Source organism: Chiloscyllium plagiosum, chromosome 14, assembly GCF_004010195.1.
Source record: "Chiloscyllium plagiosum isolate BGI_BamShark_2017 chromosome 14, ASM401019v2, whole genome shotgun sequence".
Taxonomy (NCBI): domain Eukaryota; kingdom Metazoa; phylum Chordata; class Chondrichthyes; order Orectolobiformes; family Hemiscylliidae; genus Chiloscyllium; species Chiloscyllium plagiosum.
This window is the reverse complement of record NC_057723.1, coordinates 25,826,013-25,897,623: the sequence shown is the minus strand read 5'-3', so window position 1 is coordinate 25,897,623 and position 71,611 is coordinate 25,826,013. Positions and strand designations below refer to the sequence as shown.

At 41.6% G+C, this 71,611-nt stretch overlaps 2 long non-coding RNA genes across 5 annotated transcripts in view; both read left to right on the top strand.

Moving 5' to 3' along the window:
- Positions 1-6,862, top strand: part of LOC122556570 — a 248,550-nt gene extending 241,688 nt beyond the window's left edge. Inside the window, exons 3-4 of the long non-coding RNA XR_006313570.1 lie at positions 378-507; positions 5,853-6,862. This is a non-coding gene — a long non-coding RNA (uncharacterized LOC122556570). The remainder of the gene's footprint in view (positions 1-377; positions 508-5,852) is intronic.
- Positions 6,863-11,519: 4,657 nt separating this feature from the next.
- On the top strand, positions 11,520-55,990 carry LOC122556569. Of its 4 annotated transcripts, XR_006313567.1 has the most exons (5): positions 11,520-13,326; positions 14,705-14,796; positions 29,381-29,573; positions 31,310-31,423; positions 54,924-55,990. It is a non-coding gene; the product is annotated as an uncharacterized LOC122556569 (long non-coding RNA). The 4 variants fall into 4 exon arrangements; XR_006313569.1 differs by lacking the exons at positions 29,381-29,573; positions 31,310-31,423; positions 54,924-55,990 and adding exons at positions 17,039-17,108; positions 21,021-22,696; XR_006313568.1 differs by lacking the exons at positions 29,381-29,573; positions 31,310-31,423; positions 54,924-55,990 and adding exons at positions 17,039-17,128; positions 21,021-22,696.
- Positions 55,991-71,611: the final 15,621 nt, after the last annotated feature.

The following is a 71,611-nucleotide window of genomic DNA, read 5'->3' as shown; positions in this document are numbered from 1 at the left end:
CCCCACGACTTGCCCTACCTGCCTATCTTCTTTTCCACCTATCCACTCCACACTCCTCTCTGGACTATCACCTTCATCACACCCCCATCCACCCATTGTACTCTTTGCTACCTTCCCCCACCCTCCTCCCTGACCTATCACCTCCATCCCCACTCCCATTCACTTATTGTACTCTATGCTACTTTTTCCTCACCCCCACCCTCCTCTCATTTATCTCTCCACCCTTCAGGCACTCTGCTTGTATTCCTGATGAAGGATTTTCACCTGAAGCATCTATTTTACTGCTCCTCGGATGCTGCCTGAACTGCTGTGCTTTTCCAGCACCACTAATCCAGAATCTAGTTTCCAGCATCTGCATTGTTTTTACCTCTCGACAGGCTGAACAGCCAGATACAGGAGACTTGAACTCACTGAACCCTGGATGGCCAGATGGCCTTTTGTGTCCGACAGTGTGGTCTCTGGATGTTTATGAGGCTTGGTACTTCAATGCTGTGACTGCTTCTTTGTGTAGGTATTGGTAACCAGCCGACCAGCATGTTCCATTTTGTCTGTTGTCCAAATGTACAAGACAACCCCATCTTAGCCCAGATCATGACATAATATTTTGTTTAACAAGAATACATTGGCTCCAAGTGAAGGTATAGGAAGCTTAAAATAGTATCCTGTGACCTCAGTGGTTGATAATGACTTCTGAGTATTGCATTGCTAAGGTGATATCAATAGGTGATTTTTCAAAGATGACGTAACTTGGGAAAAAAATGAATAATTTCTATTGCTGCTGATCTATATCAGGTTGGTTTAAATGTCCTCCTTTTCTCTGACTACATTTCCTCAGTTGTTCCACTATCAGGAAAACGGCTCTGATATCCATGAGTATTTCTACATATGTTCCTATAAGCAAATTAAAAACTGCACCATCATTAAAGAAAAAGAATGTTAACTGAGAGTTTACACATTTCACTAGACGGATTTAAAACAAAATCCTTCACCCCAGATTAGGCTTATTTAATTAATACAAAAAGGTTTAGCATCAGATTGTACGATAATGGAATGTACTCACGTTTCAAAGCATGGCTGTGCCTCAGCTTCCTCATGACAAAATATATCGTGCCTCATCTTGCAATAATGTATCATGTTTTCCGTTTTTCAAACAAATTATTAAATTGGAGTATTGTGAGCTACAGATCAGCAAATGCCAAATTTACTGCCTGATCTCTGCTGTTTCAGATGATCTAAAATGTTATTGGAAATGCGGAAAGTTAGCCAAGATTTTCTAACAGTTGCCAATCTTTCAGAAATATGCTGGAGTCTTCAAACGTTAAGCATTAAACTTCTGGCAACAATAGTAAGCAACGCAGGATAAAAATAAAAGGGGCATTAATAAATTGCCATTTTGTTTTCATTTTCTGTGAACACTGTACAATGCTTTCATTTATATAGGACCTGTCATGATTTCAGGTTGCGCCAAATCCATTCATAGAATCAATACAGAATAGAAACAGGCCTTTTGGTTCAACTTATCCATGGCGATCAGATTTCCTAAACTGAACTTTTGTCCCTTTTGTCTGCATTTGGTCCATATCCCTCTAAACCTTTCCCAGCTTATGTACCTGTCCAAATGTCTTTTAAATGTTGTAAATGTACCCGCCTCTACCACTTCCACTGGGTGTTTGTTCCATTTATGCACGACCTTCTGTGTGAAGTATTGCCCCTCAGGTCCTATGCCCTATAGTTTGGGACTTTTCTACCCTGAGGCAAAAGGCCTTGTCATCAGAGTAGGGCTCCTGAGTTTGAAGTCATCCACTCCGACCACTTTACCCTTCTTTTTTGTGTTTTTCCCTCTTTCCTCTTGTTATTATTTTCTCTCTATACTTTTACCTACTTCTTGTCCTGAGCTCGGACAGCATTGGCAATGGTGTGAGCCTAGCATGAACCTCAGGCAAGACCACCACCAAATTCGAGTGGGCACATTATGGAACAGAGTGGACACTGGGCAGACCTCAAGTGAGCCCTTACTTACTATTCTGGGCCGAGCACAGGACCTGGCATCAGAATCAGTGAAGACAATGCCAGTGAGATAGGCCCAACGGCCAAAGATGGCGCCTGGGAAGGGCATCATAGCCATATTGAGGAGGGCCCAGTGGGTGAAAGACACTACTCCGATTTGGTTGGTCTGGTGCAGGCGGTGATGAGGCAGCAGCAGCAGAGTATTGGCCCAGTCGAGAAAGATGGCAGCTGAGGATCGGCAACTTCGACGTTGGTTGGGTCCAGTGTACATGGCGGTGAAAGGGTGGTGGAGGAATGGTGGCCTAGGTGTCGTTGGTGGTGATAAGCTGCCTCAGGACTGATGGACTCATTTTTTTGAAGCTTTACCTTTCTTTTATTTCCTTGTTCTTAAATTATTTAAAATGATGCTGAATCATGGTGACAAATGAAAGGTTTGTATTGTACTGTTTTTATTTATGTTCATTCACGGGATGAGGGCATACGAGCTGGGTCAATATTTCATACCTATCCCAAATTGCCCAGAGGCAGTTAAGAGTCAACCACATTGCTGTGACATGTAGGTCAGACCAGGTAAGGATGGCAGATTTCATTCCCTAATGAACATTGGTGAGCCAGATAGGTTTTTCCAACAATCGACAGTGATTTCATGGTCATCGTTAGATTCTTAATTCCAGCTTTTTATTGGTTTCAAGTTTCTCCATCTGCCATGGTGGGATTTGAACCCATGTCCCCAGGATATTACCTGGGTCTCTGGACTAGCCGTCCAGCAATCATACTACTAGGCCATCACCTCCCCATTCTCACTGTCAAATATATGTGGCAATCAAATCATTTATAAGGTCACCCCTCAGCCTCCTAGGCTTAGATAACCTTCTTCACTGTTCACTATACCCACCAATTTTGGTGTCATCCATATGCTGACTAACAATGCCTCCTATATTCTCCTCCAAATCAATTATATGAATGATGAATCCTGAGCGCCAAGGCTGAGGGGTGACCGTATAGGCGTTTATAATGTTATGAGGGGATGGATAGGATAAACAGACAGTCTCTTCCTTGGGGTGGGGGTGTCCACAACTAGAGGGCACAGGTTTAGGGTGAGAGGGGAAAGATATAAAAGAGACCTAAAGGGCAACCTTTTTACACAGAGGCTGGTGCGTGTATGCAATGATCTGCTTGAGGAAATGGTGGCGGTTGCTACAATTGCAACATTTAAGATGCATTTGGTGGGTATATGAATAGGAAGGGTTTGGAGGGATATGGGCTGGGTGCTGGCAAGTGGGACGAGATTGAGTTGGGATATCTGGTCAGCATGAACCAGTTGGACCGAAGGGTCTGTTTCTATGCTGTACATCTCTAGGACTCTGTAACTATGACTCTAATAGTGGACCTAACACCAATCATTGTGGCATACTATTGGTCACTGGCCTCCTGTCTAAAGAAAAGCCCTGTACCCAACCCTCTGTCTCCTACTGTCAAGGCACTTTTGTATCGAATTGGGAATCTAAATATATTACATCTACTAGTTTCATTTTATTTATCCTGCTTGTTAACTCCTCTAATAAGTTTGACCGGAGTTATTTTTGCTTCATGAAGCCATATTCTAAATTCTCTGCTCTGACATCCTTTACATTAGACTGTAACATTTTCCCAATGACCGATGTACTGTGAATGGTGGATCTTCAACTATCCTGAGTAATTGGAATAAATTCTATTATTGCTTAAGATCACAACACAAAGAAATCATTTAAAATACTTTACCTAGTCTTCTGCAAACATTTATTGGTGTATGCTTTCACTCGAATCAGTAATCTTCATTTTTTAAATTTTTCAAATTCATTTTGTGGTATGTGGACGTTGCTGGTGACCAGCATTTATTGTCCATCCTTGCTTGCCTTTGAGAAGATGGTGGTGAGCTGCAACTCAGATAATGGGTTAAGATGGTAGGTGAGAGACATATCGACTATGAGTAGAATGGGATGTGCTGGCCAGATAGCTTTTGCATTTTATGACTCCATTCATTTCGTTTTCAACATGTACACGTAGATTTGTGAATTTTCTGTGTGTATTGGGATAATGCAAGAAATGTTCTTATTTTCCAAGCAACATGCAGAATTGAAGCTATTATCCTACCAACATTAAAAAAAAGTAAGGTGAGACGGTGCTGCCCAACCTGCAGGCCAATCAGCCCACTCCAAAACCCAGTTCCTTACTGCTGTTGGGCACATTGTGAACATATATTAGAGAACAGGCACATGAGGTCCCTCCAGGCATGTGCCAAATACTAAAAGGTCTAGTAAAATATACAGAATCATAAGTTTAATGGAAGGTACACTAGTTTACGTCATGCATGTCACAGGCTAATGGGCTGGTTTTCCAAATGTATGCTTCTCGCATGGACCTTCAACATTTAGGAGTATTCAGTTGGGACCTCATGGCGGTGCTCCTTATCCATTAAAATTATTGGATGAATAAGTATGCATCCACAATTTCCCAATATCTGTTCATAATGGACAGGAGTCTGCTCTGAAAGTACACAGTTATTGAACAAGTTCCTTCACATTGATGTTATAATTACTGGGAACATTGAACAAAGGCACCTTTCCCTGGCACATTCTAATATTAAATATAAATGCAACAAGTTAAACTTGTAAAGCTTTCAAACTTAAACTGAGATTCATATAGAAAGAGAAAAAGAAATCTCAAGCAAGTTCATAGAAACACACCAGCTATAAAAATACTGAGCTGAAAAATGATCACAAAGGGTAAGCAAATCATTGATCAAAGACACAGACTGGATTTACGTTGGGTTCAGGAAACACAAGTAGGGTCGTTTCCCAACTTTGGAAATCCAAACCTATACCACTGCTCATAGTCACAACATTTTCATTTCCTGGAGATATAAGCAGGCAGACCTTGAGTTACTTAACTCACAAGACAGAAGGTGACTAGATATCAAAGTAGCCTGGCTTGAAGGCCTACTTTGATTCACTAGCATGTCAGTCTACCTCATCAACTTAATTCTTATGCCCTCTCATCCTCACCGTTCTCCCCACTTATCTTCCCACCCAACCCTATTACTTTCCATTTTTATTCCCTTTCTCCTCATTTCTCCATTTCCCATTTCTTCTCATGCTCCCATGCTCTCCTCATAACCCCTTCTACCTCCATGCCCATTTCATATTTTAATTAACCTCCATAGGCCCATGATCCCTCTATGTCTCATTCATATACCCCAGACCTCCCTCCCATTCCCCTCTCAGCCCCATATTATCCTCCAGAGATACTCACACAGTATTCACTATGTACAGTTCTCAGGAGCCCATAATACAAATTGCAAATGTTTAAAGTGGACATGAAAATAGTATTTTTCTAATGGCTCATGACATTCACTGACATCCCTATCACTGAATACCCTAAAATCAGCATCCTGATAGTTACCATTGACCAGAAAATGAACTGGGCTAGCTGTATAAGTACAGTTGACTACATGTGCAGGTCACAGATTAGGGAACCTACAATAGCCAACTCATCTCATGACTCCCCAAAGCCTGTCCACCATCTACAAAGCACAATTCAGGAATGTGGTGAATACTTCCCAGTTTCCTCAATGGTTGCAGCTCCGTCAACACTCAAGAAGCTTGACAACAAAGCAGCCCACTTTATTGGCACAATACCCACAAAATTAGCCAACTCCACCACTGATGCTCAGTAGCATTATTGTCACCCAACTACAAAATGCAGTGCAGAAATTCATCAAGGCTACTTAAATAGACTTTCCAAACCTATTGATCTGAAGAAGAGTCATACACGATTTGAAAAATTGACTGTTTCTCTCTCCACAGATGTTGCTACGATTCTCCAACTCCGTGACCACTAGAATTTGGAAGAATCAGAACAGCACCACCTGCAAATTCCCTTCAAGCCACTCATCATCCTGACTTGGTGTTATATTGCTGTCCATGCATGGTCACTGGTTCAATATCAGGGAACTCTCTCCCTAATGGCATTGTGTTCTACTAACATTACAGAACTCCAGTGGTTCAAGATAGCAATTCACAACCTCTTTCTCCAGGGCAACTAGGGGTGGTCAATAGATGCTGGCCTAACCCGCGACACCCACATCCCACGAGTGAACGAAAACAAAATCTAATAAAGCTGTCACCCGCCATTCATACTGAAGAAAATCCAATTTGATTGAAAAATGTTAAATCCCCCTCAAGTGCTTATTCACTTGTAACAACAAGCATCAACTCAGTACAACATCAAAGACAAATAATCCTTTAATAATCTTTATTGCTAGTTTGGCTGAGAACACAACCACTCCACACAGCATTCAAAATGGGTTAATCTGTCAGAGCAAACTTGCAGTTGCAAGCAACAGAGGCTATAGAAACCAGAAAACAGATTGCTATGTCTTTCTGAACTAAACCAGATGGACTGTCCATGAGGCAAATGGCTTTTATTTTCTCTAAGTGACAACTGCAGACCAATATCTTTTTAATTTTAAAAGAATGTGAACATTTAAATCTATACAGGTCATTACATTAGAATTTTCAAGCTCTGTTTTCTTGAAGTTTAAATGTATAAAAGTACTCTTGCCAGTTGCAAAGTACTCTAAGGCATGTCAACCCTTACACAAGATCAATATAAAAATCAATTTACCTTGCAGAGCCCTATCATCAATCATTGCAGTAAAGAAGTGTAAAATATTATAAACAACATTAATGATTTTGAAAGCTAATAATCAAAGTATTTAAACCTTGCCTGTCAGAATCTTAGAATCTTCCTAGCACTTCAGCAGGTTCCCCGCTCCCTCCCATTCCCCCACACCGCCGAACCAATGTTCTCACACTCTCAAGACAGGTTTTCAGGAGCTTTCCAGAATCAACTTGACCTTGGTGAAAATATTGGGGACAGGAAAACAAAATTTCTCCCAATCACTGATGCCTTTAATGGCCATAGATGTGCATCCGGGGTAATCGTCTAATCCAACCTGAATCTCTTCCCATCGAAGAGTATGTGAACTCTTTTTCTCTTCAAGTTTAAATTTGTCATGAAGAAAATGACACTGTTTTGGTGTGGATTCACAATTACAGGAGGATCCAAAAATCTGCTCTATGGGTTTTAAGGAAGGTCATGGCTGAGGTATTTAGAACATAGAACATAGAACAGTACAGCACAGAACAGGCCCTTCAGCCCACGATGTTGTGCCGACCATTGATCCTCATGTATGCACCCTCAAATTTCTGTGACCATATGCATGTCCAGCGGTCTCTTAAATGTCCCCAATGACCTTGCTTCCACAACTGCTGCTGGCAACGCATTCCATGCTCTCACAACTCTCTGCCTCTGACATCCCCTCTATACTTTCAACCAAACAGCTTAAAACTATGACTCCTTGTGTTAGCCATTTCTGCCCTGGGAAATAGTCTCTGGCTATCGACTCTATCTATGCCTCTCATTATCTTGTACACCTCAATTAGGTCCCCTCTCCTCCTCCTTTTCTCCAATGAAAAGAGTCCAAGCTCAGTCAACCTCTCTTCATAAGATAAGCCCTCCAGTCCAGGCAGCATCCTGGTAAACCTCCTCTGAACCCTCTCCAAAGCATCCACATCTTTCCTATAATAGGGCGACCAGAACTGATGCAGTATTCCAAGTGTGGTCTAACCAAAGTTTTATAGAGCTGCAAAAGATCTCACGACTCTTAAACTCAATCCCCCTGTTAATGAAAGCCAAAACACCATATGATTTCTTAACAACCCTGTCCACTTGGGTGGCCATTTTAAGGGATCTATGTACCTGCACAATAAGATCCCTCTGTTCCTCCATGCTACCAAGAATCCTATCCTTAATCCTGTACTCAGCTTTCAAATTCGACCTTCCAAAATGCATCACCTCGCATTTATCCAGGTTGAACTCCGTCTGCCACCTCTTAGCCCATTAAATGTGGAGTTCTAGAATGTGAAACCTCAGTGACTATTTACATAGTTAACATTGGTAGAGTCAAGAGGTTGTGGCAATGGTAATGGAGAGTTTGCAAATTTCTACAGTTTGAGGTGACTATAGAATTGGATGAATTGTGGAAGAAATTAATGTAAAGAAATGGAAGTTTTATATCTTAGGTACAGTGTAGTGGAGACTACTTTTGTTAAATATGGTTAGGAATGATGAACACATGAGAATTGTTGTTCAATGGGAAATCAGTAGCAATGTTTTGGATGAAGTTAAGTTTACAAGAGTGTAGAAAACTGGGGACTGGCAGAGATACCAGTGGAAAAGTCAGGTCAGATTGAGGAATTCAGTGACAAAAGACTTCAATAAGGAAGAAATAGATGAAGTCAAAGAGCTGAAAGTGATCATATATAAGTGATAGAGAGGATAAGTGATTAGAAATTTAGCAGAAAGGCCGATGGAAAATCAAAGGTTTGGTTCAGCCTGCGACAAGAAGATTGTTGATAAGAAAGTGAATTTGCAGCAGGACTGGAGGTGATGGTTTTGATTCTCTCATTATTTAACATTGAGAGCTTGGAGTTCAGTCAAAACTGTTGGTTGTTGGATAAATGGTCTGACAGTTCAAAGTCAGTGGTGAATCTGAGAATGGGAGGGCTGGCTGTCATCAACATTTAGGTTGAAGTTGATCCCATGTCCACAGGTGATACCAACAAGAAGTCATAGGCAGATAATGGTAAGAAAGGGACCTACAATAATATGGATGTGACTGTATTTGTGTTTGTATTATTGTGCACCTAATGCCACAAATACCCAAGGTGTTTGGCAGGATTGTTATAAGAAACAAACACCATTTAGCAACCAGGAAATATTAGTGCACCCAGCTAAAAGTTCAGTCAAAGAGGTTGGTCTTAAGGACCATCATTCAAAGAAGGAAACAGAAGTGGAGAGCTTTATTGAGGAAATTCCAGAAGTTAAGACCTAGGCAACTGAATTCAACAATAGTAAAGCAATTAAAATCAAAAGAAGTTATAGGCTATTGGACTGCAGTGGTAGTATCACTATCTCTCAACCAGGAAGCCTGGATTCAGGTTCTACCTGCTCCAGAGGTGTGCAATAACATTTCTGAACAGGTTAATGAAAACCTAGCCTAAAGTCAAGTTGTTACAATTAGATGAGCATAGTTATGGGACATTGTAGAGCTGGAGGAGATTGCAGAGATAGGAAAGGGCTAGAACATGAAAGCATTCAAAACATGGATGACTATTGTCAAATCAAGACACAGCTTAACTGGGGAATTCTCGATCAGCAAGTTCAAAAGTCATGGGTGAATGGGACACGCTGAGAGTTAAGACACAGGCATCAGAGATTTAGATGATCTCAAGTTTATGATGTTGAATGTGGTGAACCGGCCAAGGCTGCATTGGGTGAGTCAAGTCTGGAGGTAACAAAGGAGACTTTCAGCACCAGATATATAAAGGCATCAGCAAAGTTTGAGATATTATGAAGGTGGGAAATTGACAGTCTTAGTACTGCAAAGAGAATGGAGGCAGAAGCACACATCAAGGTCAAATGCGACTCCAAGGTTCTCAGCCCTCAAACTCACTGTCAGCCTATTTCCAGGGGGAGGGATAGAGTTGATAGGGAAGAGAGCTTCTGGCAAGGACAAAAGACAATGACTTCAATCTTCCTGATTTTTAATTGGTAAAAAATCCTGTTCATCTAGTTGTCAGAAAAGCAGTTTGATAATTTACTTAGAGTTGTTGAGTGAGTTTGGTGGTGAATGAGATCCAGGGTAATCAGTGTACATTTGAAAACTAATGTAATGGGCAGAAACTTAAAGGGGCTGTGTGATGTGAGCAATGATGAAATGTATGGCAGCATCAGGCCATAAGTGTGCTGAGGCTCTTATCAATGTTGCTGTCACCTTACTCTACCTTTAATGTTTTTCACAAGTGGTGTTGTGAGATTCTCACTGGCAGTAGCAAGATATCAATTGATGGTCATTATTGCCGGTTAAACAATATGTTAATACCATAATTCACCTCATTAATACTTACAATTCCATTTTACCAATCAACCTCCATGTTGGGAAAGCTTAACAAGGAAATCAGAGCATGTACCTAGTAGATTCAACCACTGATTGCTCTGATAGATGTCCATGTTGCTGATGAGAAGATCACAGCCCTGGGCATGATGAAAGAGCATGATGGAAATGCATTAGCCAAAGACGTCTTTCCTCCACAGCTATTTCTGGCATCTGTCAATGTATCACAGCCATCCTGTTCCACCAAATGGCACTAGTATGCTCTGGAAGCACAGACTTGCTTTGCAGGGTGGACCAGAAACTTGTACTGGAAAGTAGCTGGCATTTTGGATGAGGCTGCACCTCAAGGATGCTCATTTGCTGTCATACAGCTTGGTTACCTAGCACCCAAGGCATAGGAACAGGAATAAGCAATTCAGTTCATCGAGCCTGCCTCACCATACAATCGTGGCTGATCAAAAACTTCAATGCCTTTCACTCAAATTACCTGCATAACTATGTATGTGATTGGTAGTCAGAAATCTATCAACCTCTATTTTAAACACACTTGAAGGCTGAGCTTCCACTGCCTTCTGTAGTAAACATTTTCAAAGGTTGACAACTGTCTGAATAAAAAAAGAAATTCTCGTCTTGGTCCTAAATGACATCCCCCTTATTTTAAATTGTGCCTCCTGCCTGTTTATCCCTCTAAGTATTTCTTAAGTTTCAATTGAACTAACTTTCGTTCTTTGAAACTCTAAAGAATAGCAGGCCCAATTTGCAAATCTCTCTTCATTGGAAGTTCCAGCAAAAACTAGTGTGGTGAGCCACCATTCTACTCCTACTATGGCAGTAGTATCTTTCTTGTGATATGGAGACCAAAACTGCACATGGGAGTCAAGGTGCAGTCTAATCAAACTTCTATACAATTGAAACAAGACACCATTACTTTTGTTCTCAAATTCTGTTGCAATTACAGCTAACATTCCATTACCTTCTGAATAGCTTGTGCACTGCACATTAGCCTTTAATGACTTTTCACCCCCAGATCCCTTCAGATAACTACACTTCCTTCTAACCTCTTTTCAGAAATCTGCTGCACATCTGTTTTCCCTCCCAAAGTCGATAATCTTATATTTTTCTACAATTTTGCTGCATTTTCCATGCTCTTGACAATTTATTAAACCTGGCAAAAGTAAGGACTGCAGATTAGAGCCAAGATCAGAGTCGTGCTGGGAAAGCACAGCAGGTCAGGCAGCATCCAAGGAGCAGGGAAAAAAAAAAATCAATGTTTCAGGCAGGAGCCCTTCATCAGGAATTTACTAAACCTGTCCAAATGTTTTTGTAGATTAGATTACTTACAGTATGGAAACAGGCCCTTCGGCCTAACAAATCCACACCGACCCATTCCCCTAACACACAGGCAATTTAACATGGCCAATTCACCTTACCTGCACATTTTTGGACTGTGGGAGGAAACCAGAGCAAACCCACAGACACAGGGAGAATGTGCAAACTCCACACAATCGCCTGAGGTGAGAATTGAACCCAGGTCTCTGGCACTGTGAGGCAGCAGTGCTAACCACTGTGCCACCATGCCGCCCACTAAATCTTTGTGACATTCCATTATTTCTTTTGAACAGCACACATCCCCACCTAACTTCATATCATCCATAAATTTGGAAATATCACATTTCTCCCCACCTACAAATCATTGATATATATATACTGTAAACAACTTGGGGGCCCATGTACTTGTGGGACCCCACTAATGACAACTTGCTGATGTGAGGATGACCTATTAATTCTTACTCTCTGTTTTCTGTCTGCTGGCCCCAATCAGTAATCCATGCCAGTAATTATATCCTATTCCATATGTTTTAGTTTTCTAACCAGCCTCCAGTGGGTGACTTCATCAAAAGTTTTCTGAAAATCAAAGTATACTATATCCAAAATAGGGCTGTTGAGGCACACAGGTAATATCCCAGCCTCTGAGCAAGAAGGCTCAAGTCCCACCTGCTTTAGAGGTGTGTCACATTCTGCTTTTTAATTGCCATCCCTGAAGTCTACCTTCAGGACCTCATCCCTCTTCCTGCCTGTGGAATTGTTACCAATTTGGACCATGATTTCCGGCTGATTGCTCTTCTTCAAAAGATGTCCAATATCCGGTCCTTGACCCTGGCATCAGGAAGGCAATCCACCACCATGGAATCATGCTTCATGCTACCTAAGCATCTGATAGGATCCCTGGTTGTGGAATCCTTTATAAAAGTTGCTCTTCCATTCTTCTTCCTTCTCCCCTGTATAGCTGAGTCACCCATGAAGCCATGTGCTTGTCTCTGGCTGCAATCCCCTGGGGAAACATTGCCCTCACCAGTATCCCAATGGAATACATTTTAGCCAGCAAGATAGATTCTGGGAACCTCTGCACTACTTATCTCCCTGGTTTTCTGACATTATCCATTCTCTGTCTACCAGTTCAGTGACATCGCCAGATCCACTACTTCTCCCAGGTTATGTGTCTTTAAGCTGTCAATCAAACTATGGTCTTACAATCTTTCTTGCCCCATACATTTTGATATTGATTGATTGTGGAAAACAGTTGAGCAGTCAAACATTGATACTTCCAAAATGATATCTTAGGATTATGATAACACCAGCTACGGAAACTGCTAGAATGGATTATCGTCCAATTCTTGCATTCGCTGTGTTTTTTTCAGTTTTCTAAAAACTGGTTATTTAAATAACTTGACAGTTCAATGGTTCTACAGTCCTTATCTGCCCTTCATAAATATTTATGACTTCCCCAAAGATTTATAACTCCAAAACTGCAGGACACTGTCTTTACTAAAGTAAAAATTATGTCTATTTGAAGTCACCAATGCATTCAAATGTGGAACATGTGGGAGTCTTGTTTACCCATTCACCCTACTTTCCACTCCCGGTCAGAAAGATTTCTATCCGATATGGGGACAAACTTCCAGATCTGGGGGTCTGTCTACCATTTTGGGTGTGCTGGAGAATCTCTCGAATTTCATGCAATCCATTGTGTTTCAATTTGCTTTCACTATTTTCTCTTTGTTTACCACTCTTATCCTAATATTTCCTTCCCTCTCAATTTCTCTTATTACACCAAGTTTATTACTGAATTTATTGTTTGAATGTAAATTCTTTGTTCAGACCTCACTTTACTCATTTCACAATCCTTCAATATGATTTGTTCAGGAGATACACAATTGTTCCTTCAGAACCCAGATCTTCTGCAGAGGTATTTGCACCGTGCCAATCTCCCAATTGCAACTACTTGCAAATGCCATACCATGGGGGTTAAATGGGAAATGGTAAGTCCAACTAATGGCAAGTGTTATTTGTTGACAAGTTATAACAATTTATGTAGTTTTATTCTATAATATTTTCAAACAGCTAATGCATAGTTTGTAATTTCTGATTGCCGTTCTGTATAAGAAAGTTATCTGTAGCGTTAAGACAGTGTTCAACTATCCTTCCAATGGTCTGCCAAAAAATCCTTGCAATGATTGAGGTTGTGAACATCAAGGTTTTTTCTAAGAGCTTAATAACTTTCAGAAAGGGAAAGAATTATCAAAGCTACATGATGTTTAGCAATGCTGATTGCATGGACATCAACAATAATCTATTCATATTGGGATGTGCCACCAATTTTGGTGTCATCCACAAACTTACTAACCATGCCTTCTATATTCTCATCCAATTAATTTATATATTTGCAAACAAAAGAGGGCCAGAACTGATCCCTATGGATCACCGCTGGTAACAGACTTCCAGTCCAAATACCAACCCTCCACCACCACTCTCTATCTCCTGCCATTAAATTAATAATGTATCCAATTGGCAAGCTCATCCCAAATCCCATGGGACCTAACTTTCCTAATTAGTCTATCATGTGGAACCTTGTCAAAGGCTTTACTAAAATCTAAAGAAACAACGTCAGCAGTTTTGCCATCGTAATATCATTTTGAAAACTTCCTCAAAAAACTCAATCAAGTTTGTGAGACAGCATTTCCCTCACACAAAACCATGCTGACTATCCCTAATCAATCCTTGCCTCTCTAAATGTCCATAAATCCTTCTTGCTGTCCAGCTTGTTTGGCGCAATTGGCAAAAGGAAGCTGAAAATTACTGAGGCAGGTTGTACCTTTAATAAAGTGTTCAAGTTGTAATCTTCCTTAACTGGCAACTCCTCACGTCCGAGTGAGTAGTTCACCTTACCACTCAGCAAATACACAAAAAATGCAACAAATTGTTCCTGATGTTGAGATAGGCCTTGTTGGATTTCTCACCTAATTCTGCCACAAGTATATCCAACTTCATTTTCGGCACCTGTAAGATTCGGCCCAAAAATAGTTATTTTAATCATCCTGTTCAAATGTGTTATGACCACTCCTCCAGAGCAGGTAGAACATGAATGTGATCTTCTGGAAGTAAGGGTGCTATCACTGAGTCACAAAACTTCAAACAGATTTTGAATCAACCTGATTAGACATATAGTGATACACTTCCCAATTCAATGGGTCAAATAATATCAGGTAAATTCCCATAGAGCTGGTGAACATTGGAGAGGTGTTAGATAAAAATGGTGCAAGTTATAAAACCAATTTTTAAAAAATAACATGTATACATGTTTATTTGTGTCTTATCACCATGATATGAATCATTTTGATCAATAATCTATCAATTCAGAGGAGAGATAATGGTGGAAGATGGTGCGTTGACAATACATGGAGGTTGAGCAGTCTGAAGAACAATGATGAACTGCAATCACATTCAGTGAGGTGGGTTATTACTTTAGTGTAGGAAATTTTAATACTGTAGGCAGAGTGAAAATCATTTGCATGGATTTCAACAAAGAAGTGCAGGATACATGAGACAAACCACAAAATTTCAAGGTTTTGGATGAGGAAAGAAATGTTGAGAACTAAGTAGTTTGTGATTCCAGGAGCCTTGAGAAGTTGTTAAATGGTGGTTCTGAAAGAAAGTGAAATAGTACTTGGTGAGAAGAACATACTAACAGCATCAGTTATGACAGGAACCCAGAAACAAAAGCTAGATGAACAGGATCTTAGTGACTATGTGAGAATTTATGATGCAAAGACTCCCACAAGTAAAGTACTATCTGATGTATGATATGTCTTATGACAATAATGTACTTTGCATTGCCACACTTAAACTCAATGGAAACCAACCCATGTTTTGTTTTGAAGATTAATTTTCTCAAGAGAATAGAATTCATAGCTACCCATGTGAGTTATCGGCACAGAGGTTGGAATTGGGGGGTGGGAAGGGGAGTATTTGAGTTGGGGGAGGAGTTTGTTGTGCTGAGACCAAGTGGGAAGTAACACTATAGGCACATGAATACTGGGCAGATTTAGTGAATTCAACGCATACTATAGCACATCAATGGAAGGTGACTCCAGTTATGGTGTTTGATTGCAACAAACTAACATAGGTTTTAATCCATGCATAAGATTCTTGGTAAAATAGAATATTTTGCACAGTCTGGCAAATCGCATTTAAAGCTATCATAAAATGGCTGTTTAGATTTTCCACCCCAATCCCTCTTTTTCTATGTCATTTGTGTTCCCTGTTTCATGTATTGTTGTTCACCAAGGGAGCAAGCAACAGATTTGCTCTCCATAATAATGTCACACATTAGAAAGTGGACAGTGTCATTCCTGGTGGGCAATGAGCTTTCTGGATTTATCTGTCTTTATTGAGACAAAGTAGCATTTCTTTTGAAATTGGTTTGGAAATTAAAATGGTGTGCACAACACCTTATGCATGATTCAATGCTGATTTTTATCCGCCCACTTACTTAAGCAGCAAAGCATATTGGCTGCCAATGATTCAATCAATTACTGAGAGACTGAACAACCAGTTCCTCCTCTCCTCCCCTCAGTGCGAGAGATATGCCGTTTTTAACTTTTAAGCTTATCAAAGTATTTCAAATGTTTACAATCCCATATCATTGGATTTAATATTGTACCTTTATGTTTATGTGGCTGTTTTACATGCCAGCATATCTGGTAATATAACTTTGTACACTCTTGTATTTGATTGAAATTCTCAAATAGTTAAAAAAAGAGCAAAAAAAGGAATTTATTTTCAAATGGGACATGCACTGACAAAATACTTTGAAACTCCAGCACTGATCCCTAAATCTTTTGTGAGGTCATAAAAGATTGATTCATTTATTCGATAAGTCACCTAGAGGTTTGTTTAGAGTGTCCATCTGTGTGGGAAATGGTACTGTTTGCTGGTTTTCTTTTGAATGAGGGGGAGGGGTTGATAGCGGTGAGGCATTGGCTGAGTCTTTGTGTGAGTTGCACTAATGTCCCTAAAACTATTGCTTTCTCTTTGAGGTAGCTAGAGCATGAATCAGATCTCAATCCAGAAGCATGATTGTTCATTTTAGTAGACTCGGTTTTGTAGCATAATGATTGCCAATGACCCATCTGGCTGCTGAGAGACAGGAGCTGCTGGCATTCAAAATCCCTGCCCTTGGAGACTGAGAACTATCGACTGAAAGCTGCATTCAAATGACAAAAAGTTTGGAAAAGCTGACAAACAGCTTCCAAAACATTATTTGGCCACTTAAAGTGGTATTTCAAGTAAATAACAACCCTGAAAAGAGGCTTAGAATCCAGGTTACAGCTTAAGTCCATTTTTATTAGATTAGATTTCAGGACTGTTTATGCATTGAGATCACATTCTGTATTTTGCTGAGAAAACAAAATCTACAAGACCTCATGTATGATATGTAAAAATACGTAATTAAAAAGGGCACAGTGGGATAATAACATTTTCTGGCTAAAGCTATAGCTAAATATAATTTTCCATTGTTAAATTAAAAGGGAAAATAAATCCTAAAAGCTCAATAGTTGAACTTTTGGATTTAGAAACTTTTGAAAGTAGAAATGAACACTAATCGTGAAAAATTTATTTTCTAGATCATCTCACGCCCAGTTTTGATATTTCTGAAGTGTGTTTTTGATAATGTCTTTTTTTTGCATTTAGTTTTGGACTGAAATGAAAAGGACTGTCTGAAAAATAAGGCTTACGGATGAAATTTCTGTACTTTTAAAAAGTAGGCTCTCGATGTTCATTGTAAGTTCTGTTTGCATTGCTGCTTGCTCACACAGTCAGGAGGCATATTACAAGTGGGCTGGAGCCAGGCCGTTTGTACAAATGGAGATTCAATCAACAACAAGTAGTTGATTGGATGGCAGGGTAGTGACCTGTTGTCAATGATGAAGGCCTTTGAGCTTGCCAACAACTACACGATTGGCTCCCAGGTAAATAAACAGCTTGTGGTTGTGAACAATATGGCCAGAAGCCTTTGGACCTCAGAAAAGGAGGTGGTCTCTGTGTTTTTGCAGAAAAAAACACCTGATGCCTGAACAAATCCAAGTTATTTTTCTCTTGTGTTGCTGTAAGCTGTTGTCTTAATCCAATATGTTGCCGATTTTATAATTTGTGAACCAGTCACTCTGAACTTCCTGAACCAGTCACACTGAACCAGTCACTCTGAACCAATCACTTTGAACTTCCCGGGCCAGTCACTCTGAACCTCTTGCAAAACCTTGGAAAACACCTGGGGAAAGAAGAAACCAGCAAATACTATGTCCTGTCAAGCAAAAGGATAATCTCATTAATCCCTGTCGATCGGAGAATCATTGAATTGCCTTCTGGATCTTTCCCGGCACCCATAAAAGTATTTTGTTTTTGCCTATCTATATTTGTCTGGATGTGTTTAGGGTAAATTTTATAATAGGGTTTCAATTTTAACCAGTAGAGTTATATGTTGACAGTTAGTATTTGCAGTCATGGAGTTATACAGCACAGACACAGGCCCTTTGGTTAAACTTGTCAATTCTGACTGGATATCCTAAACTGATCTAGTCCTATTTTCCAACATTTGGCCCATATCCCTCTAAATTCTTCCTATTCATGTATCCCCCATCCTTATGCCTTTTAAATGTTGTAATGATATCCCAACCCAATCTAGTCCCACCTGCCAGCACCCATAATCCCTCCAAACCCTTGCTATTCATATACCCATTCAGATGCCTTTTAAGTGTTACAATTGTACTAGCCTCCACCGCATCCTCTAGCAGACCATTCTGCACATGCACCATCCTCTGCGGGAAAACGTTTCCTCTTAGGTCTCTTTTATATCTTTCCACTCTCACCCTAACTCTATGCCCCCTAATTCCAGACTACCCCAAGGGAAAAGATTTTGTCTATTTACCCTATCCATGCCCCTCATGATTTTATAAACCTCTATAAGGTCACCCCTCAGCCTCCAACGCTCCAGGAAAAAAACAGCACTAGCTTATTCAACCTCTCTCTATAGCTCAAATCCTCCAACCTTGCAACATCCTTGTAAATCTTTTCTGAGCCCTTTCAAGTTTCACAACATCTTTCCAATAGGAAGGAGACTAGAATTACATGCAAAAATCCAATAGTGGCTTAACCTATGTCCTGTACAGCCGCAACATGACCTCCCAACTCCTATACTCAATACTCTGACCAATAAAAGAAAGCATACCAAACGCCTTCTTCACTATCCTATCTATCTATGACTCTACTTTCAAGAAGCTATGAACCCGCACTCCAAGGTCTCTTTATTCAGCAACACCCCAAGGACCTTACCATTAAGTGTATATGTCCTGTTAAGATTTGCTTTCACAAAATGCAGCACCTCGCATTCATCTGGATTAAACTCCATCTGCCATTCCTCAGCCCATTAGCTCATCTTTTCAAGATCCCATTGTAATCTGAGGTAACCTTCTTCGCTGTCCACTACATCTCCAATTTTGGTGTTGTCAGGAAAAATACAAATAATACTAATTTGATACTCATTTGCTAATAATTTTATTTATTCTTACCAAGCTACATGGCAGTTGGAAAAAGCATTCAAGCTTGTATTAAAATTCATTGAAATAAAAAGGGACAGGAGTGAGATGCTACAACCAGCCAGAAAGGCAATTCATTTTTGTCGAATGAAGGTAAGACATCAACAAAATAATCAACCAATCTGAATTTGGACTAATCCATGTACAGGATGTTGCTTTGTAAGCAGTGAGGTTGGAAGATATCCAGATAGATCACTACATGTTTCAGATGAGCCAATGGGCTGAGAAGTGGCAGAAGGAATTTAATTTAGATAAATGCAAGGTGCTGCATTTTGGGAAAACAAATCTTAGCAGTACTATACACTAAATGATAAGGTCCTAGGGAGTGTTTCTGAACAAAGAGACCTCAGAGTGCAGGTTCATAGCTCCCTGAAAATGGAGTCACAGTTAGATAGGATAGTGAAGAAGGCGTTTGGTATCCTTTCCTTTATTGGTCAGAGTATTGAGCACAGGAGTTGGCAGGTCATGTTGCGGCTGTACAGGACATTGGTTAAGCCACTATTGGATTATTGCATGTACTTATAGTCTCCTTCCTATCGAAAAGATGTTGTGAAACTTGAAAGGGTTCAGAAAAGATTTACAAGGGTGTTGCAAGGTTGGAGGATTTGAGCTACAAAGAGAGGCTGAATAAGCTATTGCTGTTTTTCCTGGAGCGTTGGAGGCTGAGGGGTGACCTTATAGAGGTTTATAAAATCATGAGTGGCATGGATAGGATAAATAGACAAAGTCTCTTCCCTAGGGTGGGGTTAGTCCAGAACTAGAGGGCATATGTTTAGAGTGAGAGGGAAAAGATAGAAAACAGACCTAAGGGGCAACTTTTATACGCAAAGGCTGGTATGTATGTGGAATGATCTGCCAGAGGAAGTGGTTGAGGCTGGTACAATTACAATATTTAAAAGACATCTGGATGTGTATATGAATAGGAAGGGTTTAGGGGGATTATGGGCTGGGTGCTAGCAGGTGGGACTAGATTGGGTTGGGATATCTGGTCAGCATGGTCGAGTTGGACTGAAGGGTCTGTTTGCGTGCTGTACATCTCTATGACTCTGGATAGTGGGGTGCAAACATCTGAAAAGGCATGAGTTTCCTGTTCTGCATTTGACTGAAAAGATGCCAGATGAAGAGTATGAAGGGTAAGGTTATGTCTAGCAACTCTAATTGATCTACCTGAAGAGGCCTCTGGCATGTTGAATCGAGGAGTGGCATCTTTATGAACTGCCAGAAGACATTTATTAAGATTCTGCACAAGTTATAAACAACAAAAAGGAAGAGGGCATGTTTAAACTGTGATAGATTAAATTTAAGGTGAGAAAGTGACGTGAGCCATTTGGAAGCTGAGAAACATAAATCAGAGAATTTCTAAAGGGCAAGAGAGTAAGACCCTCAAAGGAGCAAAGTGATTTAGTTGCCTATTGTACAGATGGCTAAAATCTGATGGTGGACTCTACGCTGTGGTTGCACTGCTGCTGCTACAGTGTCCAATTTTATATCCCCACACCCTCTCTGCCATCTACCTGCGGGGAGAATGTAAAATTCTGACCCATATTTATGTATCATTAATCTCCAAATTTACTAGTCCGGCCAAATAATATTTATATGGCCATTCCCCTACATTTCTAGAATGTCACTGACTTTAGTTCATTGGAGTTCAGGCAGAAAGAATATCTAATAGAAGGTTAAATGATCAATGCAAGTTATTTTCTTATAATAGAGAGACAATCAGATTTGAACTAAAGAATGCATACAGCAAACAAGTTTTGCAATAAACCTTCCAGTGGATGATTTAGGGTAAAAGGGTTAAAAGTTCAGTTTTGAAAAGCAAGTCTGAGGATTTTATGAGCTAAAATTTCAGTTGAATTTCACACAGAGCAGTCTGAGGTGAGACATATTAGCAGGAAGATTGAGGAGAAATTAAAAAAGTTAAATGCTACAATTTTGTCAAAATGCAAGAATGGAGTGACCAACGGTAGTTTGGGCATAAGTCTTTGAAGGTGGCAGGACAGATGAACGAAGTAGTCAATTAAGCTTTATGATCAGGGACACTGGAGAAATTCTAACCTGTTGTCACTTGGCTCTATCAGGCACTACAAAAGAGTTAAACCAAATGAATGGCCACATTTCAAAGAGGTGACTCATGACCATCTTTTCAAGAACAACCAATACTGATCTTGACTTCAACATTCATATATCATGTAAGCATTTCAAACAAACATCTCCTCCTCAACTACTTGCCATACCACAAGACGGAGAGGATTGATAAAGAGCTGCAGTTCTTCAGAAACGATAGGCCAGGGGTGAGCTTTCTCGGCATAGAGAACAAATGTCTGAGGAGGGTCATAGTCTCAGTCTCAGTTTAGATTGATTCATTCAGACGCACATCAACTCTTATCAGGAGATGCAATCACCTGGACAACAATGTTGAACCCATTGTCCCCACCCTAGCCCTCAGCACAAAACAATACAACAGGCAACAATCCATCCTTCTTATGCTCACCCATTCATTTTCGTCTTGTCTTACCATACCATTTTCCTCAAAATTGAAATCTACTTGATAGGTAACAGACAACAATAAAGTTGACTGGAACACTGAATAATGTTTGTGATGCAGAAACTTTGACGATATAAGTGATGAGTTAATAAGCTTTTTTAAAAAAAGCCAAATATTGCTCCTGTGAAACTCCAGAGTACTTTGCTTCCTCTTCACTTTTTTTCGATATAATGCTATCTCTTCTGTTTCTGAATAACTTGATGAATGCTGTTTATAGAATGGTAATTATATCATTCAAATATGGAATTGAAGAACAGTGTTTAATTTAGTGCTTAGAGCATTGAAATAGGAAATCCTGCCCTTTGCTCAATTTAGAAAGTTTCATTTGAACTCCTGATATAATGGGATAACTATATATACAATAGGAACATCATTTTTGGAAATTGGATGTTTAAAATAGTGGTAGATGGACTTGGGTCAGTTCAGTGAAGTTTTGTTTATTAAAGGTCAGAAAGTCATTTGAAGCAGAAACTAACTGATAACATTTCCAAGTAGACTTATGATCTAGTCAAGGTTCAGCAGGATACCTGTGGCATGAATTAATGAAATGTTTGTACTGCTGAGTTTATGACAGACAGGGGGAAAGAGATCAGAGATATCAGTTTAGGTTTGACTTGAAATCAGAAGAACTAGGTTTTCAGTTCAGGAGAAACAGTCACCTGAGCAAAAGTGGTTTTAATTGTGACATTTTCAAGCTAGGACGTTTTGTGGAGAAGTCCTTAAGTTAGAACTGAATGAGGTTTAGGTCATCAGAATTGGAAAAAAGGCTAATATCAACAGATTTGTTAAGAAGTTTTAAAACTCTCTCACCAGTCCAACAAGGAGATCTGAAAAGAACAAGTTAAGCATGAAATTAAAAGTTGAAATAGGAGTTATCATTCTTTGAGTAGCTATAAAAGTAGTGTTGGGAAACAGGATAAAACATGATTTGCTCTTTATGTTATGACTCTTAAATTGTTTAGCTTTGTTTGTTAGCTTTTTTTGGTAATAAACTTGTGTGATTTTGTTAAAGAATATTTGCAGCCTTTTGTGCCTCTGTTCAGTGATGAAATACTAAACTTACCCTTCACAAAAGAAAAATAAACATATGATCTATATATCATTTTGGGGTCTAACTTCTACAGGGTTAAAGTCAACTGAGAACATAACATTAGTTGCAGTGCCACATTCTTCATTTGGTTAAATTGATGTAAGGGGCTTATTTTTAGAGTAAAAGAGCTGTACAGCATAGAGCTGTACAGCATGGAAACAGACCCTTCAGTCTAACACGTCCATGCCGATGAGAGATCCTAAATTAATCTAGTCCACTTTGCCAGCATTTGGCCCGTATCCCTCTAAACCCTTCCTATTCATATAGGATGCCATCCAGATGCTTTTTAAATGTTATAATTGTACCGGCCTTCACCACTTCCTCTGGCAGCTCATTCGATATTTGCAACACTGTCTATTTGAAAACATTATCCCTTGGGTCCCTTTTAAATCTTTCATCTCTCACCTTAAGCTTATGCCCTTTAGCTTTGGACTCCCCACCCAGAGAAAAGACCTTGGCTATTCACTCTATCTATGGCCTTCATGATTGAATAAACTTCTATAAGGTCACCCCTTCAGCCTCTGACGCTCCAGGGAAAACAGCCTCAGCCTATTCAGCCTCTCCCTCCAACCCTGGCAATATCCTTGTAAATCTTTTTTGAACCATTTTAAGTTTCACAACATCCTCCCTATAACAGGAATACCAAAATTGAATGCAATGTTCCAAAAGTAGTCTAACCAATGTTCTGTGCAGCTGCAATATGACCTCCCAACTCCTATATTTAATGCACCAACCATTAAAGGCAAGCATACCAAATGTCTTCTTCACTATCCTGTCTACCAGGGACTCCACTTTCAAGGAACTACAAACTTGCACTCCAAGGTCTCTGTTCAGCAACACTGCCCAAGACCTTACCATTAAGTATCTGGGTTTCAAAAGAGTATAGAGAGAGGCTGGGTTTACATACAACAAATCTATACAATTATAGGTTAATGAAGTTCACGGAATCTCAGGTCATTGATGTGTACTGTGGCCTTGAGGAATTCATGGGTCATGTCTACATAAAGTGCATTGAACTACAACTGCTGTTGAGCTATTTAAAGAGACTTTCTTCAGCCTCACTCTCCTGAACCTTGATCACCTGGGGTGACACGGCCAAGATCCAAGAATAGGCAATGAACAATACTGTTAAATATCTGTTTCACTTTTGCAGTTTAGTAAGTTAGTTGAATCCCAGGTTCCCTGGGATTTGCATAGTCTTGAGGAGTCCATACTCCATGTTTACACAATGTGTGGAACCATACAGACCTTTGTTTATTTATTTGAAGAGACTTCTTCTAATTATTCTTTGCACTTAACCCCATGCTACTGAATATTGGTCACCCATATCTGTTTCTTGGTCTTGAAAGATGCCCATGTTGAAGGGCTATTTGGCCTTTTCCACAGGTACGTTCATGCCCTATTTTGCCTAGTCTGGGAACATGGCAAACTCAGAGGTACATTCAGACTTTTCACAACTGGTGGGCACATAAACCCCCAAAATAACATTTTGTTTTAATTTAAAGTTTTCTTTGAGACTTTGGCCTTATCCACAGTCCTCCTTTAAAGGGCTGTCACCTTTTAATTTTAGCTTGCTTATTAAACCAGGATAGAAGAGGGCTGTTGTGGTGCAGAGGTAGTATCCTGACCCCTTCTTCAGGAGGCCTGGGACAAGTCCCACCTTCTTCAGAGATGTTTCATATCATCTCGGAACAAGTTGATTTGAAGATAACTGAACTGTATAAAGAGAGACTGTTGGGATATTGGGTGAGTATGCATTAAGTAGATATTGGTATTGCTACATTCTGTAATTAATCCCAGATTAAAAGAGACTGCTATTTTCAGTTTGCACAAACTAGCATGGGATTGAATCAAAAGTTGTGGAATCCCTTGTGCTCATTGCTCAGATGTCAACTGCTCATGCATTCCAGATTTTGGAGTTGTGTGGTTCCTGCCAAACACTGTCCTATCTTCACTTGTGCAGGAGCTGAAATGACCATTACGGCAAGAAGGAATATATTGGGCTCTGACTGAGGTAGGGAGAAAAGAAAGAAGAGTGGGAGCACTTCAAGTACAGTACCCACTTACATGTTCCATTTTCTATTTCCATTTTATTCCCTGTTAGACAAGTGCTGAAATCTCTCTGTTGCACTCCAAAAGCAATTTGATTTACCAAACTGAGTGAGCACATTACTGTTGAGAGGTGAGATGCTCCTGTTGTTTACATTATTTGATGTTCCATGCATGTAGTCATCCTTCCAATGGAGGTAGATATCTGAGGAAATGCCTGAGAAATCTCTTGGCACTCATAGTTGAAAGACTCCTCCGAGCTTCCGTCAAGAGTGTGCAGTGTTTCTAGCAATGCCAACAAAGTCTTTAGGAGTGCTGAGAAAACTGCCCATAATCTGCTGCTGATTCAGAATGGATTTCATAATCTCTGAGACCAGGGATTTAGCAACTGCACCCAGCTGAGTATTGTTTGGAGTGTCTTGTGCTCTGTAAAGTGGTTACTCCACTGTTGTCTTTGCTGCTTTGTCACTTGCTCCTGCTGGCTTGTGCTATATGCCTCACCGTATGACAAATCAACTACTTGTCTTGGAATACTCCCAGACATGTGTAAATGAGCTTGTGGAGAGCACACATGAAGCATTTCAGAGTATGTCATCTGAGCTGTCTGTCTCCTCCTCTGGCAGTAGCTGCTGAGTGACACCTAAAGGGCCTACTGGAGATGACAGACATGCAATAGAAGTTAAAACAACTTGCTTCAAACTTCACATTGGATAGAGCAATACGTATCAGTGAATTTTCTTCATTCATGGGATTGTGGGAGTTGCTGGCTAGGCATGTATTTATTGCTCATTGAAACTGCTGCCGTGAAGTCCCCACGAGTATTTATTATCTGTCTTGTGGCTGTCTAATATCTAATTCTGTCTCTGAAGTTGATGATGGATTTGAGATGGCAATATGATGAGAATGAATATACCTGGTGGCTATTCAGGTGTTAATGTGAGAAAGGCACCTTGTGAGAGAGGAATGGGTTGATCTGCCAATTCTTTACGAGGGAAACTGAGAATCATTCTGGCATAGTTGCTGCTTCAATGAGTCTTGCTAGTCATCATCCTTGCACTGATAAACCTCATTGAATCTCTAGGGCTCTATAGTCTGTGAGAGACCACACTCCTGCTGTTCACTTCCTCAATGACTGCTTAGTTTCCATGGTGTTTACGTCCTCCCATCTGCTGGGAAAAATAGTTCTCTGTGGGCTCTTGGCCTACAGCATGATCCACAATGATACCGAAATATCCAGGCATTGCCTTCCATTAATTGAGATTCCATCACTTTAGTTGTCTGCTTGTTGTACAATTGATTCATTCTATCCCTCATCAGGTCCCTTTAAATACTAAAGTGTTCACAGTCAGATGTAGGTCATGACAACATCCATCTCCTCTGATTGCTTTGCAAATGTAGATGCTGAATGCTATCACTTTGTTTCAGTAAAACAGCCACAGAGGAACCTACTCCGTGAAACTGAAGTTTCTCAACCTTACTACTGATCTCCCCCCATTGCGAGAGAATTCAAACATTAAAATGCAGTCCACTGAGAACAAGAGCCCGGAAGTTCCGTTCAACCAAAATAAAACACTAATTCAGCCCTGGGCGTATTGTTTCCAATTCTGGGAACAACACTTTAAGAATGACATGAAGGCTTTGGAGTGGATACAGAAGAGATTTATTGGAATGGTTTCAGGAATGAGGGATTTAACGTTACGTGGATAAAATACAAAAGCTCGGCTTGTTCTCCTTAGAGCAAATAAAAGTAAGAGGAGATCTGATTGAAGTTTGTGAAATCGTAGTTTGGATGGGATAATAATAGAGAACCTGTTTACAATGCCTGCAGGTTGACAGCTGGAGAGCTGTACTGACAAAAGAATTTGAGGCAACATTGAGAAAATCTTAAATACGTAATGAATGGTTACAATTTGGAGTGTAGTTCCTGATAAGCTGGCAGACTCAGATTAACTAGCATTTCCAAAAGGAAATTTGATCAATAGTTGAAGGTAGGATTTTTGCAAGGATATGAGAGAAAAAAAAAACAGAGCAGTGGGACTAACTGGAAAGATTTTCAAAAGCGTACGTGCAGACTCAATGACTGAGTGGTCTCCTTTGCTGCTGTTTTATTCATGATTCTCAAAAATACTCACCACGCACAAAAATTTATGATAGTGGTGGCTCAGGTATTATTTGTTTTAACTAAATGAGTAATTGTTTAAGGTTATTTACTTTTAGCCTTCACATCTTCAAACTGGAAGAAAAACAGAAAATTCAATGTTATTTTCATTATTAGAAAATAACTATTAGTTCATAATGGACACAAGTGAACCAACAACTCATTTCAATACAGTGTAGAATAAACATATTATATCACATTCATGGTTTCTTTCTTCCCACATCTCCTCCCCCTTTCCCATACCTATTGCACTGAGCTGGCAATACCTGAAGCTGAGAAGAGTTGGGCTCATTATAAAAAGAAGAAACTCCCCATTTGATTGATGCAGAGCCACAGAGACTGGAACAATCATCAAAGAGGAATATTGTTCACTTCATATCCCTGTTAGTGTGTGCTTGGATAGATTAAATATATTTGTGAGTTAACATACATTTTTAAGTAGAAATTGTGATTAATTTACATGTCTTAGCTTTTTCTTCAACCTTCTTGAGAATTAACTATTAGGAATGTAATGGGTAGAATTTAATGTTTTGAGTACAATATGTTTTTCCTTACTGGCATAAAAAATGGTTTAGACACTGTTTACCTTTGTTTAAACTTTTATGTTGTCATAATAATAACTTCTCTAAAATGCTTTTCTCCATTGGTTAATGAGACAAGAGTGTATACGTGGATCAGCAACATAATGATAGTAGCATGAAACCCAACATGTTTAAAACCCTCATTCATGGGCATATGTATCGATGGCAATTTTAGTGCCCATTCTTAATTGCCCTTGAAAAGATGATAGGTGAAAGTGCTAGACATCAGAGTCGAAGAGTATGGTGCTGGAAAAGCACAGCTGGTCCGGCAACATCGAGGAGTAGGAGAATTGACAATTCTGATGAAGGGCTTCTGCCGAAACGCGGATTCTCCTGCTCTCAGATGCTGCCTGACCAGCTGCGTTTTTCTAGCACCACACTCTCACCCTTGAAAAGATGTTGTTGAGGTATCTTCTTGAAACATTGCAGCTCCTATGTGGGAATGTTGGCAGACGTAGCTCCAGGATTTTAACTCAGAATAATAAAGAAATGATAATACAGTTCCAAATGAACATGGCATGCAGCATGGAAGGGAACTTGCATATGGTGGTGTTGCCGTATACACCTTCTGCCCGTTTCCTTTTAGGCACTGGAAATCATTGATAGATAGGTACAGTTGAAGAGGGAGAAAGTGAGGGCTGCAGATGCTGGAGATCAGAGCTGAAAATGTGTTGCTGGAAAAGCACAGCAGGTCAGGCAGCATCCAAGGAACAGGAGAATCGACGTTTCGGGCATAAGCCCTTCTTCAGGTGAAGAAGGTTTGGTGAGATAATGCAATGGAATGTGTAGATGTTACACTACATTGTCAAACTATGTTAAAAGTGAAATAAGTTAATATTTCAAGAAGTGAATGGGATTCCACTCAAGCTATGTCTTGGATTGTGTTGAATTTCTTTATTGCTTGCAGAACTGCACTCATCTAGGCAAGTCAGGAACTTTCAGTCTCAAAGCTGACTTGTTCCTTGTAGATGGCGGACTGGCTTTGGGGAAATGGGTTACTCCAAGTAGAATTCACAGTCCCCGACCTCTTATAATGCTTAGATGGCTATTCCAATTAAGTTTCATGTTGAGTAATAACTCTCAGCATGTTGTTGGTGGAAGATGATATGAGGGCATTGCCATTGATTGTCAAGAGGATATGATAACCTCCTCACTTCAGAGATGATGATTTCTTATGTGGTGACAATTTCTTCATAATTTATCAGCCTGAGCCTCTATGTAATCCAAGTCTTGTTACACACGAACATGAACTGCATTTTTATCTGATGAACTGAGAATGGAATATTGAAACTTATTAATCATCAGCAAACACCTCCAGCTCTAACCAGGGTCCCCACTTTTTTTCTCTGCACAGACCTCTGAGGTCTGTGCATAGTAGCAACTTCCAGAATCAGAAATAAATGCTGTGAGTAGTGGCTGGACACTGATCAAAGTTGATGAGTGTGGTGCTCAAAAAGTACAGCTGGTCAGGCAGCTTCTGAGGAGCAGGAGAATCGACGTTTTGGACATAAGCCCTTCATCAGGAAAGTCGATTCTCCTGCTCCTCAATGCTGCCTGACTGGCTATGCTTTTCCAGCACCACACTCTTTGACTCTGATCTCCAGCATCTGCAGTGCTCACTTTCTCCATGGACACCGATCAGTGTGCATGGACTCTGAAAGTGACCACATGTAGCCATGCAGTTTAGAGGGAATGTTGTTTCTGAATTTATGATGTGGAAAGTAACATTGATGAAGCAGCTGGAGATTTCTCAGTCTACAGCATGGCACTCTGAAATGTGACAACATCCCAACACAATATTCCCACAGTCCAAAATCCCTCCTCTTTCACTTTTCACACTCTTTTGCCCATTTTCACTCTAAATGTCCAATCGAAGGCAATAAATATATAAATGACTAAATATTAAAGATTTGAAATGAAATGCATAATTCATTTACAATTTTTAAAACGTAATATCACATTGTAATATTATTATTGGTAATATTAACCAAGTAAATAAATTTGTTAATTTAAAGTGTATTTCAGTTCCTCTTCCTGTTACCTCTGAATGGTATTACACATCTGGCTTCAGCAGACCTAGAAACAGGATGCTCATTTCCCTTTCTGGGTTTTCGAGTTCATAAGAGTCCCACCAAAGACTTCTCCACCTACATCTGTGCTGGGTCAAACGCTGTCTGTGGATCAGGATGCAGCAGAGCTGCGAATGAGGTAGGTATGGGGTCTGGTGTGTGTTGAATGAAGGAAGAGAAGTGGAGGCACCCTGACATCAGGCTTTTGAATGAACCTCTTGAATGTTAATTCTGATTTCTCTCTCTGTGCACCTCCTCTGCATCTGCTTTCTGCACTCTGTTCTGCAAATCTGATGTACTTTATATGGTTAGATCTGCCTGTATAGGATGCAAAACAACACTTTTCACTGTATCTCAGTACATGTGCTTTTTCTTCATCTTCCCTCTCATAACCCACCCAAAAGTCCCTGCTCACTACAACCTGGATAACACTCAGAAAGGCTCCGAGCATTTAAGGTGAGTTTCCTTCCAGTCTTTTTTAATGGTATGCTTTTCCATTGGCAGCATGACCTCAGTTGGCTGCCATGTCTGATGCTGCATTCAGAGTGTGGAGGCTTTACGTGGAGGCAGACCTCTGCAAATTAGTCTGAGATATGGATCAGAGAGATGACTCCAATTTTTCTCCTCAGTGCACAATCTCTCAAAATGCAGACAAAATCCACACATTCTTTATGGATGATCCATGAGACTTAGCCACTTGTCCATCTTGAAAGCTGAGCTTTTGATCCACTTTATAAATAGAGGCATGGTATACAAATGTGAAGAGGTTTTTATTGAACTTGCATAATATAGGCTGACCCCACAGTGATTATGGTGTCCTGTTCTGGACACCAGGAGAGTATAAAGGATATGTAAAAGGTTCAGAAGCGTTTTACAAAGATGGATCCAGGGATGAGGGATCACAGAGAAGTTGAGGTTACTCTTTGAGGGAGCAAGAAGCCTGAACAAGTTTTCATGGAGGTATATAAAATTAGGAAGGGTGTAGATAGAATAAGTAGAAACTGTTTCTAATTGCTAAAGGATCAATTTTCAGATGGCTCAGATTTCACTTCATTTCAGTGGATTAGCAAAAAAATCAGAGGTGACACAAGGAAAGTCTTCTACTCAAGTTAGGATTTGAAAAGGACTCCCTGATATTGAGTTAAGTATAAATTCAAATTAGCATTTGAAAGGAAATTAAGCAAATAGTTGGAGTTAAGAATAAAAGAAAAGGATGGATTGGGATGGAGGGAAACTGGATCTCTCTATGAGTGAGCTGGTTCAGACTCAATGAGCTGAAGGCCCTCCTTTTGTGCTGAATATTATATTTGGACCTGTGAAGCTGCTTGACAGAGATTGTTAAGGGTTAAAAGAAGGTGCAGAGTGGGCAGGTAAGTATGGAACCTGAAAAGAGAAGCTACACTTGTACTGCGGTCCTGTGCCCTTCACCTTCATTAATGTCAGTGACAGAAGTTAATGGTAATCAAAATACTTGCCTGCTGAGGCCAGATGAAAATTCTAATTCCACTTACTAACATATAGAAATGTACAGAAGGCCAGGGAGAGACAGGATGAAAAGCAACATAAACACCACAAGTTTCATATGAAACATGCAACCAAAGGCAGTGTTGTGTGTTCAATTGCATTAGAAATGTAAACTCTCAGTGTGCAGTACATGATACAAATGGATTTTCTCAGAATTTCAGATCTTGCAAGAAGACAATATTTTAGTCAATAATAGCAATGAGACTTACTTCCTAATCTTAGTTCACTGCATTTTATCATTACTCTATTAGAAACGTTTATTTTGTGATCATGTAAAAAAGCATTCAGCCATTTATTTGTATGTTCTTGAAATGTAAGCTATATATTAAACTATACGGCTTCTGTTTGCAGATGTAACACCTCAAACGATCTTGCACAGCTCTCAAATGCTAGTGACTAAGCATCATAGTTAACAAGAAGATAACTGAGGAATATGGCAAATGAAAGAAACAAGAGGAAAAATAGGTAAAACACATTGGAAGGCCAATTTTACAAAGGTGACATTTGAAAAGAGAAAAATCCTAAGTCATTAACAAATATTGGACCTGGAGATTATTGCTGGCAAGATAAGAACAATCAGAAATAACAATGAACCAGTCATTATTTAAGAAGCGTGGTAAGGACAAGCCAGGGGACTATAGACCGGTGAGCCTGACGTCAGTGCTGGGCAAGTTGTTGAAAGGAATCTTGAGGAACAGGATTTACATGCATTTGGAAAGGCAAGGACTGATTAGAGATCGTCAACATGGCTTTGTTCATGGGAAATCATGTCTCAGGAACTGGATTGGGTTTTTTGAAAAAGTGACAAAGAGGATTGATGAGGCAGAGCAATGGACATGATCTATATGGACTTCAGTTAGGCATTTGACAAGATTCCCCATGGGAGATTGGTTAGCAAGGTTAGACATCATGGAATACAGGGAAAACTAGCCATTTGGATTCAGAACTGGCTCGAAGGTAGAAGACCAAGGGAAGTGGTGGAGGGTTGTTTTTCAGACTGGAGGCCTGTGACCAGTGGAGTGCCACAAGGATAATCTTAGTAGAACTTATACACTTAATGGTAAGGTCCTAGAGGGTGTTGCTGAACAAAGAGACCTTGGAGTGCAGATTCATAGCTCCTTGAAAGTGGAGTCGCAGGTAGATAGGATAGTGAAGAAGGCATTTGGTATGCTTTCCTTTATTGGTCAGAGCATTGAGTACAGGAGTTGGGAGGTCATGTTATGGCTATACAGAATGTTGGTTAGGATACGTTTGGAATATTGCATGCAATTGTGGTCTCCTTCCTATCGGAAGGATGTTATGAAACTTGAAAGGGTTCAGAAAAGAAGTACAAGGATGTTGCCAGGATTTAAGGATTTGAGCTATCAGGAGAGGCTGAATAGGTTGGGGCTGTTTTTCCTGGAGCTTCAAAGGCTGAAGGGTGATCTCATAGAGGTTTATAAAATCATGAGGGGCATGGATAGGGTAAATAGACAAGGTCTTTTCCCTGGGGTCAGGGAGTCCAGAACTAGAGGGCATAGGTTTAGGGTGAGAGGGGAAAGATATATAAGGGACCTGAGGGGCAACATTTTCTTGCAGAGGGTGGTGTGTGTATGGAATGAGCTGCCAGAGGAAGTGGTGGAGGCTAGTACCATTGCAATATTTAAGAGGCATTTGGATGGGTATATGATAGGAAGGGTTTGAAGGGATATGGGCAAAGAGTTGGCAAATGGGACTAGATTGGATTGGGATATCAGGTTGGCATGGATGAGTTGGACCGAAGGGTCTGTTTCCGTGCTGTACATCTCCTTGACTCTATGACTCAGTCAAGCCAGGGAAGTTCAAGGATAAATGCAAAATACTGCCAATACTGGAAAACTTGTAAGAATTACAGAATCCATACAGTGTGAAAGCAGGCCATTTAGCCGTTTAAGTCACATTGAACTTCAGAAGTGCATCCCACCCAGACCCACCCTCCTGCCCCATCCCTGTAACCCTGCATTTTGCATGGCTAATCCACCAAGCCTGCATACCCTTGCGCACAATAGGCAATTTTAGCATGGCCAATCCACTAAATCTGCACATCTTTGGACTGTGGGAGGAAACTCAAGCACCTCGAGGAAACCCACGAAGACACTGGGGGAAATAGCAAACTCTACATAAACAGTTGCCCGAGGCTAGAATCAAATCTGGGGGTCCCTGTGAGGCAGCTGTGCTAACCACTGAGCCACTGTACCACAAAAAATCAGAAACTGCGGGAAATGCTCAGTGGATTAAAGATTTTTCAGGGATAAGAGAAGTTTAATTAAAAAAGAAATGAATATTTTGTGTGGCAAAGGGCCATGTGTTTGAGCATGTTTTATAATCTGTCATAAAATGTAAGTATTCCCAGGTCATTTCAGGAGTCTAGAAAATGACCACAAACATAAAGTTGAGGTTAAAATTCATGATCTTATTGATTGGGCCCGTTGACTCAAAGGGCCAAGTGGTTTACTTTTGTTTCTTGTCTGTATATTCATATGTTCATATTAGATTCTAAGTGGGTTGAAACATTAGTTTTCCCTTTGTTTATTTTCTATTACCAGCATAAGTGTGAACCAGTGCTTCTGGGTAAAATCATCAAATTGATCTTAGCATTGAATATAAAAGTTGGCAAGTTATGTTACATCTGTGTGAAACCTTTGTTCAGCCACATTTGGAGTATTGCGTGCAGTTCTGGTTGCCACATGACCAGAAGGATGTGAATGCTTTGGAGAAGGTGCAGAGAAATGTAGTGATTGTAACAAGGTCAACCAGGTAGATCTCATAGAATATGAGTTGCCCAATTAGGACTGTTAATCTGGTCCAATCAGGGAGCCCTGGCTGACAGATATAAAGAGTCTCAGACATCTTGTTCACTCTGACAGCTGGCTCTGAGGGATCTGGATCAGTGTCAAGAACTTTCCATGTGCAAACAAAGGGTGACTTGGTGTTGGGATACCAACCTCTGCTGAGCTTTTTCAAAGGATTTATCAGGATGTCGCCTAGTCTGGAAGGTTTTTGTTATGAGGAAAAGTTTGATAAATTTGAATTGTTTTCACCAGAAAGACAGAGTCTGAAGGGCGACCAGATTAGAGGTCTACAAAACTTTGAGAGGCATAGATAGGGTGGAGAGTCAGAGGCTTTTTCCCAGGATGGAAAGGCCAACTACAAGAGGGCTCATGTTCAAGGTGAGAGGGAGAAGGTTTAGGGGTGAAGTACAGGGAAACTTTTTCACCCAGAGGGTGGTTAGGGTTAGGAACACGCTGCCAGTGGAGATAGTGGAAGTAGGCATGTTAGCAACATTTAAGGGCAATCATGATAGACACATGAATGTGAGGTGAACAGAAGGATAGAAACCGTACATGGGCAATAAGTACGTGTCTAAATAAGGACTAGAAATCAGAGCAGGCTTGATGGGCCGAAGGGTCTGATCTTGTGCTGTATTCTATTATATTATCTTTCAGGATGCTTCTTACAGATTTCTTTTGTGAATTATCGCTTACTGTTGTTTTTCTGCAAAACAGTGATACTCTGGTTCACACTAGTCTCAGTAATGATAATCATGAAATTACTGGATTGTTGCAAATATTCAATTAGTTTACTGATATCCATCCTTATTTAAGGTTAAGAGAGTGTAAACAAGATTTACTAGAATTGATACCAGGAATTAGGGATTTTGGAGACGGGGAAGTTATTCAGCTTGGAGCAGAGAAGATTAAGAGGTTAGCTCCTTGAATAATTTTGACAGGGTAAAGAAGGATGTTCTATTTCCACTAATTGGTCTGTCAATAAGTGAAAGTTCCAATTTCAAGATTGTCAGCAAGAGAGCAAGGAGTGAGGTGAGAAGAAACCTCTTCACTCAGAGTTGTTAGGAGTTGGAATGTGTTGCCTGGGAGAATGGTGGAGATGGATTCCATGGGAGGTTTCAAAAGAGAGTTAGATATATATTTGAAAGTGAATAATTGAGAGGGTTATGGAGGTAAGGCTGGAGAAAGGAACTAGCTGGGTAGCTTTTTTGAGAGCTGTTACAGAAACGATGGGTTGAATAGCCTCCTCCTGTCCTGTAAAACTGGAAGATTCTGTGATAAATAGCGGAAGGTGCTGATTCAGCAGTCTTGGTTCCAACACGTTCTGCCTGCCATATTACAAATATATCCTCCAGACGTATCTGCAGGCCTGTCCAGGTTGTCCTAGTGCAGCTACAACACTGGCTTGTACCTGACAGTTCAGAAATTGCCTAGGTACATCAGGCAAGACAAATGCAATCCAACTTCTTACTGGTCTATTACTGTATTTCCAATCACTACCAAAGTGATAGAATGTGTCATCAACAGTTCTATCAACAGGCAGTTACTCAGCAATAGCTTCTTAATTAATGCACAGTAAGAGTGAATTCTATCAGGGACATTAGATTCCAAACCTCTTGACTGTCCTGGTCCAAACATGGACAAAAGAACAGAATTCCAGCTTTGCCATCAACATAGGATTTCACTCATAATGGTTTCAAGATGCCCAATTTCCAGAAATCAGAGAGGAAACTCTGCTTCAGAGTCACGGTCGCAAAAATGCAAATGGCTATAATTGATTAGAGGTCAATCAAAATTCTTAGCCTCTGACCTGCTGTTGTAGCCACTGTGTTTATTTGACAAGTCTAGTTGAGTTTCTGGTCGATGATAACCCATTAGTGATGGTAATATCATTGAATGTCAAGAGGTCGTGATTTAACTGTCTCTTACTGGAGATGATCACTGCCTGACATTTGTGTGGTGCATGTGTTACTTGCACTTTTCAACCCAACCCTGGATATAGTCCAGATCTTGCATTTGAACGTGGATTACTTCAGTAACTGAGGAGTCACGAATGGTGCTGATTATTATGCAATTAACGGCGAACATTCCCACTTCTGATCTTATGATGGAGGCAATTCATTAATGAACCAGATGCAGATGGCTGGGCACAGGATCTAAGAAGTAGTGAATGGTATTTGTTACGGCACAGGATAAACTCTCCTGTTAATTTAAACCAGCAACACAGAAAAGATTTATCCCATGCAATAATCTGTGAAAATGCAAGAGGCCAAGAACTATTTAAAGTAAAAATTAACCCCTTTATTTATTAAAGTTTAACAGAGAATGATTAACTAACAACAATTACAGCTCCTTCCTCTAACCTATCTTTTATTTTCCCTTTTATAATACTAGTCTGGTAAAACCCCCTATGAGGATTTACCAAAAATTCAAATTTCAAAATCAGCCAGCGGTCGAATCTTCTTTTTATATCTTCCTCTGTAGGCTTGCTCTCCAGTCTGTGTTGATGTTTTCTCTGTGCAAACTCCTTCTTGAGACAGGTACCTCTCAGAGAGTTCTGAGTAGCAGCCTACATCTGTTGGTCTTATGGCAGTTCTACCCCAGTTGTTCAATTTTCCCCAGTCTTATACCCCTGGTCTTAAAGCATCAGATTGCAACATTGGCTTTTAATCTTGTCAATATACTAAATTCAAACTGGATTGGAGTTTGGTATTTTTTGAGAGTATAATTTATGTGTGGGTGGCACGGTGGCACAGTGGTTAGCACTGCTGCCTCACAGCGCCTGAGACCCGGGTTCAATTCCCGCCTCAGGCGACTAACTGTGTGGAGTCTGCACGTTCTCCCCGTGTCTGCGTGGGTTTCCTCCAGGTGCTCCAGTTTCCTCCCACAGTCCAAAGATGTGCAGGTCAGGTGAATTGGCCATGCTAAATTGCCCATAGTGTTAGGTAAGGGGTAAATGTAAGGTTATGGGTGGGTTGCGCTTCGGCGGGTCGGTGTGGACTTGTTGGGCCGAAGGGCCTGTTTCCACACTGTAATGTAATCTAATCTAAACTGACTCGCCCAATTCAAGTTTGTTATTGTCTCCAGGCAACCAGCTACCCTAACTACTGAGTCACATGTTACTTTGTATCTATTCAGAATACTTGGTGCTTTCAGGTAGTTCTGTTGGTTTTTAACTCTCTTAAATGTACAGTACACCCACATCTTCATAATGTATTAAATATTGTAAAACAATCAGTTATGAATCATCTAAAAGGTAAATTGCAATGACTCAGCAACACTTCTTCGACAGCTTCTTATAAATCTGTAGGCTCTTCCACATAAGGACGTGGTCTGTTGACATGTGGGTATTCCGCTACCTACAGGTTAAAAACTTACCTTGAGTGTGGCAGTCCTCCATTTCTGTTTTTCAGCAGGAACAGCAGCAGCACAAAGGGTGGGAGCTTGGACCAGGGGCCTGTTAGGAAAGGTGAGACACTGATTTGAGTCTTTACATCTGACATCAGAGAGCGGAGGTTTCTGGAAAAGGAGGGACTTTTTTATTTCCCTCCAGCTATAAGTGAGTGTTTTCTAAACCCAAGACCCTACCTTTGTAGGGCCTCCCACCCAACCACCTCCCCTAACCTTAAACACTAGGGACACATCAGATAAGCTTCTCTTCTTTTTTACTTTCTAATAAAGGGACTAGCAGGGATGGCAGTGCAGGGAGAGGAATGTTCCTTCTGTATGATGTTTGAGGTGAGGGACGCCATTAGTGTCCCATCCAAGTATATCTGCAGGAAGTGCACCGAACTCTGGCTCCTCCAAGACCGCGTTTGGGAACTGGAGCAGGGGCTGGATGAACTTTAGAACATTTGGGAGGCAGAGGCTGTGATAGATAAGAGTTACAGGGAAGCAGTTACTCCTAGACACAAAGAAAGCTGGGTAACTATTCAAAGGGGGAATAAACAGTCAGTGCAGGGATCCCCTGCGGTCATTCCCCTGAAAAATAAGTATGCCATTTTGGATACTGTCGTGGGTGGGGACTTACTATGGGTATGCAGTGGGGCCCAACTCTCTGGCACAGAGTCTGTCCCTGTTACACAGGAGAGAAGGAGGGAAAGGAGGAGAGTGTTAGTCATTGGGGTCTAGAGGGTCAGATTGAAGGTTTGTCGGGAATGAACATGACTCACGGTTGGTATGTTTCCTCGCAGTGCCAGGTTCCATGATATCTCCGATTATGTCATTGGGGTCCTGAAGGGAGAGGGTGACCAGCCCCAAGTTGTGGTCCACATAGGTACCAACAACATTGTTAGAAAGTGGGATAGGGATGTAAGGCAGGAATTCAGGGAGCTAGGATGGAAGCTGACAGCTAGAAGAAACAGAGTTGTTATCTCTGGTTTGTTACCCATGTCACGTGATAGCGAGGCAAGGAATAAGGAGAGATATCAGCTGAATGCGTGGCTGCAAGGATGGTGCAGGAGGGAGGGTTTCAGGTGTATGGATAATTCGGGCTCATTCTGGGGAAGGTGGGGCCTCTACAAACAGGACAGTCTTCACTTGAACCAGAGGGATACTAATATCCTTGGTGGGAAATTTGCTGGTGCTATTCGGGTGAGTTTAAATTAGCTCACCAGGGGGATGGGAACCTGAGGTGCAGTTCCAGTGCAGAGGATATGAGAGTAGAGAGGGCATGGACAGGATTTCACGGTCACAGGTGTGCGCTGGCAGACAGCAAGCTGGTTTGAAGTGTGACTACTTCAACGCCAGAAGTATCTGAAATAAGGTTGATGAGCTTGCAGCATGGATAGGTACCTGGGACTTGGATGTTGTGGCCATTTCGGAGACATGGCTAGAGCATGGTCAGGAATGGATGTTGCAGGTTCCAGGATTTAGATCTTTCATTAAGAACATGGAAGGCAGTAAAAGAGAGGGAGGTCTGGTCTTGTTAGTCAAGGACAGCATAACAGTGGCTGAGAGAACTTTTGACGAGGACTCGTCTACTGAGGTATTGTGGGCTGAGGTTAGAAAGAGGAGAGGAGAAATCACACTGCTGGGAATCTTTTATAGGCTTCTGCAAGAATTCCAAGGATGCGGAGAAGAGGATCAGCAAAACGATTCTGGGTAGGAGTGAAAGGAGCAGGGTGGTCATTATCGAGGAACTTTAACTTCCCTAACCTTGATTGGAAATGCTATAATTCTAGCATGTCAGATGGATCAACTTTTGTCCAATGTGGGCAGGAGGATTTCCTGACACGTATGTCAAAGGACCAACAAGAGGGGAGGCCACACTGGATCTGGTGCTTGGTAATGAACCAGGCCAGGTGTTTGATTTAGTGGTAGGTGAGCACTTTGGAGAGAGTGACCATAATTTGGTTACGTTTAGTTTAGTGATGGAAATGAATGGGTACATGTCACAGGGCAAGAGTTATCGATGGGGCAAGGGCAATTATAATGCGATTAGGCAAGACTTAGGATGCATAGAATGGGATAGCAAAATGCAGGGGATGGGGACAATCAAAATGTGGAGCTGGTTTAAGGAACAGATATTGCATGTCATTGATAGGTATGTCACTGTCAGGCAGGGAGGAAGTGACAAGATAAGGGAACTGTGGTTTACTAAAGGAATTGCATCTCTTGTTAAGCAGAAGAAGGAAGCTTATGTAATGTTGAGAGAAGATGTTTCAGATACGGCGATGGAGAGTTACAGATTAGCTAGAAATGATTTAAAGAGAGAGTTAAGAAGAGCAGTCTTTAGCAGATAGAATAAAGGAGAATCCTAAAGCTTTCTATAGGTATGTGAGGAACAAAAGAATGACTAGGGTAAGAATAGGGCCAGTCAAAGACAGAAGTGGGAAGTTGTATGTGGACCCTGTGGAGATTGGAGAGGTGCTAAACAAATATTTCTTATCTGTTTTCACTCAGGAAAAAGAGAATATTGTAGAGTAGAAGAATGTTAGAGATATTAGACTAGAAAGGATTGAGGTTAGTAAGGAAGAGGTGTTATCAATTCTAGAAGGAGTGGAAGTAGACAAGTCCCCTGGGCTGGATGGGATTTACCTGAGGATTCTCTGGGAAGCTAGGGAGGAAGTTTTGGAGCCTTTGGCCTTTATCTTTGAGTCGTCATTATCTGCAGGTTTAGTAGTAGAGGACTTGAGGATTGCAAATGTGTCATTGTTCAAGAAATGCAGTTGTGAGGACCCAGGTAATTATGAACCAGCGAGCCTTATGTCTATTGTAGGAAACGTTTTGGAAAGGATTATAAGAGATAGGATTTATAATCATCTAGGAAGCAACAATTTTTTGCAGATAGTCAACATGGTTTCGTCAAGGGCAAGTCATGTCTCACAAATCTCATTGAGTGTTTTCAGAAGATGACTGAGTATGTGGATGAGGTTAGGGCCGTTGACATGGTGTACATGGAGTTCAGTAAAACCTTTGATAAGGTTCCACATGGTAGGCTGTTGGAGAAAATGCAGAGGCATGGGATTGAGGGTGATTTAGCAGTTTGGATTAGAAATTGGCTTTCTGTAAGAAGGCAGCGAGTGGTGGTTGATGGAAAATATTCAGTCTGGGGTCCGGTTACTGGTGGTGTGCCACAAGGATCTGTTTTGGGACCACTGCTGTTTGTCATTTTTATAAATGACTTAGAGGCAGGCACAGGTGGATGGGTACTAAGTTTGCAGATGACTTTAAAGTTAGTGGAATAGTGGACAGTGTGGAAGAATGTTACAGGTTGCAGGGATCTTGGATAAATTGCAGAATTGGGCTGAGAAGTGGCAAATGGAGTTCAATGCAGATAATTGAGAGGTGATTCACTTTGGGAAGAATAACAGGAAGGCAGAATACTGGATCAATGGAAAGATTCTTGGTAGTGTGGATGTGCAGAGGGATCATGGAATTCATGTGCACAGATCGTTGAAAGTTGCCACCCAGGTTGATAGTGATGTTAAGAAGGCATACGTTGTGTTAGAGAAGAAAGTGAGGACTGCAGATGCTGGAGATCAGAGCTGAAAATGTGTTGCTGGAAAAGTGCAGCAGGTCAGGCAGCATCCAGGGAACAGGAGAATCGACGTTTCAGGCATAAGCAATTCCTGAAGAAGGGCTTATGCCCGAAACGTCAATTCTCCTGTTCCCTGGATGCTGTCTGACCTGCTGCGCTTTTCCAGCAACACATTTTCAGCAGCATACGTTGTGTTAGGTTTTATTTGGTAGAGGGATTGAGTTCCTGAGCTGTAATATCTTGCTGCAACTATACAAAACGCTAGTGCGGTCGCACTTGGAATGTTGCGTACAGTTCTGGTAACCCCATTACAGAAAGGATGTGGAAGCATTGGAAAAGGTGCAGAGGAGATTTACCAGGATGTTGCCTGGTCTAGAGGGAAGGTCTTATGGGGAAAGGCTGAGAGACCTGGGTCTGGTCTCATTGGAAAGAAGACAGCTAAGAGGGGATTTGATAGAGACATACAAGATGATCAGAGGATTAGATTGGGTAGACAATGGAAGTCTCTTTCCTAGGATGATGATGTCGGCTTGTACAAGGGGGCACAGCTACAAATTGAGGGGTGATAGATTTAAGACAGATGTCAGAGACAGGCTCTTTATGCAGAGAGTGGTAAGAGAGTGGAATGCCTTACCTGCCAATGTAGTTAACTCAGTCACATTAGGGAGATTTAAGCACTACTTGGATAGCCACATGGATGATGATGGGATATTGTAGGAGGATGGGCTTAGATTAGTTCACAGGTCAGCACAACATCGAGGGCCTAAGGGCTTGCTCAGTGCTATATTGTTCTATGTTCTATGTTCCCAGCTAACCTAGACATCATCCTGACTTGTGGCGTAACAGTAGTGTGTCTGAATCCAGATCAGCAGGTTGTGTGTTCAAATCATGTCTGGCTCATTGTGCTTAAGTGCAGCTCACTTTCTGGGCCAATGTAGTGGCTGAGTGGTTTACAGTGCTGCCTCACAGTGCCAGGGACTTGAGTTCAATTCTGGCCTTGGGCAACTGTCTGTGAGGAATTTGCACATTCTCTGTATCTGTGCGGATTTCCTCCCACAGTCCAAAATGTGCAGCTTAGGTGAATTGTCCATAGTGCTAGGTGTATTAGTCAAAGGGAAATGGGTTAGGGTAGGTTACTCTCTGAAGGTCAGTGTGGACTCGTTGGGCCAAATGGCTTGATTCCACACTGTAGGGAATGTAATCTAATATTGTTGATTTATTGGCATTCCTGCAGGGACTAATAAAATTGAACTTCCAATTGATACTTGAAAAGATACCAGGGCATTTGCATTTAAGACTTTTCATGTAACAGACCCAGACTATAGGGCAAACTCTGCTTTTATAGTCAACTACAGTTTACTTTAAACTAGAGGCAACAGCTTTCACCTTTTACTTTTAAAACAACTAAAAAGTAACTTTACACTGTACCTTAAGTTGATATTCAATTCTCCCAGAATTAGTAAAATATTTACTGGGTTGATATCTAGAATGAATGGCTTGTCTCACAATAGAAGGTTGGATAGACTAATTTGCTTCCACTAGAGTTTAGAAGAGTGGAGGGTGTCTTGTTTAAAATCAGTAAAAGGTCCTGGATTGTCTTGATAAGGACAACATGAAAAAAATGTTTCCTGTTTGTGGGTGAACCCCGAAGGGGAGCTTTTAGGATTGAGCTTAGGTATTTTTTTCCTCCAGAGGATTTTGCGATTTTGGAAATCTCTAACTAAGAATAGGTTGGAGGTGGGTTACTGAATATTTTTAAGGAAAAGCTAAATAGATTTTGTTCGGCAAGGGAAAGAAAGGTTATTGGGAAAAGGTGGGAATTGGAAATCAAAACACAAACAGAAATTGCTGTGAAACTCAGCAAGTCTGACAGCATCTGTGGAGAGAAAGCATCAGATGTGGAATTACTGGACTTGAAACATTAACTCTACCTTCTCCACATGGAGACTGCCAGACCTGTTGAGTTTCTCGAGCAAATTCTGTTTTTGACCCAGTTCCTCATGTATAACTGAACCACATTTGGCTTGACTCTGGCTGTAATTTCCAGAAAGAAAAGCACCCTTGCTAACATTTTGAATTGAGCGCTAATTCAAGAGCAAGATGCACTCGGGGAATTCTTATGCTGTCTGTCTGGTCCTTCTTGCCTGTCTGGTGGTTATCCATTTCTTCTTTGCCTGCTTGATTATCGAACATATAGAACATGGAACATTACAGCACAGTACAGGCCCTTAGGCCCTCGATGTTGCGCCAACCTGTGAAATTAATCTGATGCCCATCTAACCTACATCTTTCCATTGTTATCCATTTGTATGTCCAATGCCCATTTAAATGCCTTTAATGTCGGCCGGTCTCCTACTGTTGCAGGCAGGCCATTCCATGCCCCTACTACTCTGAGTAAAGAAACTACCTCTGATATGTGTCCTAAATTTATAGGCTGTGGGTTGACCATTTCTTGAAAATATGTTGCCCATGAAACTATTATTCCCTTGAATCCAAAACAGAGCTTGAGCTCATCTAGCTAATGACAGTTGGTGGGCGGCACGGTGGCACAGTGGTTAGCACTGTTGCCTCACAGCGCCAGAGACCCGGGTTCAATTCCCGCCTCAGGCGACTGACTGTGTGGAGTTTGCACGTTCTCCCCGTGTCTGCGTAGGTTTCCTCCGGGTGCTCCGGTTTCCTCCCACAGTCCAAAGATGTGCAGGTTAGGTGAATTGGCCATGCTAAATTGCCCGTAGTGTTAGATGAGGGGGTAAATGTAGGGGAATGGGTCTGGGTGGGTTACGCTTCGGCGGGTCGGTGTGGACTTGTTGGGCCGAAGGGCCTGTTTCCACACTGTAAGTAATCTAATCTAATCTAATCTAAGTTCCACACATCATCCATCTGTTTTAATAGCCTTTGACTTCACTATTCAATAAACATCTGGTTGTTTCCTCTATTTATTTCTCTATAACCCTGACTTAATTCAAATTCTAGGAGCAAATTGCTGCGATGCTGGAATCTGCACTGAAAATGTAAAATGCTGAAAATCACAGCAGGTCAGGCAGCATCCATGGAGAGAAAGCAAGCTAACATTTTGAGTAGATGATTCTACTGGCAAAGTCTGCACTTGTACTCATCAATATCATTCACTTAGGGAGCATGTGCTTGGTCAAGCAACAATTTGATTTTTAAACATTTAGTCTTCAGCTCTTCAGCTTCAATTCTTCTTGCCTCTTTAATCTCATCCAGCCCACAACTTCCCACAGAATGCAACATTTAATTCTGATCCCTTCTGCATCAAAGATTTTAATTTTTCAACCATTGATAGCCATAATATTAATTGGCTGGCCCTCAAGCTCTGGAATTTCCTCTCTATGTCTTTCTAACCTCCAATATTTCATTGCTCCTAAAATAAAATCCTTAAAGCCTATCTCTTTGGTTCAGCTTTTGAATATCTGTACTAACGTCATATTTTGGGGTTTAGTGCCATACTTTATATGAAAATGAGCCTCTGAAAACCTTGGGATATTTGAATGCATTAACCATCTGTAAACGATGCTTAAGGTAGAATCATAAAGTGTGGAAGCAGGTAATTTGATCCATTCAGCCTCTGAAGAGCATCCCATCCAGACTGACACTCCAACCCTATTCCTGCATATCCCCTGGCCAACTCACCTAACCTGCACATCCTTAGACTGGAGCACACACAGGAAACCCACGTAGACGCAGGGAAAATATGCAAACTCCACAGAGACCGTCACCTAAGAGTGGAATTAAACCCCAGTCCCTGGTGCTGTGAGGCAGCAGTACGAACTACCGAGCACCATGCCACCCCATGCTGTTAATATTGTAGGAGTTTGTTTTTAGATTCCCTACAGTGCGGAAACAGGCCCTTCAGTCCAACAAGTCCACACTGACCCTCCGAAGAGTAACCCACCCAGACCCACTCACCTACTCCCTCCTAAAGCATAGCCGATTCACCTGACCCGCGTATCTTTGGACTGTGGGAGGAAACCAGAGCACCCGGAGGAAACCTACGCAAACACAGGGAAAATGTGCAAACTCCATGCAGACAGTCGCCCGAGGCTGGAATTGAACCTGGGTCCCTGGTGCTGTGAGGCAGCAGTGCTAACCACTGTGCCGCCCCTCAATGGTATTGTATGTGAAATCAAGATCAAAATCTTTTAACTATGCTAGAAACCCTTGCTCTTTGTTAATGTAAGTGAGTATAGTTTGTTTAGTGACAATTATATTTCACAACAGATTAGGATTTATCCCATTACATGAATAAAAGGATCCATTGTTTCACCAATACTCAATAGCAACTCAAAAAGAGTCTTACTTCTGTTCATGAATTTGACACTATAACACTATGTCTGGAACATTTTGGAAATGGTGCTGTTCCTGGTACATTTTCAATTAAATAAATTAGTCACTTTGACCTCACTTCTGAACTTCGACTCTCATATTTGGATCAAGTCTGTCATGAGGCCTGGAGGCAAATGGTTCTTGCAGAATCCAAGCTGAGCACTTTGGAAACAGACCTGCCAATCTTAATTTTGAGTGGCAGAAGTTCTCAGTCAAATTAAATGTGTGATATCACAATAAGGCTTTCAAGTGTTGACATTGTACCACGCTATTGTGTCTTCAAGGAACATGTTGAAGGCTGCTGTAAATTATTAAGTGCTTATCTATCTGGCAGACTCCAGAACGGAGTCAGTATTCTTAAACTGTGTTCGAAGTGAAATGTAAACAAGCAGATTGTTACTTCTCCACATTTTCCTCATGATTGCTGCTTGTAAGTTGGTTTGGTGCTGACTCTCAGGACTTGGAAATACAGAAACCAAAAAAGAGAAAATGCTGGAAAATCTCAGCAAGTCTAGCAGCATCTGTAAGGAGAGAAAAGAGCTGATGTTTTGAGTTTAACTGACCCTTTGTCAAAGCTAAAACAAAAGGAAAAATAGGGAGGTATTTATGCTAGGTATACTAGGTATTAGGTATATCCTAGTATAAATACCTCCCTATTTCTCCTTTTTTTAGCTTTGACAAAGGGTCAGTTAGACTCGAAACGTCAGCTCTTTTCTCTCCTTACAGATGCTGCCAGACTTGCTGAGATTTTCCAGCATTTTCTCTTTTTTGGTTTCAGATTCCAGCATCCACAGTCATTTGCTTTTATCCCTTGGAAATACAGAGCTGTCTGAAAAGTTCTGAACTTGTCACTGGTCTTTTTACAAATTGTGGTCAATTCACAGACCAGTTCCCACAAAAAAAACTCCTCACTTTTAAAGAAGTAGCTAATTGCATTGTGCTAATGTCACAGCACACATTAATCGTACAAATAGTTGCAGTATCACAATCAATACAATGCAGAGCTGGAAGAGCACAGAGGTCAGACAGCATCGGCTGAGCAGGAAAGTCACCAGCTTCAAAGCCTCTCCACCCCCAACTTCATCCCATGTCCAACTCACCTTCTCCCCTCATTTCCTTGACCTGACCTAACCGGTCCATCTTCCTTCTCACCCATCTACTCCACCCTTCCCACTGACCAATCACAATAACCCTCTACCTGCATCCATCTTTCACCACCCAAACCATCTTTCCTGCATCCACTTATCACCATCCCCCACCCACCTTTACCCCAGTGACGCCTCTCCCTATTTATTTCTGAGCTCCCTTCCCCCTCCCCTGTCCTGATGAAGGGTCCTGACCCAAAATGCTGACTTTCCTGCTCAGCCGATGCTGTCTGACCTGCTGTGCTCTTCCAGCTCTGCATTGTATTGATTGTGATACTGCAACTATTTGTACAATTAGGGAGCTTAATGGAAGAGGGGTGGGAAATAGAGGAAATGTGGTTGAGGGCATTATTAATCATGAGATAGGGGAAATTATAGTCCTTGAAGTAGGAAGACATCTGTGATGTCCTGGAGTGGAATCCCACATCCTGGAATTGTTTATGAACTTTCCAACATCCAACATTTTCATAAAATAAGCATTAAAAGCCGATGTTCCTTTCACATTATGACTATAGAATTAAACTCTTTAAATGTCTACATCATGTTAGAAACAGTTTCTTTTCAATAAGAAAGTTTATTTAATTTGATCCATCCACAGTTGAAATTGTCCAAACAATGAATATGAATTTCTTATCAAAGTATTAGTTTCGAATTTCTCCATCAACATTCTTTCTATCAACATCAGCAAAATGGAAGGAGCTGGTCGTTGACTTGAGGAAGGAGAATGGAGAGCATGCCCCTGTCTGCAACAATGGTGCTGAGGTGGAGGTGGTTGAGAGCATCATGTTCCCAGGGGTGATGGTCACCAGCAATCTATCCTGGTCTATCCACATCAACGCATCAGTCAAGAAAGCACAACAATGGAGGCTAAGGAAATTTGGCATGTTCACAAGGACTCTTACCACTTTTTATAGATACATCATAGAAAAGATCCTATTGGATGCATCAAAGTGTGATATGGCTCTTTCTAATGCCACAAGAAACTACAGAGTGTTGTGAATTCAGCTCAGTCTATCACACAAGCCAGCTTTCATCCATTGACTCCATTTATACTTCCCACTGCTTCGGAAAACCAAAGAAGATAATCAAAGACCCTTTCTACCTCAGTTATACTGTCTTCCACCCTCTTCCATCGGGCAGAAGATATAAAGATTTGAATACACATATGAACAGATTCAAGAACAGCTTCTTCCCCACTGTTATCAAACTTTTGAACGGACCTCACCCCAGGACCTCTTCTGTTGTAATTCCTATCTGCCCTGGCCCGTTCACTCTGATGCGACATCCCATCACTAAGCACTGCTAGCCTGCCCACCTTTAAGTTCAGGCTCCATCACACAGCGTGCCTTTTAACGTTTTGCAGCTACTTAAGGAGAACAACTTCTCCTTTAACTCCTCTCACTTTCTTCAGGTTAAAAGTGTGGCCATGGGTACCCACACGCGTTCTGAAAAAGGGTCACTGGACCTGAAACATTAACTCTGCTTTCTCTCCATAGATGCTGCCAGCCCTGCTGAGTTTCTTGAGCAATTTCAGTTTTAGGCCTAATTCTTTGAGGGGTGCATATAGCATTCCTGGCTACAGTCCTACTTGGGCCCCCACCCACAACTCTTTCTCCGTTACTTTGATGACATCATCAATTTTTGCTTCTTTCTCTTATTGTAAAAATGTATCAATTTTACTTTTGATTTCCACCCTGCTCTCACCTGCACCTGGTGCATCTCCTCCCTTTCCTTTCTTGACATCCCTGGAGACAGACTGGCCACCAATATCCACTAAACCTCCATTGACTCCCACAGCTACCTTGACTATACATCTTCACACCCTGCATCCTACAAAGACACAATTCCATTTTCCCAGTTTCTCCATCTCCACAGATCTGTTCTGACGATGCCAACTTCCACAGGGACACCTGAGAAATGTCCATCTTTTTCCTCAACTGAAGATTCTCCATCACCATGGTTGATAGAGCTCTCAGCTGTGTCTGACTCATTTCCCACACTTATGCACTTGCTCCTCCACTTCCCTCCCACAGCAACGATAAGATTCCCCTCATCGGTACCTATCATATCCCAGCTTCCTAATCCAAAGGATCATTAGCTGCCATTTCTGCCATCACCAGCGGGATGCCTCCACTAGACCCATAAACCTCAGCAGGGATTGATCCCTCTGGAATTCCTTGGTTCACTCCTTCTCCACTCCCAACATCTTCTTGCACCCTCTGCCCATTTACTTCCTCCATCTTCAGTGTTGAAGGCCCCAGACACACTTTCCAGATGAAGCAGTGATTTACCTGCACTTCTCTCAATCTTGTCTACTGTATTCACTACTTACAGTGTGGTTTTCTTGACACTGGAGAGACAAAATGCAGACTGGGTGACTGCTTTGCAGAACAATTGCATTCAGTCTGCAAAAATAACCCTGAGTCTCTGTTTCCTGCCACTTCAGCAATCACCCTGTTTTCTGCCCAACGTCTCTGTCTCAGGCAGTGTTCCAGTGAAGCTCAACGCAAGCTGGAAGAACAGATTCTCATTTTCTGTTTGGGAACCCTGCAACCTTCAGGATCAATGTCGATTTCAATAATTTTAGGGCCTGAACGCCTTTTCCCATATTTCCTAACCCCCCAACACCATGTCATCACATGAGCTGCTACCACAAACAAGCCATTGTCAGCCACTAATGGTCCCCATTAGCAGCTGTTCATTCCTTTGTCTACCCAACTGATTTTCTCTCTCTGAGCTCCATCTCTACCTATTGTTTACTCCTTCCCCTTCCACCCATCCCTCTTCAGCATAAAAATCAAAGTTTTCTGAGCTACAAACAGTTCTGAAGAAAAGTCACTGGACTGAAACATTAACTCTGCTTCCCCTCCATAGATGCTGCCAGACTTGCTGAGTTTCTCCAGGGATTTTTGTTTCGGATTTCTAGCCCTATCACAGTTCTTTGTGTTGAATATAAGGTTGTTAGAATTTTAAACAGTAGTTATATGTTCATATTTATTTATCTTTTGATGCTAGAATCTATCTATGTGTAATCAACAGTAATTTTTATTAAGTACAGAAACCTGGTCTCTGTTTTCTGTCAACCTGTGTCTGAAAAGGCAGGCAAATTGTGAAATTCTGTGTGCTTTGATAAAAGCTTTAACTTTTGTATTGACGTCAGTAATAGTGGACTTTGATTTCCAGTGTGCTGTAATAATGAACAAAACTAATCTTTGTGTTAATCACATACAACTATTACATATGCCCATTACCATTGGCTCCTGGAAGAAATCAGATTATGGGCCTTACCTGAAGCAATGAGAAGGCAAAATAGTGAGCACTCTTCCAGGAAAGTGCCCCCCCAATTCTCCCAATTCTTGCCTAATGTTAAATAACATCCTATCCCTTCACTATCAGCATAGAAACATACAAATAGGAGCAAGATTCAGCCCATCATACCTGTCTGCCATTCAACATGATAATAGAGACATAAAGTTGCAGAGATGTACAGCACAGAAACAGACCCTTTGGTCCAACTAGATATCCCAGCCCATTCTAGTCCCACCTGCCGGCACCCGGCCCATATCCCTCCAAACCCTTCCTATTCATATACCCATCTAGATGCCTTTTAAATGTTGCAATTTTACTAGAGTCTATCACTTCCTCTGGCAGCCCATTCCACACAAACACTACCCTCTGTGTGAAAAAGCTACCCCTTAGATCTTTTATATATCTTTCCCCTCTCACCGTAAACCTATGCCCTCCAGTTCTGAAAGAACCCGCTGCCCTTCATGATTTTACAAACCTCCAGAAGGTCACCGCTGGAAATGTGTTGCTGGAAAAGCGCAGCAGGTCAGGCAGCGTCCAGGGAACAGGAGAATCGACGTTTCGGGCATAAGCCCTTCTTCCTGAAGAAGGGCTTATGCCCGAAACGTCGATTCTCCTGTTCCCTGGATGCTGCCTGACCTGCTGCGCTTTTCCAGCAACACATTTCCAGCTCTGATCTCCAGCATCTGCAGACCTCACTTTCTCCAGAAGGTCACCCCTCAGTCTCTGACACTTCAGGGAAAACAGCCCCAGCATATTCAACCTCTCCCTGTAGCTCAAATCCTCCAACCCTGGCAACATCCTTGTAAATCTTTTCTGAACCCTATCAAGTTTCAGAACATTCTTCCGATAGGAAGGAGACCAGAATTGCATGCAATATTCCAAAAGTTACCAAACCAATGTCCTTAGAGCCGCAACATGACCTCCCAACTCCTACACTCAATACTCTGACCAATAAAGGAAAGCATACCAAACGCCTTCTTCACTATCCTATCTACCTGCGAATCCACTTTCAAGGAGCTATGCCCTCCAAGGTCTCTTTGTTCAGCAACATACGCTAGGGCCTTACTATTCAGTGTATAAGTCCTGCTAAGATTTGCTTTCCCAAAAGGCAGCACCTTGCATTTATCTAAATTAAACTCCATCTGCCACCCCTCAGCCCATTGGTTCAGCTGATCAAGACCCTGTTGTAATCCGAGGTAACCTTCTTCACTGTGCACTGCACCTCCAATTTTGGTGTCATCTGCAAACTTACGAACTATACCTCTTATGCTCACATCCAAATAATTTATATAAATAATGAAAAGTAGTGGACCCATAGAGTCTTAGAGATGTACAGCATGGAAACCCACTGGTCACAGGCCTCCAGTCTGAAAAACAACCCTCCACCATCACCTTCTGTCTTTTACCTATGAGCCAGTTCTGTATCCAAATGGCTAGTTCTCCCTGTATTCCATGAGATCTAACCTTGCTAATCAGTCTCCCATGGGGAATCTTGTCGAATGCCCTACTGAAGCCCATATAGATCACGTCTACCACTTTGCCCTCAGCAATCCTGATTAGATTCTCCACAGTGTGGAAACAGGCCCTTCGGCCCAACAAGTCCACACAGACCCTCGGAAGAGTAACCCACCCAGACCAATTCCACTACCCTATATTTACCCGTGACTAATGCACCTAACTCTATGCATGATTTAGCATGGCCAATTCACCTGGCTTGCACATCTTTGGATCATGGGAGGAAACCCACGCAGACACAGGGAGAATGTGCAAACTCCACACAGACAGTTGCCTGAGGTGGGAATCGAACCCGGGTCCCTGGCACTGTGAGGCAGCTGTGCTAACCACTGAGCCACTGTGCTGCCTCTTTGTTACTTCTCAAAAAACTCAATCAAGTGTATGAGACATGATTTCCCATGCACAAAGCTATGTTGACTATGCCTAATCAGTCCTTGCCCTTCCAAATACATGTCTAACCTGTCGCTCAGGATTCTTTCCAACAACTTGCCCACCACTGACATCAGACTCACTGGTCTATAGTTCCCTGGCTTGTCTTTACTACCTTTCTTAAATAGTGGCACTAGATTAGCCAACCTCCAGTCTTCTGGCTCCTCACCTGTGACTATTGATGATACAAATATCTCAGCAAAAGGCCCAGCAATCACTTCCATCGCTAATGGCAGACACTGAATATCTACAGCAGACCCCTGCTCCCTCCTGATACCCCTTGACAGAGTTAGCCTCTAGAAAACTGATTTCCCTCTTAAAAGTATTCTGTGACTTGGCCTCCACCGCTTTACAAGGTAGAGAATTTCAGTTACACTATTCTCTGAGCAAAGATATTCTCTTATAGGGCTATAACATCATTACTCATCTCAGTCCAGAAATAGACGATCTTGTTTCCTGTTACCATGACCGCTTATTCTGCAGCTCCCACCCATCACCACCACTTCACACAATTTGAGACACCAGGAAATTCACTGAAGCTACTGAAAACAACAAATGCTGGAGATCACAGTGCATTAGACAGCGTCGACAGAGAGAGAACAAGCTAACATTTTGAGTCTAGGCAGCTTTTCATCAGAAATGAAGTCATCTAGACTGAAAACGTTAGCTTGTGCTCTTTCCATGGATGCTGCCTGTCCCACTGTGATGTCCAGCATCTGTTGTTTTCACTACAGATTCCAGCATCTGTGGTTATTTATTCCTACAATTTGCTGAAGATCCTTAGCACCTTCCAATCACACAACTGCTTCCATCTAGAAAGACAAGGGTAGCAGATAAATGGAAACACCACTGGCTGCAAGCCCCTCTCTGTGTAACTCACCATCCTGACTTGGAAATATATCACGGTTCCTTCAGTGTCACTGGGTTAAAGTCCTGGAATTTCCTTCCTAATGGCAGTTGGTCAACCCACAGCGCATGGACTGCGGTGGTTTAAGAAAGCAGCCCCTCACTACCTTCTCAGGGGAAGCGAAGTGTCAACAATAAATGCTGATCAACCAGCAATGCACATTTCCCATTACTGAATAAATAAACTAATGTTACTCTGTCATTCTTGCATCTGCTGTGTCCAGCCCTGTCAAAATTTTCTGCATTTTATGTTTCAAAGAATCCCCTCTCCTTCTCAACGCCAGTGAATATAACAAATCTGCCATCCCAGGAATCCACTGGTGAATCTTCACTGCACTCCTTCTGTGTTAAGTATATCATATCTTAGGTAATGGGAAGAAAAGTGCAGACAAACTCTATGTATGGTCTCAGCCTCTTTTCAGCTATAGTATGACTTCCTTGCTTCTGAACGGAAACCCTCTTGCAATGAGAGCCAAACAAAGGACTTATTTTCATAGCTGCTTACAGCCCTGTCTGCTTACTTTCAGTGACTGTGTACAAAGATACCCAGGTCCCTTTTTACATCAATGTTTTCCAGTCTATCACTTTGAAATTATGCCCTGCCATTCTATATTCTTACTGAAGTGGACAGCTTCACACTTATCCATATTATACTATAACGGTCATGCCTTTGCCCACTTACTGTCTAAAACGCCTCAAGGTTCTTTACATCTATGTCACCACTCACAATCCTATCTTGTTTAGTATCAAGGAACATTAGGTTCCTTGACTTGACCATTGTAATGGCTGAGCATCCTCAGTAACTGTGCTTGAACTAAGATGGGTTGCACAAATCTGAACCGTTCTCATATCTTCCCCGTAAAGAAAGAAGCCTTTTACATTCCATCTCATATTCTCAGAATGTTTGACTTGGCTATGCAGGTCATGGGAAAATCTTTCTTTTATACGCTCTGCAGACTTAGTCTGCATTTTTCCATTCTCTACATGTGCTCCTGAAAGAAATATTGGAAGCCTTCACTGTGACATGCAAATGTATACTTCACTGGGTGTTGCAAAAAAAAATCTTCAATCACACATAGTTCTGACAATGTGAGACATTGAGAGAGGCACTGATGGAAGGTCAGCATCTCCTTATGATCAGGAAAGTTACTACTTTCACTTCAGGTAATTATATTACCTAACAATGTAATTAGTCTTTGGGAAAAGTGACAGTGATGGCAACGATTATATATTTACAGAAGTGTAGACAAAGTACACATAATAGACGCTACGCTGCCTGGTTTTTCTTAAAGTTTTTTTCTTCTTTCTTTCATTACCTAGCCGAAGTGGAGGGAGCCTGCTAATTGTAATGCCGTGGTGAAAGTGGTAACTTCAGCATTTGTCCTTTGCGGGATTGGAGTCTACTGAAATGCAGATGCATCCAGCTAAGGCTGACCTGCTGTAGACAGAGAGGTTATTGGCAGTGGGGAAGTGGAAAGGCTGGGCACCTCTGGAGTATTCTGTGATGAAGTTCTTGGGATCCAAACCTGGTGTTTCTCCCTGTGGGTGCTTTTTTGTCCCTGCTTGTGATAACAGTGAGATGCCTTATTCCCCTCTCACCTTGCCATGGATGCTCTGTGATGGATGTAGGAACATGACGATATCTGTTGGCGACAGAGTGAGTGTTCTAGATGTGGTATTCTGAGGCTATTGGAGACCTTTGCATGGAAGGAACCAAGACCTTGCATGCTGGAGCCACAACAGAAGACTGAACTTGGATGGAGTCCTCCATCTTTTGCTCTGGGTCAGGGAAGGCCGCTAGAATCACTACCTGATGTTCCTATTCCCAATTCTGCATGTTCAATTTGTCACTTATAGCTGAGTACAGAGACACAGCATCTGCATAGGGCTCAGCAGCTGCTTGGTCTTTAACAGTGCTCCAAATGTCAAAAACCTCAGGTGTTGCTTTCTGCATTGGCTGTAGACTCATTGGGTGGCAAAATATCTCAGTGGTTAGTATTGCTGCCTCAGCATCATGGGCCTGGATTCGATTTCAGCCTTGGGTGACTGTCAGTGTGTGGAGTTTACACATTCTCCCTGTATTTGCATGGTTTCCTCTGAGTGCCCCAGAATCCTCTCTCAGTCCAAAGATGTGCAGGTTAGATGGATTGACCATGATAAATTACCCATAGTGTCCATGGATGTGCAGGCTAGATGGATTAACCAGGGGAAATGCAATGTTACAGGGATACGATGGGGGTTGGAAGGTGGTGGGTCTGAGTGGAGGGTTGGTGTGCACTTGATGGCCCGAATGTCTGCTTCCACACTGTAGGGATTCCATGATTTTCATCTGTGAGGTGTCCACCCAATGCTGAAGCTGAGCATACTGCAAATGGTGTGGACCCAATGACGTGAATGTCTCTGCAGTAGTGGAGGGTGCTGTATCTGTTGAGGTATTTGACACTTTATGCTCAGAGGCAGTGGTGAGGCAGCTGCTGGGGTAAGGTTTGATGTTCTTGTGCTTTATTCTCTTCTCATGTCTGTAGGTACCTGAAAAATCGGAGAGAGCATGAAGAAAAGGGATTGATGGACAGAAAATCCTGGCAAACAGAAGGATCATCTCAATGGACCCTCTGGCCTAGGGTCATTGAACTGATTCCCCAGATTTCTTTCTCCCCTCCACCCATAACACCAAAGGTTTTTTTTGCCTGTATGTGTCTGTCTGTCGATGTGCATGAAGGAGAGTGTTAGAAGGAGATAAAAGATCAACAATTACAGTTATATTTTGTCATCTGTAATTAGATAGTAACTTCTGTCACATATAGAAACCCGGTCTCTGCTGTCTGTTAACCTGGGGCTATCCATCAGGACATTATTACATATTTGTGTTGACTCCAGAAATAGCAGGGCATGATTTCCAGCAGGCTACACTAGTGAGGCATTACAATGTTTCTGGGACTATCTGGGATACTTTGAAACATACAATGAGGATTTGGGTGTAATATTAGTAAATAACAAAAGTGAATAAAAACATTAGTACTGCATTTGAAAAAAAAACGACACTGGTAATGGCAAAGGATTGATGTCTTTGATAAGTGAATTGATCTCTTAAGTGAACTTTTAAAATTGAAGCTGATTGAACTGTCCTATAAACCAAAGGTAGCATTGTCTGGCAGAGCTAACAAGACAGAAATAAAATCAGATATACAAGAGAGACCATTTATCCTGTGAAATAAAAGAGTGAAACCAGGTAATATTTGGTTATTACTGAACCCAGTTTTAACATGAATAAGTGATGAAATTTAGAGTTGGCAGAAAAAGACAAGAAAATGGTAGAGCAAGGTATAGAAAGAGAGATGAATTGAAAAGCCAATAAATGAAATCAAAATGGAGCTAGAGATTTGAGGGAAAAAGATAAATAAAAATGTTAGTTTAAAATGATGCAATTGAGGAAGGAGATACCAAAAACCAGAGAAGGCTCTGATTAAGAAATTTCCAGTCCTAATTTAAAGTCCAACAAGGAACTGTCAAGTTTGTACAGGTCCTGACTAAGTTTGAGGACAAGAACATGTGGGCATTCTTTAGTCTTTCAAGAAAATTGTTTGACAGATGAATTGGGTAAAATAAAACTGGAGAAGGCTCGTGCAGTGTGAGTTGACAAGTAAACCACCTGAATTTTATACTTCACTTTCAGAGAAGTTTTCTCAGGATAACAATACTGTAAAATAAAAACTGTATTGGCTGCATATAGTTAAAAAATCACACAACACCCAGGTTATAGTCCAACTGGCTTTCAATGCACTGCTTATTCATTAGGTGGTGAAGAAGCAGCACTTCAAAAGCTAGTGCTTCCAACTAAACCTATTGGACTATAACCTGGTGTTGTGCGATTTTTAATTTTGTCCACCCCAATCCAGCACTGGCTCCTCCAAATCTTGGCTGCATATGTTTTAGAGCCTGAGGCTATGGGCAAAGGTTTTAAAAATTAGGAATGCGGATTAAGCAAAATAATTTTGATAAGTGAATATGAGCTTTAGTAGCTGAAACCAGAAGGTTACCCATTTGATTAATACTTGTGATTGGATGAAGAAAGATCAATGGTATCACATTGTTGATGAGATATTATTGCATGGATAAGGATAAGGAAGATCAAGTGAGTCAGGTTGGAAGTGCAAAGGTAAAGTCACCGTAGTCCTGGAGGACAACAGGGTTGCTCTCTCATGAGACATGACTAGTGATGCCAACAATGTGGGTTCAATTCTTGCAAAGAGTGAGGGTATAACAGTAATGAGGGGACTAACAGAGGCCAAGAGAGGAAGATGGAAGAAAAAATGAATGGTTCTCAAAGGGAACCTCTCACAATTCAGTTAGCTTATACAGAAATAATGTGAGAGGTAGACCTGTGTTCTCATATTCAAAGGACATCCCAATATGCAACAACTACCCAACCAACCCACACAAATAATTGCCTTCATACATGGCTCCATTGATTACCAGACTTAGAGATTAGGTGTAGTCCCAGCAATGGTCACTGTTCACAGTTGTTGCGACCAGAGGGTTGTTAGTATTTTGATTGGCCAGCAACTCGCAGAGGCAGAATTGCTCCCCTATCAAAATGGTCTCAACATGAGCTAATTAACAAAATGTATTAAATTGGGGTGAATTGATCAAGAAGGAGCAAGCTCCCACTTACATTTTCACTGGGCTCTGGGATTATCTCCCATTCCCTTATAAATCCCATCCGATGATTCTAAATATTAATTTCTTCTCATAGTGAGTGAGGATAATGTAATTCCATCTTCTGACAAAAGATGGCAGATCATGCTGTGTAAGAAAAAGACAAGGAACTTTGTTAGCTTTAGCCTTGAAAGGAAGGCTAATGGTGTTCAGGAAGCATTGTTAGAAGATAAATCTGATTCCTGTAATAAAGATGCCACCCTCCAAAATTAGCAATCAATGGAGCATTTTGCAGAATTTATCAAGTTCTTATTTCTTCAGAGTCATTCCTTGGTCGATATAAGATTCTAATGGCATACATTGTGTGTGCATTCTTTGAAGTTGACATAGGATCTATCACGCTTCTGATTTTTAACAGCCACTAGAACAGACAAGCAGGTGGAAAATAGTTATGTGGATAACTACTTGGATGACAAACTGAGTATCAAACAAAGAGGAAAATAAATGAGAACACAAAGATTGACCTGCGGAAAGATAATAGAACAGAAATAATAAGAATATTAAGGTAAGTAATTATTATTAGTTATACCTTATTGACTTTGAAATGCACACTAATACCTCCTCCACCCATCACCACTAACACCTAACAAAGGTGATTTCCAAACGTGTGACATTATAGACTGATCATCAAATATTGACAGAAAGATAGGAGCATAAGAACTTTTAAAAAATATTTTATGAACACCTCTTAGCATTTGCTTTACACCTTTAATTGTCCTTGAATTTAGTGGCTTGTTAGGCTCATATCAGACAGAAGAGCCAAGCACACTTCTGTGGGTCTGGAGTCATGTCGAGGCTGCACCAAGTAAGGATTGTAGGTTTCATTTCTGAATGGACATTAGTGAACCATTTGGGTCTTTACAACACTTGATGATAGCTTCATGGTCACCTTGTGCTGTAAAAAAAGTCTTCAATTGTAGATTTTATGAATTGATTTTAAATTTCACCAGTTGTCCTAATGCAATTTGAACTCACATCTGCAAAGTGTTAGCTTCAGCATTACTAATCCAGTAGCAATGTCCTTTATATAACTGTGTCATCCAACTATGAAAAGAACACTTTAATAACATGATTACTCACTGTAAATTCTTCCTGTCTTTTATTTGTCCATTGGATGTAGGCAATACTGGTAAACAAGCATTAATTGTCAATGAAGACTGCAGGTGCTGGCGATCAGAGTCAAAAAGTGTTGTGCTGGAAAAGCACAGCATCCGAGGAGCAGGAGAGTCGATGTTTCGAGCTTTCCTCAGATGCTGCCTGATCAGCTGTGCTTTCCAGCACCACACCTTTTGACTCTGATATCAATTGTCCATCCCCAACTACCTTTTAGAAGATGGTGAGGAGCTACCTTCTTGAAATGCTGCAGTCGGGACATCTAAAATTTTGTTTGGAATGAAGTTTCAAAATTATGTCCCATGAAACACTGAAGAAAGGTGAACATGGATGATGTCAAGTCAGGATGATGGATGGTCTGGAGGAGAACTTGCAGTGTGTTGTCCTCCCATCCATCTACTGCCCTTGCCTTCTTGACAGTAGAGGCGGCAGGTTGGAAGGTGCTGTTAATGAAGTCTTGGTAAGCTGCCACAGTGTACCTTGTAGACAGTATGCAGTACTGCCCCTTTATTCTGGTAGTGAAGTGAGTGAATACTGAATGTGATGGTTGGAGTGCCGATCAAACAGGATGCATTGACCTGGATTGTATCAAGCTCCCTGAATGTTATTGAAACTGCACCAATGCAGGCAAGTCACTCCTGACTTGTGTCTTCTGGATTGTAGGCAGTTACTGGGGACACAGGATATATATAACTCACTGTAGAATTTTTAGCCTCTGAACCAGTTCTTGTAGCTACAGTATTGACATGGCCAGTCAATTCTGTTTTTGGTCAAACTTCTTGGATGTTGATAGTGGGGATTTCAGCAATGATACTGCCATTGAATGTTAAGAGGAGATGGTTAAATTGCTCACATGCTGCAATGTTCCAGTGAATCGTGATGCAAGCTAGAGGAACAACATCTCATCTTCAGACTAGGCACTTTACAGCCTTCTGGATTAATATTAATACCTTCAAGTTGTAAAGCTCTTATTTTTTCTTTCCCTCCTCACCATCCCAGTAGCACTGGCTGTCCTTTCAAGTCTGGCAGGAGACACATCTTTGTTCTGCCATTCTCACATTCCAATCATTTTATCTGAACTATCAACATCTTTTCTCCATCAGCACCCTACACCCACTATCCCCACTACCAACCTCCTGAACCAAAGCATAAATGCTGTCCTTTCACACTTCACTTCAGCTCTGATGAAGAATCATCTGGATGCCATGGATGCTGTCTGACCTGCTGTGATCTCCAGCATTCATTATGTTCAGTTAAATTCTCTCCTGTTTAAGGTAGCCATTGACTGACATATGCTTGACACAAACATTACTGCACTTACAGACCAAAGTCAAGATGTTGTCTGGTTCTTGCTGCATATGGACAGAAACTGTATCAGTATCTGGTGGTCTACGAATGGTGCTTTGTGCAGTCATCAGTGAAAACCACAGGTTTGACATTTTTGAAGGGAAGTTACTAGGTGCAGTGCTTACCGAAGTCTAAAAATGTTACTACTTAAATTGTAATCTGGTAGAAAGACATGTTAAGCCCTAACACATAGTTGTAATTAACATTCTGACTTCTGATAATTGGTGATTCTAAATGTGGTTAAGACACAAGATTTAAAGGCAGTCTCACAGACACACAAACTATCTCAGGCAGGATTCTGGATCAGTGGTGCTGGAAGAGCACAGCAATTCAGGCAGCATCCGACGAGCGGCAAAATCGATGTTTCGGGCCCGAAACGTCGATTTTGCTGCTCATCGGATGCTGCCTGAATTGCTGTGCTCTTCCAGCACCACTGATCCAGAATCTGGTTTCCAGCATCTGCAGTCATTGTTTTTATCTCAGGCAGGAAACAACCCATGTAAATGCATAAACAAGTGACTTGGTGAATTATTCATCCCAATATGCATGAAGACCAAACTCAGCACCATAACTTATTTAGAAAATGATAAATAAGACAGGATTTTAGATTAAACAGAGATTTAAAAAACAAATGAGCAAGAACTAAGGAATACTTCAGGATGGTGATACAAGGAATGATAATGTTAGCCAATGTGCTTAAGGACATTTTACTCCATATATATCTAAAGAGCAATGAAGCAGTGTTTATAGGTTCATTCAAACCTTGATAAGGTGCCACTATCTGCGATTTAAAGCTCATGAAATGGCAAGCTAAGCTACCTGAGGAAATGAGATTAAATGAACAATATACATTTTGTGATGTGTGGCTTTTGTGTTTTAAATTTCATCCTGGCATCAGAAGATTAGATGCATCTGGTAAAAAAGAAAATCAGCTGACTACAAAGCTACAGAAAATAACTGGGAATCTTTTTTAAGACGTCATTTCTCATCATAATCTAACTATAAGACCATAAAACATAGGAGCAGAAATTAGGCCATTCAGACCATCGAGTCTGCTCCGCCATTCAATGATGGCTGATAAGTTTCTGAACCCCGTTCTCTTGCTTTCTCCCTATTGCTCTTGATCCCCTTGATACTCAAGAACATTTCTATCTCAGCCTTAAATATACTCAATGACCTGGCCTCCACAGCCTTTTGTGGCAATGAATTCCATAGATTCACTACTCTCTGGCTGAAGAAGTTTCTCCTTATCTCCGTTCGAAAAGACCTTCCCTTTACTCTCGAGCTATACCCTCGGATCCTAGTCTCTCCTACCAATGGAAGTATATTCCTAACATCTAGACCATTCAGTATACTGAATGTGTCAATTAGATCCCCCCCCCGCCATGAAATGGACCATAGGATGCTGGTCCATTTCAGAATATTCCAACAGTAGCGAGTTGTTCTGAAAATAGAGAGTGGTAGAATCGGACACACGAAACACCATTGGGGCAGGATAGATAGTTAATGAGACAAATGTGCGAAGACATGATGAGAAAACTGTTTGGCTTATTTGAAGGAAACCCTTTGTGAACCTCAACAAAATTGACACTCAGCCAAAACAAATAAGATTCATCTCAGGTTACTCAAAGAACATTTGAGAAAAATAGGCAACTATTGATGATGGATCAAGCTATTTTATTACTAGATGATTGTCAAGCTCATTCTCATGAATTTGAGTTAAATAGTAATACTCAAAATACACTGTGGTGGGAGGTGAGTCTGCTTCCAAAGGTTTCCGAAACAGCTGGAAAATGCACTTTGGGGAAAATCAGTCACTCCACAAATGGATTAGCAGGAAATGGTGAGGGAATGACCATCTTCAACAAGAGAAAATCTAACTATTGCCCCTTGGCATTTAGAGGCATTAGCATCAGTGATTTCTTTACTATCCACATTCTACGGATTACTTTGCCATTGACCAGAACATAAACTGGACTGACCACATAAATACTGTGGTACAAGACCAATGCAACAAAAAAACTGACCTCTTGACTGCTTAAGTAGTCTTGCATCTCCAACAGCTCTCAATAAATTCGAAGCCATGAAGGACAAAGTAACCCATATGATTGCCTTGCAAATATTTGATCACACATTTGATCAAACCTGCAAATATTCATTCCGTCCACCTCTCACACTCAGTAACAACAATGTGTACCATTTATATGACACACTGCAGAAATCATCCAGGTTTCTTTGATCACAGATCTTCCAAACCCACATGCATTACCATCTGGAATGACAGCAACAGCAGATACATGGGCACACCACCATCTGCAAGTTCGCATCCAAACCACCCAGTCATCCCGATTTTGAAATATATCGCTGTTCTTTCAATGTTGTTGGATCAAAATTCTGTAAGTTGCTCTTTAACAGCTGTGTGAGTCTACCTATGCCAAAAGGATCCATAAGATAGCTCATCACCACCCTCGCAAGGGCAACCAGGAATGGGTACCAACATGAAAACTCACATCCCAAATGAATAAAATCAAAGTTCAAAGTTTACTCAGTTTTTTTTGCATTTGTCATTACTGTGAAAGACACAAAAAAATTTCCCAATAATCATCATTGAATATCAATTTGGTAAAAAGGGGGACTGGAACTTCTCTCCTACACTAATTCAAGATGGAGGACGGGAAAAATTTGTAGATGTAACAGCTGTTCCTTTTTTGAGGTATTTTAGGCATTGGAGGTGATTTCCTCAAATTCCAGGAGCGGCAATTACTGTTTTATATGCTTTGGAGAAAACACAAGTCAATAGAACAGCACTTTTAAAAGACAGACAAAGGCATTGAGCACATGGTCTGTAAGGGAGAGATAGAGAAAGAAACCTACACTGCTAACTGACACAGCAGTGAATCTGCACAGTTACTGCCTTTGCTGTTTGAATTCATGTATTGCTGGACATCAGAGTTCCTCTAGGAAAACTTAACAAGCAACAAAATTCACAACTGCTCTTGAAGGAACCTGTTTGGCAATAGTCACAGCACAGAAACAGATAAGTGAATAGTTCTAAGTATAGCCTGACTGTAAATCTACAATAGTGAGCAGAGTCAGTGCCTTCTTGCTTTATTAGGATCTATCTCTTGATTTAAAAAATGTAACGCATAACTATTAAGTTAGCCTGGAGCAGTGTTTTAGAGAGCAGTAAGACGGTGTTATTTTCTGGGATCTGTAGATTAGAAGAAGCAAAATGGCCTTTAGTAGAGTGATATGCTCTCCTTGTTGGATGTGAGAGTTTTCAGAGAGTTTACGGGTTATTGAGGATTATATCAACAATAAATGTCATTGGTTGTGAATCCTGTCAGATTGAATGGATTGTTGGAGCGACAAATGCAGGCAATGCAGGATTTACAAGACCTAGGGGCCGAGATGGATGGCAGTTACAGGAAGGGAGAAAAGCTGCAGATACAGTCAGGTAGATGGGTTAACTCCAAGAAAGGTAGGAGAAGGAGGTAGGTAGTACAGGAGTCATCTGTGACTATCCCCATTTCAAACAAGTATGTTGTTTTGGAAAATGTAGCAGGTGATGGACTTACAGGGAAATGTAGCATGAACAGCTAAGTTTCTGGTATCGAGACAGGCTATAATGTAATGAGAGGTACGTTAGGTTCCAAGCGATCGATGGTAATACGGGACTCTCTAGTCAAAGGTACAGACATATGTGTCCGCAGCCAGCAGCAAAAAAAAACAGAATGGTGTGTTGCCTCTCTGGTGCTAGGATCAAGGATGTCCCAGAGAAGGCGCAGAATGTTCTCCAAAGGAGGTCATTGAACACATTAACACCAACGACATGGGAAGGGAAAAGGATGAGATTCTGAAGGGAGAATATAGAAAGTTAAGCAGGAATTTAAAAAGGAGATTCTTGAGGGTAGTAATATCTGGATTACTCCCAGTGCTATGAGCTAGTGAGGATAGAAAGGGAGGCAAGAGAGGAGGGGGAGTGGCATTACCACTGTACTTAGGGAGGATATGCCTGGAAATACATCCAGAGAAGTTATTTGGGTGGAACTGAGAAATAAGAAAGGGATGATCACCTTCTTGGGATTGTATTACAAATCCCTTTAATAGCCAGTGGGAAATTGAGAAACAAATTTGTAAGGAGATTTCAGTTATCTGTAAGAATAACAGAGTGGTTATTGTAGGGGATTTTAAATTTCCAACCATAGACCGGGACTGCCATAGTGTTAAGGGTTTAGATGGAGAGGAATTTGTTAAGTGTGTACAAGAAAATTTTCTGAGTCAGTATGTGGATGTACCCACAAGGGAAGGTGCAAAACTTGACCTACTTTTGGAAAATAAGGCAGTGCAGCTGACTGGGGTGTTGGGTAGAGCACTTTAGCTATTAGTAAAACTAATAATTCTATTACTTTTAAATGGTGATAGAAAAGGATAGACCAGATTGAAAAGTTGAAGTTCTAAATTGGAGAAAGGCTAATGTTGACGGTATCAGGCAAGAACTTTCGAAAGCTGATTGGGGACAGATGTTTGCAGGTAACGGGATGGCTAGAAAATGGGAAGCCTTCAGAAATGAGATAACGAGAGTCCAGAGACAGTATATTCCTGTTAGGGTGAAAGGAAAGGATGGTAGGTGTAGGGAATGCTGGATGACTAATGATATTGAGGGTTTGGTTAAGAAAAAGGATGCATATGTAAGGTATAGACGGGATAGATCACGTAAATTCTTAGAAGAGCATGAAGGAAGTTGGAGTAGTTGCCACCCAGGTAAATAGTGCGGTGAGGAAGGCATATGGCGTACTGGCTTTTATTGGTAGAGGAATTGAGTTCCGGAGTCCTGAGGTCATGATGCAGTTGTATAAGACCCTGGTGCGGCCGCATCTGGAATATTGTGTGCAGTTTTGGTCGACATACTATAGGAAGGATGTGGAGGCACTGGAACAGGTGCAGAGGAGGTCTACCAGGATGTTGCCTGGTATGGAAGGAAAATCGTATGAGGAAAGACTGAGGCACTTGGGGCTGTTTTCACTAGAGAAAAGAAGGTTTAGGGGTGACTTGATTGAGGTGTACAAGATGATTAGGGGGTTAGATAGGGTCGAAAGTATGAACCTTTTCCCGCGTATTGAGGGGGGTATTACAAGGGGGCATAGCTTTAAATTAGGGGGGGGTAGATATAGGACTGAAGTTAGGGGTAGGTTCTCCACTCAGCGAGTCGTAAGTTCATGGAATGCCCTGCCAATAGCAGTGGTGGACTCTCCCTCTTTATGGGCATTTAAGCGGGCATTGGATAGGTATATGGAGGATAGTGGGTTAGTATAGGTTAGGTGGGCTTGGATCGGCGAAACATCGAGGGCCAAAGAGCCTGTACTGCGCTGTATTCTTCTATGTAGACTTAAGAGGGAAATCAGGAGGGAAAAAAGGGGATCTGGGATAGCTTTGGCAAATAGAGTTAGGGAGAGTCCAAAGGGGTTTTACAAATACTTTAAGAACAAAAGGATAACTAGGGAGAGAATAGGGCCCCTCAATGATCAGCAAGGCGGCCTTTGTGTGGAGCCTCAGCAGATAGGGGAGATACTAAACAAGTACTTTGCATCAGTGTTTACTGTGGAGAAGGACGTGAAAGATACAGAATGTATGAAAATAGATGGTGGCATCTTGAAAAATGTCTATATTACAGAGGAGAAGAGTTCTGGATGTCTTCAACCGCATAAAGGTGGATAAATCCCCATGATCGGATCAGGTATACCCTAGAACTTTGTGGGAAGCTAGGGAAGTGATTGCTGGGACCTTTGCTGAGATATTTGTATCATCGATAGTCACAGGTGAAGTGCTGGAAGACTGGAGGTTGGCTAACGTGATGCCACTATTTAATAAGGTGGGAAGGACAAGCCAGGAAACTATAGACCGGTGAGCCTGACGTCTGTGGTGGGCAAGTTGTTCAGCAGCACTCCCCAGGACCTTATAATTAAGTGTATAAGCCCTGCTCTGATTTGACTTTCCAAAATACAGCACCTTGCATTTGTCCAAATTAAACTCCATCTGCCACTCCTCAACTCATTGGCCCATTGGATTAAGATCCCATTGTACTTTGAGGCAACCTTTGCTGTCCACAACACCTCCAATTTTGGTACCATCTGCAAACTTATTAACTATACCTCCTATGTTCACATCCAAATTATTTATATAATTGATGAAAACCAGTGGACGTAGCACCAATCCTTGTGGCACTCCACTGGTCACAGGCCTCCAGTCTGAAAAACAACCCTCCACCACCACCCTCTGTCTTCTACTTTGAGCCAGTTCTATATTCAAATGGCTCGTTCTCCCTGTATTCCCACAAGATTTAACCTTGCTACCAGTCTATCATGAGGAATCTTGTTGAATGCCTTACTGAAGTCCATATAGATCACGGCCATCGCTCTGCCCTAATCAATCATTTGTGATTTTTATTTGAGCTATTCGACACTGGAGCATAAAATACATAGGACAAATTCAAAGTGGATCTCTGTGGAGATGGAATTTGGAGTTGGGGGGCAAGAATGAGTTCAAAGACTTGACTGTGGAGAGGAAGAATTAGGAATATTTTAGAATTAGATTTTATTGTCACATGTATACAAGTAGAGGAACACAGGAGTACAGAGAAAAGAGTACAAAGTCACCAATATCCAGTGCCACCTTGGTTACAAAATGAGAATTTATAACAAAACAACAGCAGAAATAAAAGTAACAGAGCCAAAAGGAAAGAAAAACATTCAGATCTAAAAGAAGGAAAAAGGTCCAGATCTAAAAGTCCCATCACAGCAGGAATACTCAGCCTCTGACACAGGCCGCCGGGCCTAGCCACAGCCTGTAGTCTTTTGCCGCGGATGCTGCTGCCACCCTTAATTGCCGGGATAAGCCGCAAACGCATCGACAATCCCAATACCACCACTGCCACTGATCTTTGGGAGGTGATTTGTCACCATTGCCGCCAGGAGGAGTCGCAAACATGCTGCCCAAGCCTCCAACTGCAGGGAGGCTGCCACCATTCGGGAAAGGCCTGCCGTCACTGCCACACCGATGCTGGAGACAGCCACAAAAGGCTTTAAAGAAAAGAAAATGAGAAAAAGAACAGAAGTTAAAAAAAAGTCAGAAGGGAGCGGATGAGCTCCGGGCTCGAAGCCCAGATGCAGACTTCTACTCCACCGCCATCTTGGAAGGAAGGTTGAAAATTGGTTGATAGTTTGCAAGGATGTTAGGTTCTATGGTTGTTTCAGGAGGGGGCTCTTCCATAATTAAAGGAAAGAGAGCCAAAACCTGAAGAGACCTGCAATTTAGTTTTCAGTTTTGGAAGCATTAAAGGATTTTAATCCATGGAGTGAAACTTCCTGCATTTTGGTTAAGAGTTGATTTTTGGAAGTGATCATGTAGAGTTTCCCTCTGTAAGCCCTGGTGACATTTCACTCACAATCATCACAAATTTGCATTCAGGCTCTATGGTGCCCTTCTCACTGAATCGTGCAGTCACAGAAGAGGAAGTTCTCACCACTGCCAGAATGTTCCAGCACTGCTGCTGTGCGTGCTACTTTTTAATTCCAGCTGTACACTGGCTCATATGCTGCTATTCAAAGGCTGCTGCTCGGCCATTGCTCTGGTGGAGGTGGTTAAGAAAAAGAAGTTGGTGCCCTAGCTTCAGATCCTGGTGAATGGGGTGGTGGAGAGGAGGCTGTTCTCTTTCCTCTGGATTGCGATAAAAAGCCACAACAGGTTACCAGCCTGGATGTGTTCGTCCTGGTTAGACCAGGTTGGTGCACTATCCCTGGTGAAAAGAAAGACCCAACAATGCAGAAAGGTCCATGGCTTGCTGCATTCTGTAACAGTAAGTGCTACCACCTGTTCTCCATCACCTCATACTCACTCTAACTTTACTATTACACAAATCTTCCACCTAGGGTAAAGGCCTACCACTCTGACAATTGCATGCATCATCTTCACTCAGTGGCTACCACCATTCCATCTTCCAAAACTATCAAGCTTTTCTGTCCTTCAGTGCTTCCTATTCACTCACTTGTGACATCTCACCACCTTTCCTGCACATGTACTTTTTCTAAAGATCTCCAAGCCACTTTCACCTCACTTAATTCCTCCTTTTGCCAGTGTGATGAGTGACTTGTGAATCCCTTCTCTTCCTTTAATCCTATGCCCTGTCATTCTTTCTCTCCATCAGTCGTGATCCCCTTTGCTTCCCAGTGAAATGGTTCCATTCCTCATACTAAACTTTCTCACTTCCTTCAACACAGTCTTATCATGTCTCTGATAAGTCCCCTTAACATTTACTGCCCTAACACTAGTACTGTCCAAGACCCATTCCCTGGACTGAAGTGAGGTCAGCCTGACTGATGATGGCCAGATTCCTGCCTGATATCTCTACAACTCCCCTACTGACCTAGTTGTACTTCCTGGACTGTTTGGGTTTGACTTGCAGGGCTAACCCTGGCTCAATCCTTCAACTGGAAGAACAAACATCCCCAGACTCTGATTGCACCAAGTGGTTGACTGACCATGTCCATCCTACTGGACTGAACCTGGCAGCACCAATCACCTTGATTGAGCTTGGCAGTACCCCTCGACTGAGTGTAGACCCCTTTCATTTAACTAAATCCTATTCCGTTTGACTTTTGACATGGTAAGTCGAAGCACATGCAGTGTGTTTGCCATTGGAGCTGCTTTAACGTAATTGTGACATTGATGTTGCTGCAGAACATGATGTTCAGCCCCACAATTTGCCATGTCTGAAAGTCGAAGAGGAATAGGACTTAACTGAGTGAAGGGTGTCTACAGACCAGCATAACAAGCTGCCTGGCTTTTGAAAAGACAAGGCACGACAGAGAGCCTATAAATTTTGAATGAAGCAGTAATGCACAAAAAGGCAGAGATGCTGTGAGTATCCGAACAAGAAGAAATTAAGTGAGCACTGTAAATCAATTTATGAGCATCAACAAGCATCCTGTGCAAATAGGTGAGAAGGGTTCAAAGTAACCTGGCATGAACAATGGAATGTAAGGTGTCAGTGAGCTCCAAAGTACAGTGGTGGAATGTTGATGTTCCGAGATCGCCCATAAGCATGTGTTAAGGATGATGCTTTGATGGTGCTAATGTTCGTAGATGGTGGGTGGAGATGATTACTGCGCATGAACCAATCCATCAAATGTTAGGGAATGATGCGCAGGATGGAGAATCAGTGAACACACCAGTGAGTTGTACCAGCCAGGTAATTGCCCAGAACTTTTAAGTTGGGAATTAGTGCTGATATTTTTCTCACAGGTACGTGGGATAATTGTGAATTAGAAATAGGTGAGAAAGGTGGTAATGAGATACATTTTTTTAGAATTAGAATCCCTGTAGTGTGAAAACAGGACCTTCGGCCCGACAAGTCCACACCGACCCTCGGAAGATTAACCCACCCAGACTCATTCCCCTACCTTATATTTGCCTAATGTACCTAACCTACACATCCCTGACCACTATGGACAATTTAGCATGGCCAATTCACTTAACCTGCACATCATTGGATTGTTGGAGGAAACTGGAGCACCCAGAGGAAACCCGCATGGACACAGGGAGAATGTGCAAACTCCACATAGACAGTCGACTGAGGCAGGAGTCAAACCCGGATCCCTGGCGCTGTGAGGCAGCAGTGCTAACCACTGAGTCATCGTGCTGCCTCTCTGCAAGAAAATAGGGGTTTCCCCACTTACTGACAAGATTCTTATCTGGCTATTGTAACGTTAAGGGAAAAATCAGATTTTTTATTCTTGACATTAAGAACCTTTGTTTTAATCTTGTCGCTTTCTCCCAAATTTCTGGCCATTGTATATGTTGCTCTAGGATTGGGAAGATACTGCTGATAGCTTTTTGTTAAACTATATACTGTATTGAATTTGTTAATTCTTTTATTCAAATGAATACATAGGTGTTAATTTGAGGAAGACTGATATTTAGATTCATTTAACCAATGAACTTTCCATTGAACTCATGGTCTATGAATATTACATAAAAATTAAGTTTTTAACCAAGGACAGGAATCAATATTTTTACAGTATAGAAATGTGTGAATATGGTTGTTGAATATGTCCATTCTAATGTAAGATTGTGCCCTCAAAACTTGCATGTCTTTGTGGTTTACAAGTTCAGGAAGCTAGTATTTGCTTATTTTGACAAAAATTTATTTGTGCAAAAAGAAGTTTCTGTTGTATTAAAAAAAAAGCAACATTTGACTTTGGAAAGTTACAAATTACCATTAGATTAGATTAGATTGCAGTGTGGAAACAGGCCCTTCGGCCCAACAAGTCCACACCGACCCGCCGAAGTGAAACCCACCCATAGCCCTACATTTACCCCTTACCTAACACTATGGGCAATTTAGTATGGCCAATTCACCTGACCCTGCACATCTTTGGACTGTGGGAGGAAACCGGAGCACCTGGAGGAAACCCACGCAGACACGGGGAGAACGTGCAAACTCCACACAGTCAGTCACCTGAGGCGGGAATTGAACCCGGGTCTCTGGCGCTGTGAGGCAGCAGTGCTAACCACTGTGCCACCGTGCCGGCTGCATGATAGGAGCTTCATTTGAGCTTATTGAAGCACTTAGTTTTACTTCAATTTCAGCTAGAAAAATGGCAAAAGAAAAAATAGGTCTTGTTCTAAATCAATTTTAACACTTACAAAATGCTGCAGGTCTATTCCTAGGATGAGATGAGTAAGGTAAACCAGCTAACCAAGAAGTTTGAAATTGCCCCAGCAATGTGAAAACTACACCCAGCATGGCATAGCATGATGAATAAAGCTCAAGGTGATATTTCCCCTTTCAGTCCTGCTGTAGAGAGGCTAAACATTTCAGAAGACAAGAAACTTAGATGCAAGAGCTGGATACGAAGGTGAGGAGGGAACTGCTTGAACAGCTTGATACATCAGTGAGACCAAACGTAAACTCAGGGTACCTTTCACTTAGCCAGGCCTGCAGGTGGCCGACCTGACCTCCCAGTCACCGTTGTTTCAATTCCCCTTCCTACTCTCTTTCCAACATGACCATCTTCGGACTCCTCCATTGCCACAACCAATCAAACCACAAATTGGAGGAAGACCTCATCTTCCACCTGGGCAGCCTACAGCCTGGAGGACACAACATTGAGTTCTCTAATTTCAAATAACGTCTCTTCCCATATCCTGATTCCCTTACCAACCCTTCCCCCTCCATTTCAAGCTCTGATCAATCCTTCCTTCCAGCTACCAAATGGATTCATTCCTCCTATCAACCTACTAGGACATACCCTTTACTTGTGTACACCTATCTCTAACTCACCACACCGCAGCCCCCTCCTCACCCCTTATCTGCAGCACCCCTTATACTCACCCCCCTCTCCAGTTCTGAAGAAGGGTTACACCCAATTGTTGACTTCTCCACCTCCTGATGCTGTCTGGCTTGTGGTGTTCTTCCAGCCTCCTGCTTGTCTACCTGTCTTCATGACCTGTCCGACCTGTCCATCTTCCTTCCCGCCTATCCGCTCCACCCTCCTCTCCGACCTATCACCATTACCCTGACCCCGTCTGCCTATCGCACTGTCAGCTACCTTCCCCCAGCTCAACCCCCTCCCATTTATCTCATCACCCCCTTGGATCCCTGCCTCATTCCTGCAAGACGTGTCAGATTGTGGACATAGATACCACTATTACGCGTGGGAACACCTCCCACCTTGTACGTGGCAGGTACTCATGTGACTCAGCCAACGTTGTCTATCTTATACATTGCAGGAAAGGATGCCTGGAGGCATGGTACATTGGGGAAACCGAGCAAAGGCTACGACAACGGATGAATGGGCACCGCACAACAATCAACAGACAGGAGGGTTCCCTCACAGTTGGGGAACACTTCAGTGGTCCAGGACATTCAGCCTCAGACCTTCGGGTGACCATCCTCCAAGGTGGACTTCGGGACAGGCAGCAGAGAAAATTGGCCGAGCAGAGGTTGATAGCTAAGTTCGGTACCCATAGGGAGGGC